General features: G+C 38.2%; 3 protein-coding genes across 3 annotated transcripts; all 3 read right to left on the bottom strand.

Annotated features, from left to right (window-relative positions):
- Window positions 1–14,346: 14,346 nt before the first annotated feature.
- Window positions 14,347–15,291, bottom strand: LOC131830220 (olfactory receptor 9A4). The gene has a single exon (XM_059172555.1). It carries the CDS (start codon window positions 15,289–15,291, stop codon window positions 14,347–14,349), a length of 945 nt encoding a protein of 314 aa, XP_059028538.1.
- A 25,412-nt stretch (window positions 15,292–40,703) lies between these two features.
- LOC131830452 (olfactory receptor 9A4-like) lies at window positions 40,704–41,648 on the bottom strand. The gene has a single exon (XM_059172684.1). The coding sequence runs from the start codon at window positions 41,646–41,648 to the stop codon at window positions 40,704–40,706; it is 945 nt and encodes a 314-aa protein (XP_059028667.1).
- Window positions 41,649–57,157: 15,509 nt separating this feature from the next.
- Window positions 57,158–58,102, bottom strand: LOC131830451 (olfactory receptor 9A1-like). The gene has a single exon (XM_059172683.1). The coding sequence runs from the start codon at window positions 58,100–58,102 to the stop codon at window positions 57,158–57,160; it is 945 nt and encodes a 314-aa protein (XP_059028666.1).
- Window positions 58,103–72,089: the final 13,987 nt, after the last annotated feature.

Here is a 72,089-nt window from a genome sequence, read left to right as displayed (position 1 = left end):
ACACAGAATCTATACTCAGAAAACTATAAAGTACTCATGAAAGAAATTGAGGAAGACACAAAGAAATGGAAAAATGTTCCATGCTCCTGGATTGGAAGAATAAATATTGTGAAAATGTCTATGCTACCTAAAGCAATCTACACATTTAATGCAATTCCTATCAAAGTACCATCCATCTTTTTCAAAGAAATGGAACAAATAATGCTAAAATTTATATGGAACCAGAAAAGACCTCGAATAGCCAAAGGGATATTGAAAAAGAAAGCCAACGTTGGTGGCATCACAATTCCGGACTTCAAGCTCTATTACAAAGCTGTCATCATCAAGACAGCATGGTACTGGCACAAAAACAGACACATAGATCAATGGAACAGAATAGAGAGCCCAGAAATAGACCCTCAAATCTATGGTCAACTAATCTTCGACAAAGCAGGAAAGAATGTCCAATGGAAAAAAGACAGCCTTTTCAATAAATGGTGCTGGGAAAATTGGACAGCCACATGCAGAAAAATGAAATTGGACCATTTCCTTACACCACACACAAAAATAGACTCAAAATGGATGAAGGATCTCAATGTACGAAAGGAATCCATCAAAATCCTTGAGGAGAACACGGGCAGCAACCTCTTCGACCTCTGCCGCAGCAACATCTTCCTAGGAACAACGCAAAAGGCAAGGGAAGCAAGGGAAAAAATGAACTACTGGGATTTCATCAAGATCAAAAGCTTTTGCACAGCAAAGGAAACAGTTAACAAAATCAAAAGACAACTGACAGAATGGGAGAAGATATTTGCAAACGACATATCAGATAAAGGACTAGTGTCCAGAATCTATAAAGAACTTAGCAAACTCAACACCCAAAGAACAAATAATCCAATCAAGAAATGGGCAGAGGACATGAACAGACATTTCTGCAAAGAAGACATCCAGATGGCCAACAGACACATGAAAAAGTGCTCCATATCACTCGGCATCAGGGAAATACAAATCAAAACCACAATGAGATATCACCTCACACCAGTCAGAATGGCTAAAATCAACAAATCAGGAAATGACAGATGCTGGCGAGGATGCGGAGAAAGGGGAACCCTCCTACACTGTTGGTGGGAATGCAAGCTGGTGCAGCCACTCTGGAAAACAGCATGGAGGTTCCTCAAAATGTTGAAAATAGAACTGCCCTATGACCCAGCAATTGCACTATTGGGTATTTACCCTAAAGATACAAATGTAGTGATCCAAAGGGACACATGCACCCGAATGTTTATAGCAGCAATGTCCACAATAGCCAAACTATGGAAAGAACCTAGATGTCCATCAACAGATGAATGGATCAAGAAGATGTGGTATATATACACAATGGAATACTATGCAGCCATCAAAAGAAATGAAATCTTGCCATTTGCAACAACATGGATGGAACTAGAGCGTATCATGCTTAGCGAAATAAGTCAAGCAGAGAAAGACAACTATCATATGATCTCCCTGATATGAGGAAGTGGTGATGCAACATGGAGGCTTAAGTGGGTAGAAGAAGAATAAATGAAACAAGATGGGATTGGGAGGGAGACAAACCATAAGTGACTCTTAATCTCACGAAACAAACTGAGGGTTGCCGGGGGGAGGGGGTTTGGGAGAAGGGGGTGGGATTATGGACATTGGGGAGGGTATGTGATTTGGTGAGTGCTGTGAAGTGTGTAAACCTGGTGATTCACAGACCTGTACCCCTGGGGATAAAAATATATGTTTATAAAAAAAAATATATGCATAATAAAAATAAATAAATAAATAAATAAATAAATAAATAAATAAAAAGAGAATAGATAAATATGACCTTATTGGACAGCAGTGGTATGTATGAGGGCTTTTTTAAAGCAATAGAAATTTAGTAAACCCCTTGATTAGAGGTTGTTTGTTTTTTTTTTAAAGATTTTATTTATTTATTTGACAGAGAGAGATCCCAAGTAGGCAGAGAGGCAGGCAGAGTGAGAGGGGAGAAGCAGGCTCGCCGCTGAGCAGAGAGCCCGATGTGGGGCTCGATCCCAGGACCCTGGGATCATGAGCTGAGCCTAACGAAGGCAGAGGCTTTAATCCACTGAGCCACCCAGGTGCCCCTTGATTAGAGTTTTTGACTTTGCTTCCAATATGCGATGTGAATCTGTATAGATTTCTTACTTTCTTTCCCTTTTTTTCTTTATAAAATGAGGCAGTAATACTCCTCTCATAAAATTCATGTGTATATTAAATAAAATGCCCACTATGTACTTCAATGGCAATAAACATAGGGGAAGCAATTTGTGGAAGATTTGAAGCTGAGATTTTTATCCAAGAAGTACTCTTCAATGTCCTAAAAGCTGAATGTAGGAGAGCCACTTAATTTCTTAAAATTTCTCTTCACGCATTTATAATATCTGAATAAAACTGTGTCCAAGTCAGGAAAAGGTGCATCAAAAATTCTGTGACTGTCAAGACCATACTTTCCATGGCTCTGGCTTACATTCACATTACCCATCCTGTCTGTGTGAGCTGCTATTCCCATGACCAAAGTCATTGACCCCCATCCTCAGATGTTGACAGATCAGGACTGATTCATGACTAAAAACATCAGGTAGAGGTAACCTTTGCCTATTTTCCCTGCTATTGCCAACTCCCACCCTCAGAAGCCATATCCTTTGGTAACCTGCCTTCTGAATAGTCCTCCCTTAGCACAGGTTGAGCAATAATGCAGTAAAAGTCTTACCCTCCACTCTTACCTACTGTAGACTCTCATAGAGACTATAACTCCTGCAGGGGGTCCTCATGATTCCCTTAGGTATCCTCACTAGGGGCCAGTGAGTCTTGTAGCAGAGGTATTTGAGTATCTCTCAAGCCACAGTCTTGCTCAACTTCATATACAAAGACTAGACTAATCAAAACCCTTCATTTGTAGGACATTCCCATAATTGACACATGCCAACGGGTCTTTTTTATGCATTTGTTTTGTCATATATATACACACACATATATATATATAAAACACCCATAGATAACCATACATATTACATACAGGTAATAATACCCATGAAACTGTGCAACATGAAAACTAGAATCTTGTTTTTTCTTTTTTTTTTTTTTTTTTTGAAAGAACACATGTGAGCAGGGTTGAGGAAGGGGCAGAGGGAGAGAAAGAATCTTAAGTAAACTCCACACCTGGGGGGACCCCTACACAGAGCTCAATCTCACAACCCTGAGATCATGACCTGAACCAAAACCAGGAGTCAGACGCTTAACCTTCTGAGCCATCCAGGCATCCCTGAAAGCTAGAATCTTTATAACAGTTTATATCTACCTGTATGGTCTTCTCCTATTCCACCCTTCTGTCTCCCCACAACACAGGCAACCACCATTCTGATTCCTGTGTTCATCATTCAGTTTTTTAAAAATTCATTTCTGTCTAATTTTTATGTACTCTTTTTAACCTTATAAAAAGGCATTATGATGTAAGGGATCTTTTAGAACTTGTTTTTTCATTTCATGTTAAATGATTCATTTATATTGTTGACGTTCATTAATGCTGACTACTGTATAATATTCTGCTGTGTGACTATATAAACCATGGCTGTTCTAGTTGGTGTACAGTTGGATTGTTGACAGGTTTTTGCTAACACAAACCGTGCTCCCAAGAACATTCTTCTGGTGTTCATATACAAGAATTTCTCTTGAGTATATCCTGAATAGAGAAATGTTGGGTAATAGGGTATGCAAATTTTGAATTTTCTAAGATAATGCAAAATAGTTTCCAAAGAGATTACATCAATTTTCATTCCCATCAAAAATATATAATAGAAATATATGAGATTATTATTTATTGACATATGGCCTTCATCTATTTTCCCTAATTATTAATGTATTATTTAGAGTAGTGTTAGGTGCTATAGAAAACTACAAATGTTCAGTAGTTGATCATAATAAAAGTTTATTTCTCATTAATGTACAGTCACGTATTATGCCTGCTGGTAGCACAGACTCTGCTCCACAGAATCATTCAAGGACCTATATTGATGAATGTTTTCTATCTTCAACATATGGCCTCAAGGACATAAGTGAAAGAGAGAGAGGAGATTATGCATGAAGAAGTCTTTGGTACCAGATGTGGAAGTTGTGTACATCACTTCTACTCACTTACCATTGGCTAGAACCCACTCATATGGCCACTCCTACCTTCAGGGGAGAGTGGAAATTTTATTTTACCTATGTGTACAAAAAGAAGAAATGTTTGGTTATCACCTAGCAGTCTCTGCTCCAACTACTATGGTTGGATGTTTCTTTACAGGTTTATTGGCTATATTTCCTCTTCTGTAAAATGTGTATCTGTAATAAATTTGCCTATTTTTTCCACTGATTTGTTTGTACTTTTAAAAATGATTTTTAGAAGTTTTTTATATTATACTTCATTTGTTACGTTATTTGAAAATCTTTTCTCCCAGAGTATAACTTCCCATTTCACCACATCTGAGCTGTCTTTTGAAGAATATAGGTTTCTAGGGTTTTTTTAATTTAAATTCAATATACAATACAACATATAGTACATACTTAATTTCATATGTAGTGTTAAATAATTTATCAATTGTGTATAACAGCCACAGCTGATTACATCATGTGCCCTCCTTAATGCCCATCACCCAATGACACCATCCCACTACCCACCACCTCTCCAGCAACTCTCAGTTTGTCTCCCAGAGTTGAGTCTCTCAAGGTTTTTCTCCCTCTGTGATGACTTCCCATTCAATTTTCCCTACGTTACCCTATGATCCTCTATGCTGTTTCTTATATTCCAGATATGAGTGAAACTGTATGATAATTGTCTTTCTCTGATTCACTTCTTTGGCTCAACATAATATGCTCCAGTTCCATCCAAGTCAATGTAAATGGTTAGTATTCATCTTTTCCAATGGCTGAGTAATATTCATATATATATATATATATATATATATATATATATATATATATATAATCTTCTTTATCCAATGATCTATCAATGCATGTCTGGGCTTCTTCCACAAATTGGCTATTGTGGACATTGCTGCTATGAACACTGGGGTACAGGTGTCCCTTTGGATCACTACATTTGTATCTTTGGCATAAATACCTAGTAGTGCAATTTGCTGGACCATGTGGTAGCTATATTTTTCATTTTGTGAGGAACCTCCAAACCATTTTCCAGAGTGGCTGTACCAGCTTGCATTCCCAAAAACAGTATAAGAGGGTGCCCTTTTCCCCACATCCTTGCCAACATTTGTTGTTTCCCATTTTGATCATTTTAGCCATTCTGACTGGTGTAAGGTGGTATCCCACTGTGGTTCTGATTTCTATTTCCCTGATGATAAATAATATTGATCATCTTTTCATGTGTCTGTTGGCCATTTGTATGTCTTCTTTGGAGAAGTGTCTGTTCATGTCTTCTGCCCATTTCTTGGCTGGATTATTTGGTTTTTGTGTGTTAAGTCTGAGAAGTTCTTAATAGATCTTGGATACCAACCCTTTATCTGTTATGTCATTTGCAAATAACTTCTCCCACTCTGTAGGTTGCCTTTTAGTTTTGTTGACTACTAGTTTTGCCGTTCAAAAGATTTTTATCTTGATGAAGTCCCAATAGTTCATTTTTGCTTTGTTTTCCTTACCTTCAGAGATTTGTGTAGGAAGAACTTGTTGCGGCTGAGGTCAAAGAGGTTGCTGCCTGTGTTCTCCTCTAGGATTTTGATGGTTTCTGTCTCATATTGAGGTCTTTCATCCATTTTGGTTTATCTTTGTGTATGGTGTAAGAAAATGGTCCAGGTTCATTCTTCCACAAGTGGCTGTCCAATTTTCCCAGCACCATATATTGAAGAGACTGTCTTTTTTCCATTGGATGTTTTTTCCTGCTTTGTCGAAGATTAGTTGACCATAGAGTTGAGGGTCCAATTCTGAGTTCTCTATTCTGGTCCACGATGAACATGTCTGTTTCTGTGCCAATACCATGTTGTCTTGATGATCACAGCTCTGTAATATAGCTTGAAGTCAGGCATTGTGAAGCCCCCAGCTTTGGTTTTGGGGTCTTTCTGATTCCATACAAATTTTAGGATTGTTTGTTCCAGCTCTGTAAAAAATGTCAATGGTATTTTGATAGGGATTGCTTTGAATGTGTATATTGCTCTGGATAGCACAGACATTTTAACAATGTTTATTCTTCCAATCCATGAGCATGGAATGCTTTTCCCTTTCTTTGTGCCTGCCTCAATTTCTTTCAAAAGTGTTCTGTGGTTTTTAGAATAATGATTCATTACCTCTTTGGTTTGGTTTATTTCTAGGCATTTTATAGGTTTGGGTACAGTTGTAAATGGGATTGATTCCTTAATTTCTCTTTCTTCTGTCTCATCATTAGTGTATAGAAATGCAACTGATTTCTGTGCCTTGATTTTGTATCCTGCCATGTTGCTGAATTCCTGTATGAGTTCTAGCAATTTTGGGGTGGAGTCTATATCCTTATGATATTAAGTCCTTCTATCCTTGAACTTGATATATCTTAATTTACTTGGATCTTATTTAATGTCTATTACAAAGTTTAGTAAGTGTATCTATATTTGCTTTCATATGCACGAGGTTTAATTACATATAATCAATAAAATTGATACTTTAGGATAATGTGACATGATTTATCTTGTGGTTTTCAGTAAACCAAGCATGCCACCAGTTGTTTCTCCTAATGTATAATTCACTTACTGTAGAATAATTCACTCTGACCCTTATCCTGTTAGCTACTGTTTTGCCTGAAGCTCTGCTTCTTTGTTCCAAAGCCCTGAAGCTACAAACAGATGATATGATGTTCAATATCCTTCTTCTTACTCTTGCATGCTGGTCTCTGATTAATACTGCATCATTTACCTAGAACTATCTTGCATTACCATGATACTGCCAAAAGGACGTAGAGTGTACTAGTCAAAAACATACATTTTTATTTAGACACCTGTTGGTAGAATCTTTGTTTTAAAAGCCTTGGAAAAATTACCTAATCTCTCAAAAACTTAGTGCCAAGCACTGTTTTTAGGTACTGAGGGTACAGCAGAAAATAAAACAAAGTATCTGCCCTTATGAAGCATACATTCTAGTGGGATGTAACAATAATTAATTAATTGACATATATTATGTGATAATAAGTACCATTAAGAAAAATGAAGAATGATAGGTAGATAAGGACTATCAGAGTGAAGATGGAAGTTTGTTATTTTTCATTTAGTGTTTAGAGGAAGGTTTCTTAAGGAGACTTTGAAGAAATAATTTTTGGGAAGTGAGGGACTGCTTCACGCAAATATCTTGTATAATTCCATCTGGTGGAAAGAGCATACAAGGTCCTGGAACAAGACTGTACTTAGTGTGTTCAAGAAATATCAGGAGGCTGGTATGTTTGTAACAGAATGAAGGAGAAAGAGAGTGGTAGGTGAAAACAATCAGCATTAGCTAACAGTAGAAGTATAGAAAATGATGGTGATCTAGATACAAAATCTTCAAAAAACTTAGTTAAAATGGTCCAAAGGTTTACAGATAACTGCAACGAGCCAAAAATAAATAATATTTATAAATAAATAAATAAGTGGGTAGAGCAACAGTTTCAAAGCTAGATCAAACTTAAAGCAAGGAAGTGGGGGAATGCATAATGGTTATGAGCAAGTAATAACAAATAAGAAAGACATCTAACCCACATTCAGTGAAAAAAAAAGGCATGACATCAGAGGTGCTGTGGAGGCCCTTAGGGGATGTATGTTTCAAATAAAGCATGAGGATCAGCAAAACATTCAGAAGTTGAGGATATAAAAGATTTGGACAATGTTCCCTGAGTTCCAGACTGACAGAAAAAGTGTTTCACAAGAATTTCTCTTGTGAGGTCATTGCATTGTCAATCCAAGTCATCAATAACCTACAAAGATCTAAATCCATGGGTCAATTATTAGGTGTACCTTAGGTTGATCAACAGGGTGAGCACATTGAGCTACTCCTGAGCCTGAAAAAGATGCAGGAAAAGAATTTGCCATTATAAGTGTTCTAAAGTAAATAATCTATGAAAAGGGATATCAAGGGTCTAGACTCAAGAAGAAGCCTGCTGAAAATTCAGACAGCAAAGGGAAACATTAAGTCTGTCTTGGTCAATCCTTTCTTTCCCCCATTTCCTCAAGTACGGTGCTTCTCCATACATTGATTCTGGATTCTTCCATGTAACTGACTTTGACAAATATTCAATGAGACTAAAACTTCAGTGTGCTAGTTCTGAGCCCAGGCCTTAGGAGGCCTTTGGTGTTTCCATCTGTGTTTTCTTGTGTTCTGCCACTGTCATAGCAAGAAGGGCTCAGGCAAACCTGCTGGTGCCAGGAAGGGGAGAGATATCCCACTTGAGACATCAGTGTGAGCCCAACCTAGGTCAACCAACTGCCATCCAATCCTAGACTTGTACACAAGCCCATCTTAGATTAGCAGAGCCTCCAGCTGAGCCTAGCCTAGATAAAAAGAAATCTTAATGCATTAAAAATAAAAGTTGATTGTTGTATGGCACTGGAGTTTATGCTTGGCTCTTCTATGGCAGAAGCTAACTGATATAACCTTCTAAGTGGTCTCCTTCCTTCTCTCTTACTGTTCTCTAATCAACTGTCTTGTGTAGCACTCAGAATAATCTTGTTAATACATTAGACAGATTCTGTCACTCTTTTCAACATCCTGTAATAGTTTCCAACTCACTCTTGGAAAAGGCAAAGTCTATAAAAAGCTTACAAGGCTTTACAGGATCTAAATCCTGATTACCTCTCTGATTTCATTTTCTCTTACACTCCCCTTCACTCACACCATTCCAGCATCTTTACTTGTGCCTTCCCTGGGACCTCTCCATTTGTTGTTTGCTATGCCTGGAATGTTCTACAAAAGGTAGCCAAATGCCTCACTACAATCTCTCAAGCTTTCCCTGACAAACTTACTTGAAATTTCAGGACTCCCTCAACAGATGGTCTTGTACACTCCTAGTTCACTTTTCTTCAAAGAACTTTTTCACCATCTCACATACTATTTTTTAACAACTTTATTGAGACATAATTCACATACCACAAAATTCACCCATTTAAAGTGCACAATTCAACAGTTTGGGGTATATTCACATATATTTGCACCCAACACCTGAAAAAGAAAGCCTGCACCCTTTAGCTATCACTGACCTATCCCTGCATTCCCCCCAGCCCAAGCAACCACTAGTCTATTGTCTGTCTCTATAGTTTTCTATTCTGGACTTTCATATGAATAGAATCCTATAATATTGGTCTTTTGTGACTGGCTTCTTTTACTTAACATGCTTGTAAGGTTCATCCCTGTTGTAGCATTGTATCAGTTATTCTTTCGTATGGCTGAAAAAAAATTCCATTATTTATTTATTCATTCATCAGCTACTAGGCATGTAGGTTGTTGCCATTTTTTGGCTATTATGAATAATGCTACTATAAACATTCATGAACAACTTTTTGTGTGGATGCATGTTTTTACTTCTCTTGGGTATACACCTAGGAGTGAAACTGTTGGATCATAAGATAACTCTATGTTTAATCGTTTGAGGAACCTTAAGTTTTTCCAAAGTGGCTGTACTACAACACCTTCCCAAAAGTGGTGTATATGGGATTCTCACTAACACTGGTTATTTTCCAAACTTTTGTTGCCAGCAATCCTACTGGGTGTGCAATGGTATCTCATGGAGGTTTTGATTTGTATTTCTGTAATCATAAATGATGTGAAGCACCTTTTCATATGGTTATTCATCATTGTATATCTTCCCTGAAGAAATGTCTATTCAGATTATTTCCCCACTTTTAAATTGAATTGCTTGTCTCTAATTGTTGAGTTGTAAGTGTTCTTTATGTATCCTGGACTCAAGTCCTCTATCACATATATGATTTGCAAACATTTTCTCCCATTCTGTAGGCTGCCTTTTCACTCTCTTGATAGTACAAAAGATGCATCTCTTTGATGCACAAAAGATTTTAATTTTCATGAGGTCCAATTTCTCAAATTTTCCTATTGTTGCCTGTGCTTTTGGTGTCATATCCATAAAGTCAGTGCCAAATCCAATGTCAGGAAAATTTTCCCTGTGTTTTTTCCTCTAAGAGTTTTATACTTTTAGCTGTTACATGTAGGTCTTTGTTCTATTTTGAGTTAATTTTTGTATGTGCTGTGAGGTAAGAGATCAAAATCATTCTTTTGCATGTAGATGTCCAGTTCCCCCTGAGTGGTGCGTTCTTAAACATTTAGGATCCAAAATAATGTTCTGTGATATTTTTTTCCCTTCTTTAAACTACTAATAAGTATATATCTAGGTTTTGGAGGGAAAAGACTATAATAAAGAAAATTACAACATATAATGCTACTTTTTTCAGATATATATAATTTTATAGTTTTGGATTGAAATTAGGCATTCCTGGAGCACCTGGGTGGCTCAGTGGGTTAAACCTCTGCCTTCGGCTCAGGTCATGATCTCAGGGTTCTGGGATCGAGCCCCACCTCAGGCTCTCTGCTCAGTGGGGAGCCTGCTTCCCCCTCTCTCTGCCTGCCTCTCTGCCTACTTGTGATCCCTTTCTCTGTGTCAAATAAATAAAAATTTTAAAAATCTAAAAAAAAAAAAGAAAGAAAGAAAGAAATTAGTCATTCCTACTGACAGCAGGCTGGGCCTTCTAACTTACTTAGGTGAGTGAAATCTGACCATGACTTACCATAATCTTTCCCCACTATCTCAGGACCAGCCAAATCCCAGTTAGAGACTATCCCATTAGTCTAAACTATAATAAAGATGATAAGGAGCAGAGGAGCAACTGACCCATAGCAGACAAAAAATTAGAACAAAAATAAACATTTGTTGTTATGGGATACAATGATTTTGAGATTACTTCTTACCATGATGTAACTTAGACTATCCTGATTGATACAAGAATAATTAACAAGTAGGTCAGATAAAGATACACGTAGCATTTCGTAATTCAGCAGTGTAGTCTATCCAGCAGAGTGATTAAGAGAAGAAACAGAAGCCAGACCACCCAGGTTTAGATCCTGGGCCTTCACAATGTGGCCATGGATGAGTCAATTACTATCTCTGTGCCAGAGTTCCTTGGGTCATAATAGTAGTTACCATAGGGAGTTCTTTTATGATTTAAATGAGTTCTTCTTTGTTTAATTATAAGAATTAAGTGCCAGAGTTAAGCAGTATTTCTTAGCTTGGGTTCCTCAGGAGGCCAAGGACTTATGAGTTTTCACTGGGGAATACAGTCCTTCAGGTCAGGTATGACTGACAAAAGATATAAAAAATGGAAGTCTGTGGGGCGCCTGGGTGACTCAGTGGGTTAAAGCCTCCGCCTTTGGCCCAGGTCATGATCCCAGGGTTCTGGGATCGAGCCCCATATCAGGCTATCTGCTCCGTGGGGAGCCGGCTTCCTCCTCTCTCTATGCCTGCCTCTCTGCCTGCTTGTGATCTCTGTCTGTCCAATAAATAAATAAAATCTTAAAAAAAAAAATGGAAGGCTGTAAAACCAATAAAATGATGTTTTATCAAGTTTGCTACCATTAAGTGCAATGAATTGCTTGATCTTTGGAACAAGTCATCTTAGAAGGTGTATAAACTGTGTCTCATGAAAGTAGAAACTGGTAGATAATTTTTTCCTTTTTTTCTGTCTGATGGACCCATTTCTACTTTCATCGGTCAATTGCGCTCAATCGGGACCAACTCCTCAGAACCTCTGGGTTGTCCATGTACGGACTTGGATGCCACGTAGGTCCGTCTGGTGAAATCAACAGGGAGCCCCTAAGGCTAGATGTGAAAGGTGCTCCTGACATCCATAATGTGAAATACTGGTTGTTACCACCATGATTATTGTTTACATTATACAAATAAACCAAGCATTTCTATAGTCCGTGTTTGGAGGTAGAGAGAAGTATTTAGCATAGCAGAAAGCTTTTGTCTGCAAAGTTGGGGGGATAAGGGAGTATAGGCACTGGGCTTCTCCATGTTTAACCTCAGGGCTACACTGCTTTGGGGTATGGAACTCTAAATGGATAGTTCTTTCTGATACTTACTACCTAGTACACAGGTAAGTAAGTATTTTGTCTCAGAGCAAGATTTTTTAGAATGGGACAGCCTCTTCTCTTTTCTGAAAGGGATGTTTCTTCCTTATTAGACATACTAACTGAGGCCTTAGGCTCATGCAAGTGTACAGTCACTTCTACACAGGCCTCTTTCTCCTGATAGTCTTCTTGAATTCCTAGCTTCTATGTTATGGTCCAATAATATTTCCCAAAATATTTTAATTTAGCAGAAGTCTCCACTTACCAAACATCTTCCAGTTAGAGAAATGTATTCATATAAATAACCAGGTATTCCTGAATAAGGAAAAAAAATACATGAATAAATAAAAAGATGAAAACATAAACAAAATGTGATTATTTTTATAGGTAATACCTATACATGGTTACAAAAATAACAGACTATTAGAAGGCAAAGAGTGAAAAATCTTCTTTCTCCATTCCGTCTGCCCATTCCCACCACCACAATTTCACAGGTAACCACGTCTTAATTTCTTATGATGCTGTCCACAAGCAAATATAAATATACCCTATTTCTACTGCTTTCTTATACAAAAGTAAATACTAAGTTCAATGTATTTTGCTTTTCTCACTTAAAAGTACGGCTTGGGGATCATTTCTTATCATTACAGAAAGAGTTTTATTATTCCTTTTATACCTGCATAATATTTCATTTTACGAATGAAACAATTTACTTAACCGGTCTCCTCCAGTTATCCCATTTGGTTAACAATATTTCGTTATTACAAAAATGTCATCGTGGATGAAACTGTGTTTATGACATAAGAAATGGAATCACTGATGAAGACCAAAGTCAGGCTGACTAGAGAAAGCGTGAGTGAAGTTGGTGGCACTAGGAAAGAGGCACAAAGGCTTCCTGGTGGGAAGACAGATGACAGCACAATAAGCTTGGGTGCACGAGGGAGAAAGGTAATAGGGAACCCAGAAGTGAATGGGGGAACTGAAGCCACAGGAAGAGAGCTACAAAGAGAAATCAGGAATCAAAGTGGGCAGGAGAGGATGAAAAACTGAAAGGGACAGGAAGCAGGGGCCAGGTAACATGGACCTTGGAAAGACTGAAGGATGTGACCGGGATGAGAGGCTTCCTCCTCTTCTGCACTCTCTGCACTCCCCCTGATCCCAGGGACCCTTGTCACACCAGCTTCTGGCACAGAAGCCCCATTGTCCCACATCCTTTCTGGCTGCAGGCAACGTGATCTGAGTACTTTCAGGTGAGAGAATGTCAACTTACTTAACTCTTTCTCCCACACCCTGAGGAGGTCCACCTATTAAAGATGTGTCTGTATTTAAAGATAACCACTCCTAGGATTGTAAAGGTGTCCAAAATTGTGGAATGACATCATTCTCTAAATTCTGCCATCCAAGAAAATATGCAGCAAAGTACTAAGGCAAGAGAACTTTGGGACAGGAAATCAAGGGTAGAGGATATCCTTCCCCCCACAACAGCATTAACATCAACTGCAGCTGTTTAGAAATGTAGACTATCAAGCCTTGGTCCAGACAACTGAATTAGAACATACATTTCAACAAGATCCCATGTGACAGAAATACATGTTAAAGTTTGAGAGGCACCACCTTAGGTCTGCATTTCCATGACTGAAATTAGAAATGTCATATTCATCAACTTGAAGGAATAAAGTATTGTTGTGTCTGCTAAAAAGAGAGAGAAGAGATTGAGAGAGAGAGAGAATATGTTTGAGCCAGGGAAGTAACAGGAAGTTTACTCAGAGGACCAAAAGCACAGGACCTTTTAGAGGATTTAGATGACCTAGAATCCAGTAGTCATCCCATTCTGCAGTGGGAAAAAATTTTTCTACCCTTTCTTTTTTTTTTTTAATTTATTTATTTTCAGCATAACAGTATCATTATTTTTTCACCATACCCAGTGCTCCATGCAATCCGTGCCCTCTATAATACCCACCCTTTCTTATTCAGAAACTTAAATATCACACATATTATTTTTCCATTTAATTTTTTAAAAGTTTTATTGTGAAATATATCATAATTTCAGAAGGGCATGTGTATCTGTATCTGTATCCATATATGTAACTTTATCATAAGGTAAATTTTTAGTAACAACCAAACATGTTAAAAACCATGGCCATAATTTAAAAGGCTTTTGTTGCACACACGTTATTTGATGGTGACTAAGATGCAGCTAAAAGATAAGTAAGTACTTATCAGAGCATTCTAGAATTCATAGCAATACTTAAGACAAGATTAGATACTAAATTGTTGACAGCATCTTTTCACTCCATCCCGAAGGGCTTCTATTACTTTGTCATTTCGGAGGGTGAAGATGAAAGGGTTGAGGAAAGGAGTAACCACTGAAACCATCAACGAAACTACCCTATTGTAATCCGCAGCCTGTGTTTGCTTGGGTTTCACATAGAGGAACAAGCAACTGCCATAGCCAATAATGACACAAGTGAAGTGAGATGCACACGTAGAGAAGGCCTTCCTCTGCCCAGAGGCTGAAGGGATCTTGAGGATGGTGGAGATGATGTAGGTGTAGGAGATGGTTGTAGGGATCAAAGAACCAAAAAGAACAAAAATAGCCATTAAGAATAGGATAAACTCTATGAAGAGGGTATTATTGCAGGATAGTTTCAGCAATTGCCCTCGGTCACAGAAGAAATTGTTCACCACATGTGATTTGCAGAAGGTCAGCTGAAATGTGGCATACACTGGCCAGATTTGAAAAAGGAACCCAAACACCCATGACACAACGACTACCCAGATGCAGGTTCGGTTGTTCATAATGATGTTGTATCTCAAAGGATTACAGACAGCCACATAACAGTCCACAGCCATCGCTCCCAGCAATGCAAACTCTGTGGTTCCCACAGCAAGATACAGGAAGAGCTGGGTGACACATGCAGCCAAAGAGATTGTCTGCATTCCAGGGAGAAGCAATCCCCAAAGCATCACAGGCACGATAATAGTAGTAACCAAGATCTCCAAGGCAGAAAGATGACCAAGGAAGAAATACATGGGGGACTGCAGACGTTTATCAACACACACCATCACAATAATGACTGTGTTTCCCATTAATGTCACTAAGTAGAAGAAGAAGAAGGTAGCAAAGAGAAGATGGTGTAGTTCTCTGGAGCCAGGGAAGCCAAGGAGATAAAATTCAGTGGCACTAGAGTGATTCACCAACATGTAGTTCTGAGCTCTTGTTCCTTGTGAAATCTAAAGAGCAAAGGGGAGAAAACAGGCTTTTGATTGCAAAAAGATAAAGGACGACTCCAATTGAGGAAATACCAGCCACACCTAGACTCTACAACGTACTACTACTATTTTCTATACAAACTTGGTGTTAAATGTTTTATGTAGGACATGAATAAATTTGAAAGTAAATTAAAAGCCCAAGAAGAGGAGCAATAGCCACCAACACCACATCCTAGGCATGAAAACACAACCACCCCTGTCTACCCTTGTACACCTTGTCTACCCTAACCACACCCACCCTCTACCCTTGTCTCTCAGTTCACCGGCCATCCTCCCTTGCACTCTGTTCTGATGTGCCACCCTGTCCTTTCCTGATCACAATTATACCACCAACACTTCCATCTCAAATGCCCTAAAGTGTTTTTCCTGCCTCCTTTATCTATTTCTGCAAAATCCTATTAATTTCAACAGTTATTAGAATAGCAAATCCCAATATTAGCCAATCACATGCAGATGTGGTTATTTTGTATCTTCTAACATAGAGGATGCTGCATTACATTCATGTTAAGTTCTGCCTCAATTATATCGTCAACTTTGTGGTATTGTTAGCAAGTGGGAACTCTCTAGGACATTGTCATAAGAAAGAACTATTTTGAGATAAAACATGGAGTCTTTCCCTGACTTCTGGAGAGCTGGCTCCCTGGCGGGGATTATCCACTTCTTCCTCCTTATTCTCATGATAAAAGCCTTCCTCCATTTCTCATTTCAGTGAATGTATATCCTCCAAGCAGAAAAAGCCTCCCCAGCTCTCCATTAGTGACCTCTAACTCTTATATCTTGATTCCCCTGGTCAGTAATTGACACCAGGGAGGGAAGGGTCCTGAAGGAACTCCTATCTGTACTCCAGTATCCAACCTAGAACCAGAAGACAAGAAAACACCTGTGATATAGAGGCAAAATCCTCCTTATGCTCCAGGTCTCAAATCTCTACTCCCAGCAGGGACCCAACACCTCCAAATGGGCAGCCCATCCCTCTAACCAAACTGCCATGGGGTCAGTCCCTTTGAGCAACTTGGAAAATTCCGAAGACCACATCTACTTATATGACCTCCCATATTCTCCAGAGTCCTAGGGTATGCAAAAATGATAGAAGACACTGACATAGATTATACACATTTCCTCAGGAGAACTGGGCTCCTTCCCTCTCCACATGCAGATTTTTGCTCAAAAATATCCTCTCCACAGACCCTTCCCCCCCATACTCTCCAAAACAACACATGCATAGTTTTACTCTCTAAACTTTTTAGGCTGTATTTTTCTTTCTGTTGGCTTGCATCAATACCTCAAATCATAGTATGCATTTGTTTCTTACTTTATCATCAAAACCCCACATTAGAATGAAGTACCTTGAAGCAACTTCTTTGCATTTCTTGTATTACCACCTATGACAAGAACAGACTCTGACAAAGTATATATTCTATAAATATTTTTGAATAAATATATCAATTAATAGATCGAAGAAGAAACAAAAATTATCCAACGTATCTTTCCCTCCATTCACTCTTCTCCAAAGCACCACCCAGTCAGTCTGCATTCTGTCTTCCAGGAGATCCCCAACAAGAGGGCAAGCAGATATAAAGAAGACAGAATGAAAAATGAAAGAACACAGACTTGGGTGATGCCACAAAGTATGCCCATTGCCAGTACTAGGTACCATCACCCTGCCTGTGGAGAGCCATCCAGCAGATGCAAGGAGTCACGTAGACGGGAGTGCCTGAAGATTGAGGAACTGAGAATGATTAGTCTAGGAGGACGCACACAGCTCCAGGAGCCAAGAGATAAACGCATGATCACCGCTAGAGAACAATAGAGTCCTGTATGGTTACATAAGGGTCCACAAGGACACTGCGTGCACGGCGTTATGATTGGCCAAATAGGGGGGCGAGTACGGGTGAACTTCGTGGATAAATACTGCTGTAAGTGCTTGGTGCGGCACGGCCACCATTAGCATTACTACATTAGCATTAGTAATAAAAGAAGTTTGCCACTCACCTCGTCTGCGGGTCGTTCTTGCGGGCCGAGAGCGACACCTGCCCTTTGCTACAGAGCGATGATCTGATGGAGAGTCATCTACTCTGCAGCTCTCTTACTCCACTCTTCAGACTCTAGGTGTCCTTGTTCTATATGGCAACAAAACCTAGACCCTCTCATGATAATGCTCTTCTACTCTGTCCTTCACTGAAGGGAATACCTGGAAGACACTCACCTCCAGAGATGGGGACTAGACTGGAAAGTTCTACTGCTCTTCAGGCATCAACCCAGACTACCCATGGCTAGTAAAGAGCCGTGCTTAGGAGGCAGACACAGCTCCTGCTGTCTCCACTCGTGGCAAAGAACACCGTCCACACAGAGGAGCTTAGGAAAAGTCCAGACATAGTGCTCAGAGGAACCCACCTATCTTCCCCTCCCTCATTCTCTCTGCCTCTTTCTTTCTCTAACTTTTCTGTCCCCAAGGATAGTTATACACTAAGGAATCATTTGCACAGGCTCAGAGACACACTAGGGATATAGTCAAGGAAAAGCTGAAGAAACTTTCACTCTTCCCTCTGAGGATAATCAAGTTTTACTTTTTTTTTTTTTAAAGATTTTATTTACTTATTTATTTGAGAGAGAGAACACGAGCAGGGAGGAGGAGTGGAGGGAAAGGAAGAAGCAGGCTCCCCACTGAGCAGGGAGCCTGATGTGGGACTCGATCCCAGAACCCCGGGATCATGACCTGAGCCAAAGGCAGCCAGTTAACTGACTGATCTGGTGCCCAGATAATCAAGTTTTACCTCCTGAAAAAATTATGTGCATTGAGCAAACTTAAAAACTGCCTGTCAGAAATTTCTCAGTGTCCAGGCTGCCTTCCTCCCAGACCCTTACTCATCACAACAACCAAGCTCTGACTGGTCAGCCCCCTCGTCTGCTCTGTGCTTCTCCATGACTCCATTTATCCCTGCAGAGCCTAAGCTACCTCCAAGCTGATGAGTCCCCTAATCTCTACAAAAGACACACATCAAAACCTAGGGGTCACTAAATCTTCATCACCAAGGTTTCATGAAGCACCTCTTTCCCAGAGGATCTCTGCACGCTCTCTACCACATACCCTCTGCCCACAGTTACGAGAGCCTGGTAAGAGAAAGAGTTGTCACCTACACCAAATTCACATTCTGTTAAGTCCACAGCCCATTCCAGGCCCTCCAACATTTATCCAGTTGTGGTTGTTCAGCCATACATTTCCCTTCTTAATTGTTAGATGCTCTCAGATCACTTCCATGTGTTGCTTGAATTGAGGGGTGAAAGTGAAGAAACAATATTCAGAATCAACAGCAACAACAACAACAAAATACTACATAAAAGCGAGGATGGCTGGGATGCTGAATAAATCAGCAAAAGCATATTTAAAATATTCACTTTTACAATTTAAGAAATATGGCATTTTTCATAAAAGTAGCACAGGGCATAATTTAAAAATCAAATGGAAGGATATAAGGTAAAGTGTAAATATCTCTCTCCCCATTTGTTTGACTCTTCTGGCCCATCTCCTAGAACTAAATATGATCATAAATTATTATTATAAATTTCTAATGCATTCATACAGTACTTTACTCTGTGTTTACAAGAGTATCTGTATATATTCTTTTAAAGTAAATATTTTAATAAATATACTGTCCTGCTACCTTCTTCTTCTTATGTGCATGTGTGCATGTGTGTGTGTGTGTGTGTGTGTGTGTGTGAATGCTTGTGCAGCTATTAAACTTTTCCACATTAGCAATGATCTGTTGGGCGCCTGGGTGGCTCATTTGGTTGAGCGACTGCCTTCAGCTCAGGTCATGATCCTGGACTCCCAGGATGGAGTCCTGCATCAGACTTCCAGCTCCATGGAGAGTCTGCTTCTCCCTCTGACCTTCTGCCCTCTCATGCTCTCTCACACTCTCTCTCTCAAATAATTAAAAATCTTTTTAAAAAAAATGATCTGTCAATCACATTTTAAGTGATGGCTTAATATTCACTTATGAAAATACTGATCAATATTTAATGAACATGCTGATGAATGTTTCATTTTCTCCAATTTTTCAGGTCTACATTGCTTTTGCAATAAATATTTTCATATCTGAAAAGTTGTCCAACTTTTTTTAATTTTTTAATTTTTTTAAATTCCTTTTCAGTGTTCCAGAATTCATTGTTTATGTACCACACCCAGTGTTCTATGCAATACATGCCCTCCATAATACCCACCACCAGGCTCACCCAACCTCACCCAACCACCAAACCTCACCCAACCACCAAACCTCACCCAACCACCACCCCCGCCCCTCCAAAACCCTCAGATTGTTTTTCAGAATCCATAGGCTCTCATGGTTCATCTCCCCCTCCAATTTCTCTTAAATTCTTAGCTATTATCAAATCACTCTCAAAATGTTGCATTAATTTATAATCTCTTGTTTTTGAGTTTTTATTTAATTACCACTTACTTAACATAGAGTGTAATACTGGTTTCAGGTGTGCAATATAGTGACTCATCACTTCCATACATCACCCAGTGATCGCCACAACATCACAACTCCTTAATCCCCATAACCAACTTCACCCATCCCCCACACAGACCAATCTAGCTGTTGAGTTCAAGTGTTTTGACGGTCTGTTCTCATAGTTAAGCACCTGTTTCTTGGTTTGCCTCTCTCTCTCTCTTTTCCACCCTCATTATCTATAGAAAGTTTTCAGTCATTATTCTAATTGTTTGTTTGTTCATCCTCATATCCCCATGACACATAAGATATGACTTTTGTAATTATTCCAAAACTCTTAGATACTCTGTTTTATCTTTTTCATTCATTCTTCCCTTTACATTTTAATTCTGGATGTTTCTAATGACATATTGTAAAGCTCACTAATTTTTTCCTCAACTATGTACCTGTTTGCTGAGTTCATTAAAGCCATTTTTAATTTTTCTTTACATTTTTTAGCACTTCATTTTTATTCTTTCTCATAGATTCCATTGCTCTGCAGATATTACCCATTGACTCCTACATTTGGTCTGCTCTTCTACTAGAGTCCTTAGTTTCTTAAACATACAGTTATTTTATTTATTTTTTATTATTTATTTATTTTTATTAAGTGCATTAGCCAACATATAGTACATCATTAGCTTTTATGTACTATTCAAACATAGACTTATTTTAGAAACCCAGTCTGATCATTTCAACATTTCTACCATATATGAGTCTGGTTCTCACATGTGCCCTGTCTCTTCGTGCTCTGTTTTCTTCCGTTTGTTTGTTTGTTTTACTATGCCTTGTGATGTTTCAGTGGAAGCTGGACATTACAGAATGGACAAAAAGAACTGAGGAAAACAGGTCTATGTGAGGTTTTATGTTTATCTGCAAATGAATTGGACTGTGTTTACTGTTTACTGTAGCTATGGGTGTCACAGATGAATTAAATATCTTGTTCTTATTTTTGTCTCACCTGTTGTCTTTGACTTTCCCTAGAACCTCCATCCTGTTTTTGTTTTTGTTTTTATTAAATTCCACCTAGGTAACATATAGTATAATATTAGTTTCAGTTCTACAACTCAGTGATTCAATACTTACATACAACACCCCATGTCCATCACAACAACTGCATCCTTAAAACCCATCACCTATTTAACCCATTCCCCCCATCCACATCCCATCTGATAGCCAACAGTTTTTTCTCTATAATTAAGAGCCCGTTTCTTGGTTTATCCTTCTTTTTGTCCAATATGATTGTTAATTTTGTTAGAATCTCCTTGTTAAATAAAGTCTTAGACTCACAGTTCTTTCTGTTATAAACCTCTGTTATTATAAGGGAGCCCCACCAAAGTGGTGGTAAGGAGTAGATGGAGTGAATCGTTTAGCATTCTACAGTCTTATGATTCAGTCTCAGTCTTTTAGTGAGCCTGTACCCCTGGCTTGTACCTTTGGAGAGACATCTCTGTAACTTTGGTCAGAAAAAAGAGGCAAAGAAGCTGGACCTGGGTGTTTCCTATCCCCTAGATCTACCTGCCCCACTGCAGTTACTATTCTCACTTCCCCAAAAGTCACTGTCTTTGCAATAATCACTTCACTGCATTTCTTAATGGTTTTATCACTTAAATTTATATACAGTGCTATGCCTTAGTCTTGCCCATTTCTTAAAATTTCATGTATTATTTTAGTCCTTTTAATCTGCGGATGCCTTCAGCATCCCTTTCTTTTCTTACAATCTATCTGTTGAATTCATAAGGTGTTTTGACAGTAGCTTCCCATAATCTGGATTTTGGCAATTTTATCTTCACATTATAGTTAAATGTATCTTTCTGTTCTTCACATATTTTCCTGTAAATTGGCAGTTGAATTCAGAGGCTTGATCAGACTAAGCTCCACCAGTTTTCATAAAATGAAGAAATTTTAAGGATACCTGAGGGGCTCAGGGAGTTAACTGTCCAATTCTTGATTTTGGCTCAGCACATGATCTCAGAGTTATGAGATTGAGCTCCTTCAAGGCCTCTGCATTGAGTGTGGAGCCTGCTTAAGATTTTGTTTCTCCCTCTCCCTCCACCTTTCCCCACCCTCTCTTGGGGGAAAAAAAAAAAAAAGAAGAAGAAGAAAGAAAAAAATTGAAGGATTGTTACAGTTTTTCACCAAAAGACACATAAGATCTAGTTTTCTCTTATCCATGATATTAGAAACTGTTGATACATGACTTCTAAACCTAGTATTTCATTGAGGGTAGTTGAATGGTGATATTCTAATTCTAACATTTTTTTTGATAAGTATCTAGAATGCTTTGATATTTTCATTTACTATACATTTACCCAAAATAATTACTTGGATATTTCCATTTATCAGATCTCAAAATAATGCATAAGGTTCCTTAATCACTTTTGAAAGTTAACAACTTGTAAGTATCATTATGAACCCATAAATCTTACTTCAATGGGTTTAAAATGATTGTAATTAATGTATTTTTAAACTACATCTTATCTTATACTGGCTAGAGAAAGCCCCTTTAGTTTGGATGCTGAATTCTTTTTTTTTTTTATAAACATATAATATATTTTTATCCCCAGGGGTACAGGTCTGTGAATCGCCAGGTTTACACACATCACAGCACTCACCAAAGCACATACCCTCCCCAATGTCCATAACCCCACCCCCTTCCCCCAACCCCCCTCCCCCCAACCGTTAGTTTGTTTTGTGAGATTAAGAGTCACTTATGGTTTGTCTCCCTCCCAATCCCATCTTGTTTCATTCCATTTGCGACAATGTGGATGGAACTAGAGCGTATCATACTTAGTGAAATAAGTCAAGCGGAGAAAGATAACTATCATATGATCTCCCTGATATGAGGAAGAATGGATGCTGAATCCTTTTTAAATATCCCTAGAGGAACCCTCCTACACTGTTGGTGGGAATGCAGGCTGGTCCAGCCACTCTAGAAAACAGTATGGGGGTTCCTCAAAAAGTTGAAAATAGAGCTACCCTACAACCCAGCAATCACACTACTGGGTATTTACCCTAAAGAACAACTGTAGTGGTCCAAAGGGGCACGTGCACCAAAATGTTTATAGCAGCAATGTCCACAATAGCCAAACTATGGAAAGAACCTAGATGTCCAGATAAAGAAGATGTGATATATATATATGTGTGTGTGTGTGTGTGTGCAGTGGAATATTATGCAGCCATCAAAAAAAACCCCGAAATCTTGCCATTTGCAATAACATGAATGGAACTGGAGGTTATTATGCTAGGTGAAATAAGTCAACCAGAGAAAGACAATTATCATATGATCTCTCTGATATGAGGAATTTGAGAGACAGGGCAGGGGATTATGGGGGTTAGGGAGGGAAAAAATGAAACAAGATGGGGAGGGAGGGAGAAAAACCATAAGACAAAACATTTCCTCTTCATCTCAGGAAACTATCTGAGGGTTGCTGGGGGATGGAGGGGGATGGGGTGGGCTGATTATGGACATTGGGGAGGGTATCGCTATGATGAGTGCTGTGAATTGCTAAGGTGGTGTGTGTGTAAGACTGATGATTCACAAACTTGTACTCCTAAAGCAAATAATATATTATATGTTAATAAATAAATAAAGTCCTTAGTAATCTTTGTTATCGGGTATGACAAAACTTTTCAAGTTTACCCAATTAATTTCCTTCCTCAGACCTGGAATCAGACATTTCTTCAAAAACATTTGTTTCTTATGGTTTAATAACTTAGAATCATGATCTGGGCCCAAAGGGCATGCTCATTGTTTTGGGGTTGGTTACTGAACTAGCACACTGAAAAACACATAGAAAATACACACACACACACACACACACACACACACAAACACGGAGTGGGATGGGAGGGAGTAAAGAGGAGAGATTCATAATGATAAATCTAATTCAAATTTAGCAATAAATTTGATTTGGATAACCACACACACTAATCTGACTACACCGCAGCAGTGAGAAGGTGAGAAGGGGGCAAACACCTAGTCTGACTGCAGGCCACACATACTAACAAAAGTTTCTCAAAGAAAAAAAGAGGGAAAGTCCCTTGCAGTTTGGTGTTATCACTATTTGGGCAAATGAGTGATCTCACTCAACTTAAGCTCAGGAGAGCCCCAGATTGGCCCAGTAACAAAAAAGGGATCAAACCCTCCTGCAAATGGCTCTCCAAAGAGAGTAGATGAACAGACTGAAGGCAAAAGCAGCTCAGCCACAACAGTAAGGTGTACCTAACACCCATAGAAGACACCCCTGAAGTGCCAGGTTCTGATGAAGAAGACACATTGCCATACAGGGCAGTACAGGACCTCTTCTTCATAAGGCCATAACTTCAAGAACAGGAGATATAGAATAAATAAATAAACCTTAAAACAAACAAAATAGAACAGGAGACTTAGTGGACCCTCCTAAAACAAGGAAAGGCAGAAGAGTTAGACAAAGGAAACAGGAATGTGTCCCAAATGAAAGGACAGGAGAAAATCACAGCAAGAGAGCTAAATGAAACACAGTTAAGTAATATGTATGAGAGAGAATTTGAAGTGAAAGTCATAAAGATCCTCACTGAACTTGAGTAAAGAGTAGAGGACCTCCATGAGACTCTTAATAAAGAGATGAAAAATATAAAAATAACTGATCAGTGATGAAGAACTCAATAGTTGAAAGAATATATGGATGCAATAAAAAGCAGACCAGGGGAAGCAGAAAGACAGACCAGTGACCTGGAGGACAAAGTAATGGAAAACAATCAAGCTGAACTGAAGAAAATAATATAATAAATAAATACAGACTGAGGGAACTCAGCAACATGATGAAGTATAATAAGATTCTCATTATAGGGATCACAAAAGAAGAAGAGAGAGAAAAAGAGTAAAAAATTTCTTTGAAGAAATAATAGCTGAAAACTTCCTGAATCTGGGAAGGAAACAGAAACCTAGACTGAGTAGGCACACGAGACCCCAACATAATCAGCCCAAAGAGGTCCACACCCATACATGTGGTTTTTAAAATGGCAAAAAGTACTGATAAAGAGAGAATTTTAAAAGCAGCAAGTGAAAAGAAAACAATTACATAAAAAGGAAAACCCCACAAGGCTATCTGCTGATTTTTCAACAGAAACATTGAAGACCTGAAAGAAATGTCATGATATATTCAATATGCTGAAAGAAAATAGCCTGCAACCAAGAATACTTGATCCAGCAAGGCTATCATTCAGAATAATAGAAGGGATAAAGTGTTTCCCAGATAAACAAAAGTTAAAGGAATTCATGACCACTAAACCAGACCTACAAGAAATGTGAAAGGGAACTCTTTGATTAGGAAGGAAAGACCATAAACAGGAGTTAAAAGGTAGGAAGCACAAAAGCAGTAAAATTAAGTATATCTACAAAGTGTAGTCAAGGGATTCACAAAATAAAAAGATGTAAAAAATGACACCATATACCTAAAATGGAGGGGAATGGGGATAAGAATAAAGCATGGGTTCAAATTTAAGCAACCACAACTTACCACAGGTTGCTATATGTGTAACAGGTTATATATAAACCTAATGGTAATGACAATTCAATAATCAGTAATAGATATTCAAAAAATAAACAGAAAGGAATCCAAGCATATCATTATGGAAAGCCAGTAAACCATATGTGAAGACAGCAAGAGAAGAAAGAAACAGAGAAAACTGCAAACACAAAACAAGTAACAAAATGGCAGTAAGTACAAACCCATCAATAATTAGTCCATTTAGAATGTAAATGGACTAAATGCTCTAATCCAAAGACATAGGGTGATGGAATGGATAAAAAAAGCAAGACTCATCTGTATGCTGCTTCAAGAAACTTATTTCAGACCCAAAGACACATGCAGGTAGAAAATGAAAGATAGAAAATGCAAAATGAAGTGAAAAGAAACCAGAGTAGTAATAATTGTATCAGACACAATAGACTTTATATTTTTAGAAAACCTCCCTTTTTATTTAAATTCAATTAGCCAAGTTATAGTACATCATTAGTTTTTGATATAATGTTCAATGAATCATAGTTCATAGTTCATAACACCCAGTCCTCATCAAATAAAAATGGACTTTAAAACAAAGACTGTAACAAGAGACAAAGGAAGACAATATATAATCATTAAGGGAACAATCCAACAAGAAGATATAACAGTTGTAAACATTTATGCATCCAACATAGGAGCACCCAATATAATCAGCAGCTATTAACAAAAATACAGGAAGCATTTGATAATAATACAATAATAGTAGGGAACTTTAATGTCTCCCATCAATGGATAGAACATCCAAACAGAAAATCAACAAGGAAATAGTGACTTTGAATGACACATTAGACTAGATAAATCTAAACAGATATATTCAGAACATTCCATCCAAAAACAGCAAAGTACACATTCTTTTAAAGCTCATATAGAGGGGTACCTGGATTGCTCAGTTAGTTAAGCATCTGACTCTTGATTTCATCTCAGATCATAATCTTAGGGTCATGAAATTGAGCCCTGCTTTAGTCTCCATGCTCAACAGGGGGCCTGCTTGAGATTCTCTCTGTTCCTCTCCATCTCCATCTGCCTCTCCCTTGTTCTCTCTCTCTCTCATCTATCCATAAAATACATTTTTAAAAACCTTGAAATGCATATGGAACATTCTCCAGAATGGATCACATGAGGCCACACAACAAGTCTCAAAAGAATGAAGTCATACCATGCATCTTTTCTGACCACAATACTATGAAACTAGTAATCAACCACAAGAAAAAATCAGAAGGGACACAAATACATGGGGTTAAATGAGAGGCTCCTAGATGATGAATGGGTCAAGAAAAGAATCAAAGAAAAAATTAAAAAATACATGGACACAAATGAAAATAAAAACACAACAGTCCAAAAATCTCTGGGAAGCAGCAAAGACTATTCTAAGAACCCAGTTAGTAGCAATACAGGTTTACCTCAAAAAGCAAGAAAAATTTCAAACAGCCTAACTTTACACCTAAAAGAGCTAGAAAATGAAGACCAAATAAAGTAAAAAACAGGAGGAAGAAAGGAAGGAAGGAAGGAAGAAAGGAAGGAAGGAAGGGAGGGAGGAAGGGAGGAAGAGGGAAGAAGGAAGGAAAAGAAAGATTAGAACAGAAATAAATGAAATAGAAACTAAACGATCATAGAACAGATCAATGAAACCACAAGCTGATCCTTTGACTAGATCAACAAAATTGATAAATCTTTACCAAGACCAATTGAAAAAGAGAAAGAGTGGGAAGGAGGAACAGGTGGAGAGAAAGAGAGAGAGAGAACTCAAATAAAATAAAAAATGAAAGAAGAGAAATAACCAACAACACAAAAATACAAAGCATTAGAAGAGAATATTATGAAAATTATATGTTAACAAATTGGACCCCCTAGTATAAATGATAAATACCTAGAACATAACCACCCAAAACTGAATTAAGAAGAAATAGAAAATTTGAACAGACTGATTACCAGCAATGAAATTGAATCAGTAATCAAAAAAGTCCCAACAAACAAAAATCCAGGACCAGAGAGTTTCACAAGTGAATTTTAACAAACATTTAAAGCAAGATAAGAACCTATGCTTCTCAAAATATTCCAAAAAATTGAAGCCAAAGGAAACCTTCAAAATGCATTCTATGAGGCCAGCATTTCCATGACACCAAAACAGATAAAGACACTATAAAAAACACTACAAAAAAAAAAAGAGAGAGAACTACAGGCCAATATCTCTGATGAACATAAGCTCAAAAATCCTCAGCAAAATATTAGCAAATGAAATCTAACATTATCTTAAAAACAAAACTCACCATGATCAAGTGGGATTTACTCCTAGGATCCAAAGTGGTTGAATCTTTGCAAATCCATCAACGTAACACAGCACTTCTACATAAGAAAAGACAAAAACTATACAGTCATTTCAAAAGATACAGAAAAAGCATTTGACAAAGTTCAACAACCATTCATGATAAAAACCCTCAACAAAGTAGGTTTAGAGAGAATGTATCTCCATATAATAAAAGCCATATGTGAAAGAACCACAACTCACATCAGACTTAATGGTGGAAAACTGAGAATTTACTCCTAAGGTCAGGAACAAGACAACAACATCCACTCTCACCACCTTTATTCAACATAGTACTGGAAGTTCTAGGAAGAGCAATCAGATAAGAAAAGAAATAAAAGGCATCCAAACTGGTCAGAAAGAAGTCAAACTTTTGCTATTTGCAGATGACATGATACTAAATATACAAATCCCTAAAGACCCCCCAAAACTAGCAACTGATAAATGAATTCAGTAAGATTGCAAGATACAACATCGATATACAGAAATTCATTGCATTTCTAGACATCATAATCAAGTAGCAGAGACAAATTAAGAAAACAATCCCATTTACATTTGCACCAAAAATATTAATACCTAGGAAAAAACTTAATCCAGGAGGTCAAAGGCCTGTACTCTGAAAACTCTAATGATGAAAGTAATTGATGAGGACATAAACAAATGGAATGATATTCCATGCTCATGGGTTGTAAGAACAAATATTAGAATGTCCATACTACCCAAAGCCATCTACAGATTGACTGCAATCCCAGTAAAAAAAAAAAACAAAAAAAAAAAACAGTATGTTTCAGAGAACTAAAACAAATAATCCAGATTTTGTATGGAACCACAAAAGACCCTGAACAGGCATAGCAATCTTGAAAAAGAAGAACAAAAGTAGGAGAATCACAATCCCAGATTTCAAGGGATACTATAAAGCTATAGTAATCAAAACAGTACAATACTGGTACAAAACTAGACTCATAGATGAAAAGAACAGAATAAGGACCTAATAAATAAACTCAAGCTTACTATGCAAAGGGAGAGACAGTATCTTCAACAAATGGTGTTGGGAAAACTGGACAGCAACATGTGAAAGAATGAAGGAAACTGGACCACTTTCATATACCATATATTAAAATAAACTCAAAATGGGATAAAGACATCAATGTAAAACCTAAAACCATAAAAATCCTAGAAGAAAGCATAGATAGTCATTTCTCTGACATCAACTGTAACAACAGTTTTCTAGATATGTCTCCTGAGGCAAGGGAAACAAAACCAAAAATACACTACTGGGACAACAACAAAATAAAAATTGTCTGCACAGCAAAGGAAACAGGCAACAAAACTAAAAGTTAACCTACTCAATGGGAGAATATATTAGCAATTTACATATCCTACAAAGTGTGGGTTTCCAATATGTACAAAGAATTTTAAAACTCAACACCCAAAGAACAAATAATCCAATTAAAAATGGGCAGGAGAATTAACAAGACAGGAAACAACAAATGTTGGCGAGGGTATGGAGAAAGGGGAAACCTCTTGCACTGCTGGTGGGAATGCAAGCTGGTACAGCAACCCTGGAAAACAGTATGGAGGTTCCTCAAAAAGTTAAAAATAGAGTTACCCTACTACCCAGCAATTGCACTACCAGGTATTTACCCCCAAAGATACAGATATAGTGAAAAGAAGGGGCACATGCATCCCAGTGTTCATAGCAGAAATGTCCACAATAGCCAAACCGTGCAATGAGCCAAGAAGTGCCTCAACAGATGAATGGATAAAGAAGCTGTATAATGAAATACTACCAGCCATCAGAAAGGATGAATACCTATCCATTGCATTGACATGGATGGAACTGGAGGGGATTATGTTAAGTGAAATAAGCCAAAGAAAGAAAGACAATATCATATGGTTTCACTCATATGTGAAACATAAGGAATAGTGTGGAGGACCATAGGGGAAGGGAGAGAAAAATTTGGAAGAAATCAGAGAGGAACACAAACCATGAGAGACTCTGGATTCTGGGAAACAAACCAAGGGTTACATAAGGGAGGTGGGTGGTGGGATGGGGTAGCCAGTTGATGGGTATTAAGGAGGGTAGGAGTTGTGATATAACACCCAGATGAGTACTGGGTGTTATAGACAATTAATGAATCATTGAGCACTACATCAAAGACTAATGATGTATTATAGGTTGGCTAATTGAACAGAATAATAAAAAAGTAAAAATAAAAAATGGACAAAGGGGCGCCTGGGTGGCTCAGTGGGTTAAGCCGCTGCCTTCGGCTCAGGTCATGATCTCAGAGTCCTGGGATCGAGTCCCGCATCGGGCTCTCTGCTCGGCAGAGAGCCTGCTTCCCTCTCTCTCTCTCTGGCTGCCTCTCTGTCTACTTGTGATTTCTCTCTGTCAAATTAATAAATAAAATCTAAAAAAAAAAAAATGGACAGAAGACTTGAACAGACATTTCTCCAAAGAAAATATGCAGATGGTCAACAGACATATGAAAAGATGTTCAGCATCACTCATATCAGGGAAATAGAAATCAATCTACAAGGAGATATCACCTCACACTTGTCAGAATGGCTAAAATAAGAAACAAGATAAAACAAGTGTTGGTGAGGATGTGGAGGAAAAGGAACCTTCTGGCAATGTTGGTGGGAATGCAAACTGGTGCAGCCACTGTGGAAAACAGTATGGAGGTTCCTCAAAAAAATTAAAGATAAAATTACCATATGACCCAGTAATTTCACTACTATGTATTAACCTAAAGAAAACTAAAACACTAATTCAAAAAGATATATGCACCCCTACGTTTATTATAGTATTATTTACAACAGCCAAATTTTGGAAGCAGCCTATATGTCTATCCATAAATGAAGAGATTAAAAAAAGCATATAAAGGGAGGGAGATAAAGATATCTGTATACAAAGAAGCATATATGCACATAAATCTATATATACTTATATAGATATATATATGCAGAAGCATATATATATATAATGGAATATACTGTCATAAAAAGAATGAAATCTTGCCATGTGCATGAGCATGTATGGATCTAGAGAGTAAAATGCTACATGAAATAAGTCAGGGAAAGAATAATACCATATGATTTCTCTTATATTTGGAATTTAAGAAAGAAAACAAAGAAAAAATACAAACCAACAAGTGGACTCTTAACTAGAGAAAGAAAACTGGTAGGGGGATGAGTGAAATAGGTGGAGGGGATCGTGAGTACACTTGTGATGAGCCCTGAGAAATGTATAGAAGCACTGAATCACTATATTGTACACCTGAAACTAATATAACACTGTGTGTTAACTATACTGGAATTAAAATTTTTAAAAGCCTTTTAAAAAAATAAAAGACAAAACTAGACTGATAAAAGATATTTCCAACATGCATATAAGATTGGATAAGTCCTCTCAATATCTAAAGAATCCCTGTATGTCATCAGAAAGGGACCAAAGGCACAGGTAGAAAAATGTGAAACTCCATAACCCCTCCCCTATTTTTATCCCATTTTCTACATTCAGCTAAACAGAAATTTTATAGGGTATTTGGAATTAAGTAAATACTCATCTGCTAAAAATAATGAGATATTTGCATAGGCAATCAAACCTTCCAGGCACTTAAAAGGAGGAGTTTAGTTAACCCTAAGACACTGGGAAAATAGAGTATTTTTACTTCCTTTATTTTTAAATTGATAATACATAATTTCATTCCCAATACATTTTCAAGAAGCACATACCAAAACAATAGAAAACACTATGCAATAGGGGGACATGGGTGGCTCAATCACTTAACCAACTCCTGGTTTTGGCTCAGGTAGTCCTGAGATGAGCTCCACATCTGGCTCCATGCTCAGTACAGAGTCCACTTGTCCCTCTCCCTCTGCTCCGTCCCTGGCTCACTCGCTCTTTCTCTCTCTCTCTTTTTCATACATAAACAAATCTTTGGGGGGGAAAAAAACCCTATGCAATAAAAAATACTTCTCCCACTCCTACTCCTAACAACCCTGTTAGCAATGTTACCTACATTGCCTTCCAGATTTTTCTCTGTGCAATTATGCAACCATGAATAATTTGATGCACATGTATCCTGTGAATTGATTTCCATAATAAAGTATTTAACACATCCAAAACCTCACGTAATTACTTTTCATTTTGTAATGAGAATATTTAAGATCAATTCTATTAGCAACTTTCAAGTATACAATGCCCTGTAGTTTACCATAGTCGCCAAGCTGTACATTGGATCCCAGTCTTCAAGCATCTTGGAACCAGGGATTTGTACCCTTTGACCAACATCTCCAAATTTCCCCCATTCCCCAGCCCCTGACTACTACCAGTCTATTCTATATTCCATGAATTTGGCTTTTTAAATTCCACGTGTAGGTGAGATTGTACAGTATTTGTCTTTCTCTGTCTGACTCATTTCACTTGGAGTAATGTCCTCAAGGTTTATCCATGTCACTATCTTGTTATTTATGTTGTTGAAAAACGATGAGATTCCCTTTTTTATGGTGGAATAATATTTCATTTCTCACTCCTGGATTAATGGATTAGATAAATGACTGACTGACATCAGGAAAAAAAGACCTTCTAGTCGTCCAGCTAGTGATTCCAAGTGATTCTAGTGATTCAGAGGCTTTTCAGAACTTGTATGGATACACTTTCTTCTTGAGCCCTCTTGTGGCCAAATGCTTAAGCTTGTTTGTCTTCTAAACCATGCACTGCACCACACAAGGTGCTAACAACCTCCCTTTTGCTTTCCCAAAGGAAGAAACTGATGCCCAAGTTTGTGGATTCTCTTTTGCCTGCAGCTTTGGGCTGAGTCTCCATTCATGTTCACTAGCCTTTGGCCACAGCTCAGTCAAACTGCATTGATTCTGGAGACCAGGGTAAGATATACTGAGTACTGGGGGGTCCCTGTGGGACAGTTATGGAGATCTGCAGGAAAAGCACCCCCAGTGGCTGGTGTGGAGGTGTTTTTATCTGGCCAAAGTGACAATAAAGTGTAATGCTGGAATAAAAACATCCAAAATAGCATACCTCAGATGAGTTCTCTGTTAGAGGGATGCTGAAGAGTTTGCCTCATCCAAACTTGGAAGCAAACCAAGTAAGGGCCTACAGAGCATAAAAAACAAGGAATAATTATTGTTAGGTTTATGATATCAGTAAAGACATACAAGCAGAAAAAAAGGAGAGACCATTGAAGCAGATTTCAAAATAAGGCAATTATTAACTAAAGGAAAAACTACTTGATAAGCCAAGAAATAGCTGCATTTGTTGTTGTTGTTTACAATGCAACTGGAAGAAGATAATTACTGAATTTTAACATAAAGATTCTAACTGTTCCAGTGGTTTGAAGAATAGAGAGGCAGATGCAACTGAACATGCAGCAATGGCCTGAGACCCAGAAGGCTGCAAAGAAGCGTCAGATCTAGTCTTTGGACTCAGAAAGCCAACAGTGTAATTAGTCAGACAGGACACACTTTTTTTTTTCCATTTTTTATTTTTTTTTAATTTAAATTCAATTAATTAACATATGATGTATTATTGGTTTAAGAGGTAGAGTCAGTCATTCATGAGTCTTGTATAATACTCAGTGTTCATTATATCATGTCCTCTCCTTAATGTCAATCACCCATCCCCTGTCCCCTCCAGCAAGCCTCAGTTTGTTTCCTATGACTAAGAGTCTCTTGTGGTTTGTCTCCCTAATTTCATCTGTCCTATTTTTTCCTCTCTTCCTCTATGATCTTCTGTTTTGATTCTTAAATTCCATTTATGAGTGAGATCATATAATTAATTGCCTTTCTCTGATTGACTTATTTCGAGTAGCATAATCCCCTCCAGTTCCATCCACATCATTGCAAATAGTAAGATTTCATTTTTTTGATGCCTGAATAGTATATATGTACACCACATATTCTTTATCCATTCATCTGTTGAAGGACATCTTGGCATTTTCCATAGTTTGGCTAGTGTGGACATTGCTGCTATAAACATTGGGTGCAGGTGCCCCTTTGGATCACTACATTTGTATCTTTGGCGTAAATACCTAGTAGTGCAATTGCTGAGTCATAGTGTAACTCTATTGTTAACATCCTGAGGAACTTCCATGCTGTTTCCCAGGGTGGCTAGACAAGCTTGCATTTCTACCAACAATGTAAGAGAGTTCCCCTTTCTCTACATCCTCACCAACAATTGTTTCCTGCATTGTTAATTTTTGCTATTCCAACTGGTGTAAGATGATATCTCACTGTGGTTTTGATTTGTATTTCCCTGACAGCTAGTGGTACATATATACAATGGAATATTATTCAGCCATCAGAAAGGATGAATACCCATTTGTATTAACATGGATGCAGCTGGGGGAAATCATGCTAAGTGAAATAAGTCAAAAAGAGAAAACCAATTATCATATGGTTTTACTCTTATATGGAACATAAGGAACAGAATGGGGGACCATCAGGGAAGGGAGGGAAAACTGAAGGGGAAGAAATCAGAGGGGAGACAAACGATGAGAGACTCAGGACTCCAGGAAACAAACTGAGGATTACAGAAGGGAGGGGAGGTGGGGAGATACAATCGCCAGTTGATGGGTATTAAGGATGGTATATGTTTTGATGAGCACTGGGTATTATACATAACTAAAAATCGTTGAATACTACCTCAAACCTAATGATGTACTATTTGTTGGCTAACTGAACATGAAATTATATATATATATATATATATATATATGTGTGTGTGTGTGTGTATGTATATATATACATATATATAAAATATATATTATAGGAGATATATATGTGTGTATGTGTATATAATATATATATATATAAGATAGATAGATAGATAGATAGATAGATAGATAGATAGATATAATCCCCTGTAATGCTCATTTGGTGATCACAAATTCTTTTAGTTTCTGTTTGTTCTGTAAGATTTTTATCTCTCCTCTCTTTTGAATGACATCCTAGCTGGAAACAATATTCTTGGAAGCATATTTTTTCTTTTAGCACCCTGAAGATATCACGCCAGGTCTCTGTAGACCTGATAGGTCTACTGTCAGTCTAATGTTTCTACCCTTGTAGGTTATGGACCTCTCATCCTGAGCTGCTTTCAGGATTTTCTCTTTGTCTCTGAAATTTGCAAGTTTCATTATTTATATTTAGGTGTTGACTTATTTTTATTGATTTTGAAGGGGTTTCTCTGTGCCTCCTGGACTTGGATACCTATTTTCTCCCCCCAGATTAGGGAAGCTCTCTACTATAATTTGCTTCAACATGCCTTCTTCCCCTCTCTCCCTTTCCTCCTCTTCTGGGATCCCAATCATTCTAATATTGTTTCACTTTATGGTATCAATTATCTCTCATATTCTCCCCTCGTGATCCAGTAATTGATTATCTTTTTCTCAGCTTCTTTATTCTCCTTCATTTTGTCTTCTATATCACTAACTCTCTCTTTTGCATCTTTTATCCTAGCAGGTAGAGCCTCAATTTTTTATTGCATCTCATTAATGGCTTTTTTAATTTTGACTTGATTAGATTTTAGTTCTTTTATTTCCCCATAAAGGGGTTTTCTATGTTTTTTCAAGACCAGCGAGTATGTTTTTAATCGTTATTCTGAACTCCAGTTCCCATATTTTACTTATGTCCATATTGGTTAGTTCCCTAGCAGTCAGTACTGCCTCTTGTTTTCTTTTTTGAGGTCAGATTTTCCATCTTGTCATTCCATCCAGAGAAGAATAGATGAACAAGAGAACAAAATGGCAACAATGACCCCACAGAAATGTACACTAAACAAATCAGGAGAGACCCAAACCCAGAAAAAAAATTTAAAAATAGTTGTTGTTTTTTTTTAAAAGAGCAAGAACATATAATCAGACAAGTGAACAGAATAGAGCAATACACTGGATCATGAGTGTATTTAGGTCTGTTTGTTAGAAAACCAGATCCCAAATTTGTAAAGAAAGAAAATCTTATATATGTACAAAAATAAAATTGAATACAATGAAAGGGTAGAATATAATTGCAAAAATCAAATTTAATATTAAAAGATAAAAAGAGAGAGAGAGAAAAAAGGAGATATAAACAAACAGGTGAACAGAATAGAGCATTACACTATATCCTGATTGTATTTTGGTTAGTGTCTTAGAAGAAACAACATCTCAAATTTGTTAAGAAAAATATATATATATACCAAAACAAAATTAAATACATTGAAGGAATACAATATGGGGTGCCTCGGTGGCTCAGTGGGTTAAGTCTCTGCCTTCAGCTCAGGTCATGATCTCAGGGTCTTGGGATTGAGCCCTGCATTGGGCTCTCCATTTAGCAGAGGGCCTGTTTCCCCCTCTATCTTTGCCTGCCTCTCTGCCTACTTGTGATCTCTCTTTCTGTGTCAAAGAAATAAATAAAATAGTCTTTTAAAAAAGGATACAGTGTAACTGTATAGATAAAAACTTTAAATAATGTTAACAAAAAAAAATAGAGAGAATATGGTCAGACAGGTGAAGAGAATAAAGCTATACAATAGATTCTGGGTGTATTTTGGTCAGTTAGAAGAAACTCCATCCCACAACTATAAAGAAAGAAAAACTTATATATATACAAAAATAAAATTAAATACAATGAAAGGATAGAGTATAACTGTAAAAATAAAAATTAGAAAAGATTTTTTAAAAGAGTTGATAAAATAAGAAATTGGTTGAAAATGGAAAGAGAAAAAAAATTAAAATTGAAAGACTAAAGAATCATGGGGGGGGGGGTGAATTTTATTTACTGTTTGCCCCTAGCGTTTGAGTTTTATAGTTCCCAGTGAACAATAAACTTCATCTTGGGTGGATATTCTTGCTGATCTTCTGGGGGAGAGGTTCTGTCACTTTGATTCTCAAGTGTATTTGCACCACCCTTGGGCACCTAGGTGGCTCAGTCATTAAGCATCTGCCTTTGGCTCCAGTCATGATCCCAGAGTCCGGGGATTGAGTCCCGCATCAGGCTCCCTGCTCAGCAGGGAGCCTGCTTCTCCCTCTCCCTCTCTCCCTGCTTGTGTTCCCTCTCTCACTGTCTGTCAATACAAATAAAAAAATCTTAAAAAAAAAAAAAAAGAAAGAAAGAAAAAAGAAAAGAAAAGAAAAAGAATTGCACTGCCCTTGCCGTAGGGCCAGACTAACTCAGTGGCTCCAGATTGCTCTTTGTAGCTTTTGTTCACTGAAGGCTTTATGTGTAGAAACTTTAGAGGAAGAGTATGGCAATGGCAGCCTCCCCAACTGCAGCCCCAGAGCAGAGATCCCAGGGCCCCACTCCTCAGGGCACCCTCAGGGAAAAGCAGTCATTCACTCCTGTCTCCTCCTTACTCCGTGCTAACCCAGCCTGTGACAGCATTTCTATCTCAGGCATGTGACTCTGTTTCAAATCTCCAAACCCTGCAGAACCCTCTGGTGTGCTCCAGTGCTGCTCCTCCTAGGGGAGGAAGAGAGGTCTCCCCATTTCTGCCATTTGTTGGGCCCCAGCTCAGAAAACAGTCACCCTACTGTGCCACAATTCATGGTTTATGCCAATCACAAGCTAAGCATCTGCTCCTGGGCTTCCTGATTGCAGCTAGCTTCTCCACTCCCATGCCTGGGAACTTTCATACTCAGGTACCCTGGTCTTCCTGTGACCCCAAGGATCCTGAGACCACACTGTCCCAGCTAGGATTCTGCCCCCATTTAACCCCCTCAGCACCTTTCAGGCAGGGACTTCCTTCACTGGAGCAGTCGTCTACATTCCGATTTTGCACTCTGCTACTATATAGCTTTCCAGTAGCCAGCTTACAGAGGCTCCCTCACCCCTGTGGTTTACCTTCCCACAGGTTGCCTCAGATTCACTTCTCCACACCTTGTAACTTGCAGAAAGTGGTCACTTCTCCATCTGTAGAGTTGCAAACATTCTTTTCTTAGATCTCCAGTTGAGTTCCCAGCTATTCAGAATGGTCTGATAGCTACTTATCTGAATTCCTGGGACCAGAGGAAAGTAAGGTCTCCTATTCCTCTGCCATCCTGGACTCTCCAGCCTTATTTTTAAATGTATATTAGCAGAAGAAACAGTTGAACAGAGTTACCCCTGAAGAGTATGAAGAGCACCATGGATCAGAAGGGGAAGAGCAACAGTCTGATGATTCACTATACAAATCATTTAAAACTATTTGATAGTTTTTCTTTTTAGTTGTGGTAAAAAATACACAACACATATTTACCACTTTTAACCATTTTAAATATACAATTCAGTAGCATTAGGTACATTCACATTGTTGTGCAACTATTACCACTATTGGTCTCCAGAACACTTAACCATCCTAAGCTGAAACTCAGTACCCATTAATTACTTCCTCCTATTTTACCCCTCCCCAAGCTCCTGCTACTCACTATTCTACTTTCTGTCTCTATCAACTTCACTATTCTGGGTATCTTGCACAAATGGAACCACACTTTATTTGTTCTCTTTTGTCTGGCTTATTTCACTTGGCAATGTTTTCAAGGATCATGTATGTTAGAGCATGTGTCTATGAAATTCTTTTCATTGCTGTTTCTGTCTGAATAAACTTTCTTTGTATGTATACACCATGTTTTTTTATGCATTCATTTGTTCATAGACTCAGAGTCATTTCTCTTTCTTTACAACTGTGAATAATGTTGCTATGATTATCAATAAAGTTTCTGTCCCTTTTTTTAATTCTTAAGAGTTATTAACAGTGAATTATATGAATATTTTGGTATAAGAGTAACTGTTCAGATATGGCATGTGAATAGGGAAATCTCCAGGGTTGGGTCAACTCCTCTGATTCACAGCCAATAATATACAGCACACAGTTGCTAACTACTGCTGATGTACCTGAGAGTGACACATGACATCAGGCACAGTGTCCAAACACAGTATTGGCAATCATATTGGAAGGGCTGGGGAATGCAAGAAAAATGGATGAGGACTCTAAAATACTAGAATGGCCTGATAAAAGTATATGGCATCTGAGGGGTTGTAAAGCCTAACAGACAGTTCTATACAATGGTATCATGATAATATAAAGGTATAAAATGTGAAGGAAAACCCACTGGTTCATATAGATGGAAGACTCAGGAGCAAGCCTAGTGCCACAGAGGAAAGACAAATATGCCTACATTTGAAACGAGACCTAAAGAAAGAGTATCAAAGACAGAAGAAAGAGCAGGTATTGACCTCCTATCTTCAAAGAATCCCTACCCACCCCATGGTGAGGCAGAAAATTTATAATCATACATAAATGTAGGGAGTCTTACATTGTAGAGCTTTAATAACTTAAGTATACATTCAATACAGTCTCAATCAATATCCCAGCAAGCTTTCTTGAGTTTTGGACAAACTGACTCTAAAATGTATATGGAAAGAAAATGGTAATAGACAAGCCAAAATATTTTTGAAAAAGAAGAGTCACTTCTTATATCATTTATTTATATCACACATTAATTGATCCACATTTATATCTATCTATATATATATTTATCTAAATATGCATACATACAGATGCTCCAACATGAATCCAGTAGCATATGCCTGATTCTTGCCTTCTCTTGCTTCTCTGTAACTCACCAATTCACAGTGACAGACCCAGTTCCTACTACTTGTTATACTTTATTCATTCCTCTGTACTACACATGTACAGAATTTCAGAAATGTTAACTCATACCCCCCAGTTGGAAACATTATTAACAATACAACTATGATTGTGCATGGTTCCCTTGATTAACATAGTCTTACACATTTCAGTCAAAACATTATTTCTCAGTTATGTAGATCACATCTCTTTTTCCCCAACCTCTTCGGTGAGGTCGTGACATACATGCATTGGGAAGGTAATCTCATGTGCACAGTCTTTTGACCCCTGCTTAGCCACATGAGAGTGGAAAACATTTTGACAATCATGGTGTGACAGGAAAGGGGCTGAGAGGAGACAATATACGAACTGAGATGTGGATTAGGAAGCTCCATGTAAAGCTGTAATACAGCTTGGTAAACTTGGTCGCTGTGGGGCAGGGAAGGGAAGGGAAAACAGAAATGTAGCTGAGGAGAACTGAAATCAAATGCCCTGTGTCAGGATTGAAGATGAGGACTGTGGGGAGAAGTGCCAGGGGCTGCCACTTTTCTACCCTCCCTGCACTCCTGCCTCAACCCAGGGACACAGCAAGGTCAGCTTGCCCTTGTCAGTTCAGGTCCCAGAACTCAGCCATTGACCTCCTACATCTGGGGCTGGCGTGATAATGGGAGTCATGCCAGATAAGAAAATGCCTCTTTCCAAGACCCTTGCTCCTCACCCTGAGAAAGTCTACCAATTAGAGACATGTCTGGATTAACACACATCTGGCCCTGAGGCTGAGAAGGAGGCAAAGTTGTGGAGTTTGTTCTCACAACTGCCAGTCAGGAAGATCTACAGGGAGGTAGTATCCCTGTAGGACCTGGGGGCAGGAATCTCAAGTAAAGGTTGGAATCTGAAGCAGGACGTGGGGTCACTCACGAAAGAAATAGATGGTGCTTTAACCATTGAAAAAATCATGAATGCACAGGACAGCATATGGGAAGATGACTCAGCACCTAGAAACAAAACGTAGGTCAACCACAGAATAAATTACAATTTTCCTGATTTCCCACTCAAAAAGCTGAGTTTTCTGGAAAAAAAAATCACACATATTTTGTATATCTACATCTGTTAAATTTATACTGTAAGATGTAAGATTATATTGTAAGATGTAAAATTATAACTACAGAAGAGTGTATAGACATATATATCCAGTTAAAAATAATGAGATCTCCCATGTAGGAAATCATCTGATTATAAATTGGAACACTGTCAGTGTTTTAAAATTCCCTTGTAGAATTTTGTAGAATTCCCTTGTATATTACAAACCACTTGGTGATGAAATGGATCATTTCAGTATGAATTAGTGTTTTCAGATTACTCAGGTCCATGATGATGAGTCCATGATTGTCCTCAGGACACAGCTACCCCTTGAGGAGTTGACAACAGCATTTCATGACATCTCGAAAGGCCTCCATGAATTTGTCATTCCGGAGGGTGAAGATGAATGGGTTCAGAAAAGGGGTCACCACTAAAACCATCAGTGATGCTACCCTATTGTAATCAGCTGCCTGTGTTTGCTTGGGTTTCACATAGAGGAATAAGCAGGTGCCATAGCCGATCACAACACAAGTAAAGTGGGATGCACAGGTAGAGAAGGCTTTCCTCCGACCAGAGGCTGAAGGGATCTTGAGGATGGTGGAGATGATGTAGGTGTAGGAGATGATTGTAGGGATCAAAGAACCAAAAAGAACAAAAATAGCCATTAAGAATAGGATAAACTCTATGAAAAGGGTATTATTGCAGGATAGTTTCAGCAATTGCCCTCGGTCACAGAAGAAATTGTTCACCACATGTGATTTGCAGAAAGTCAGCTGAAATGTGGCATACACTGGCCAGATTTCAAAAAGGAACCCAAACACCCATGACACAACGACCACCCAGATGCAGGTTCGGTTGTTCATAATGATGTTGTATCTCAAAGGGTTACAGACAGCCACATAACGGTCCACAGCCATCGCTCCCAGCAATGTAAACTCTGAGGTCCCCAGAGAAAGGTACAGGAAGAGCTGGGTGACGCATGCAGCCAAAGAGATTGTCTGCATTCCAGGGAGAAGCAATCCCCAAAGCATCACAGGCACGATGATACTAGTAACCAAGATCTCCAAGGCAGAGAGATGACCAAGGAAGAAATACATGGGGGACTGCAGACGTTTATCAACACACACCATCACAATAATGACTGTGTTTCCCATTAATGTCACTAAGTAGAAGAAAAAGAAGGTAGCAAAGAGAAGATGGTGTAGTTCTCTGGAGCCAGGGAAGCCAAGGAGATAAAATTCAGTGGCACTAGAGTGATTCATCAGCATTTAGTTCTGAGCTCTTGTTCCTTGTGAAATCTAAAGAGCAAAGGGGAGAAAACAGGCTTTTGATTGCAAAAAGATTAAGGACAATTCCAACTTGAGCAAGTATATCATATTCCTAGAATCCACAACACAATGGTATTATTTTCAATACAAGATCGGTGCTTCAGCGGATGAATGGATAAAGAAGATGTGGTTCATATATATAATGGAATGTTACTCAGCCATCAGAAAGACGAGTAGCTACCATTTACATCAACATGGATGGAAATGGAGGGTATTATGCTAAGTGAAATAAGTCAATCAAAGAAACAATTATCATATGGTTTCATTCATATGTGGAACATAAGGAATAATGCAGAGGGCCACAGGGGTCAGGGGATAACTGAATGGGAAGAAATCAGAGAGGCAGAAAAACCATATGAGACTATTGGCTCTGGGAAACAAACTGAGGGTTGAGGAAAGAGACGTGGGTGAGGGGATGGAGTAACTGGGTGGGCATTAGGGAGGTCATCTGATTTGATGAGCAACAGGTATCATACTGAGCTGATGAATCATTGTACATTATATCTAAAAACCAATGTATACCTTGGCTAATTGAATCTAAATTTATAAAAAAGATCAGTGCTAAATGTTTTATGAGGGACATGTATAATGTATGAGTGTAAATATATATGCCAAAGTAAATCAGCAATACCTACCAACGCCACACCCTAGGCATGAAAACTCATGCACCTCTGTCTCTACCCTTGTCTCTCAATTCACCAGGCATCCTGCCTCCAACTATGCTCTCACCTATCACCGGGTCTACTTCCCTGGCCACAACGTGTTCATTTATACCACCAACTCTTCCATCTTGAATACCCTAAAGTGTCTTCTCTGCCTCTTATATCCGTATCCTGAAAAAATCCTGCTACATTTCAACATTATAAATGTAGCTGATCCTAATCTTGGCGAATCACAGCCAGACAGGTTAACTCCTCCATATCCTCTAAACATAGGCTCCATTAGCATATATTCAGGTTAAGTGTCTCCCTCAATTATATTGTCAACTTTGTGGTATTGTTAGCAAGTGGGAACTCTCTAGGACATTGTCATAAGAAAGAACTATTTTGAGACAAAACATTGAGTCTTTCCCTGACTTCTGGAGAGCTGGCTCCCTGGAGGGGATTATCCACTTCTTCCTCCTTATTCTCATGATAAAAACCTTCCTCCATTTCTCATTTCAGTGAATGTATATCCTCCAAGCAGAAAAAGCCTCCCCAGCTCTCCATTAGTGACCTCTAACTCTTATATCTTGATTCCCCTGGTCAGTAATTGACACCAGGGAGGGAAGGGTCCTGAAGGAACTCCTATCTGTACTCCAGTATCCAACCTAGAACCAGAAGACAAGAAAACACCTGTGATATAGAGGCAAAATCCTCCTTATTCTCCAGGTCTCAAATCTCTACTCCCAGCAGGGACCCAACACCTCCAAATGGGCAGCCCATCCCTCTAACCAAACTGCCATGGGGTCAGTCCCATTGAGCAACTTGGAAAATTCCAAAGAACACATCCACTTATCTAGGACCTTCCATTTTCTCCAGAGCCCTAGGGTCTGCAAGAATGATAGAAGTCACCGATATAGATGATACTCAGTTCCTCAGGAGAACTGGGCTCCTTCCCTCTCCACATGCAGAATTTTGCCTAAAGATATCCACAGACCCTTCCCCCCCATCCTCTCCAAACAACATATGCACAGTTTCACTCTCAAACCTCTTTAGGCTGTATTTTTCTTTCTGTTGGCTTGCATCAATTACTCAAATATAGGATGCACTTGCTTCTTACTTTATCATCAAAATCCCACATTAGAATGAAGTACCTTGAAGCAACTTCTTTGCATTTCTTGTATTAACACCTGTGACAAGAACAGACTCTGACAAAGTATATATTCTGTAAATATTTTTGAATAAATATATCAATTAATAGATCAAAGAAGAAACAAAAAGTATCCAATTTATCTTTCCCTCCATTCGCTCTTCTCCAAAGCACCACCCAGTCAGTCTGCATTCTGTCTTCCAGGAGATCCCCAACAAGATGGCAAGCAGATATAAGGAAGACAGAAAGAAAAATGAAAGAGCACAGACTTGGGTGATGCCACAGAGTATGCCCATTGCCAGTACTAGGTACCATCAACCTGCCCTTTACTACAGAGCGATGATCTGATGGAGAGTCATCTACTCTGTGGCTCCCTTACTCCACTCTTCAGACTCTAGGTGTCCTTGTTCTATATGGCAACAAAACCTAGACCCTCTCATGATAATGCTCTTCTACTCTGTCCTTCACTGAAGGGAATACCTGGAAGACACTCACCTCCAGAGATGGGGACTAGACTGGAAAGTTCTACTGCTCTTCAGGCATCAACCTAGACTACCCATGGTTAGTAAAGAGCCATGCGTAGGAGGCAGACACAGCTCCTGCTGTCTCCACTCGTGGCAAAGAACACCGTCCACACAGAGGAGCTTAGGAAAAGTCCAGACATAGTGCTCAGAGGAACCCACCTATCTTCCCCTCCCTCATTCTCTCTGCCTCTTTCTTTCTCTACCTTTTCTGTCTCCAAGGATAGTTATACACTAAGGAATCATTTGCACAGGCCCAGAGACACACTAGGGATATAGTCAAGGAAAAGCTGAAGAAACTTTCACTCTTCCCTCTGAGGATAATCAAGTTTTACTTTTTTTTTTTTCCTTAAGATTTTATTTATTTATTTGGGGGAGAGAGAGAGAGAGCACAAGCAGGGAGGAGGAGAAGAGGGAAAGAGAGAAGCAGGCTCTCACTGAGCAGGGAGCCCAATGTGGGACTCGATCCTAGGACCCTGGGATCATGACCTGAGCCAAAGGCAGCCAGTTAACTGACTGAGACACCCAGGTGCCCAGATAATCAAGTTTTACCTCTTGAAAAAGTTATGTGCATTGAGCAAACTTAAAAACTGCTTGTCAGAAATTTCTCAATGTCCAGGCTGCCTTCCTCCTAGACCCTTACTCATCACAAAAACCAAGCTCTGACTGGTCAGCCCCCTCGTCTGCTCTGTGCTTCTCCCTGACTCCATTTATCCCAGCAACACGACAAGGGCACATTTATCCCTAAGCTACCCCCAAGTTGATGAGTCCCCTAATCCCTACAAAAGACACACATAAAAACCTAGAGTCCACTTAATCTTCTTCATCATCTCCAAGTTTTTATGAAACACGTATTTCCCAGAGGATCTGCACACTCTCTACCACATACCCTTTGTCCAGTTATGACAGCATGTAAGAGAGAGAGAGGACCTGCCACTACTCCAAATTTACATTCTGTTAAGTCTACAGCCCATTCCAGGCCCTCCAACATTTATCCAACTGTGGTTGTTCAGCCATACATGTCTCTTCTCAATCTTCAAATGCTCTTGGGTCACCTCCCTGTGCTGCTTGAATTGAGGGGTGAAAGTGAAGATATTCAGAATCAACAACAACAATACTAAGTGAGGATGATTTGGATTTAGGAAAAATAGCAAAATCACATTTAAAATATCTCTTCTTAAACTATGTAAAACAAATTTCATTTTTCATAAAATTAGTCAGATCTTAATTTTAAGTTCAAATGGAAGGATATAATGTAAAGTGCAATATCCATCTCCCTATCTGCTTGATTATCTTGAGAATCCATCTGCTAGAGATAAATATTATAAATTATTATTATACATTTCTACTGTATTCACAGAGAAGTATTCTGTGTGTTTATAAGAACATTTGTACATACCATTTTAAAGTAAATGATATTTTAATAAATATACTGTCTGTGCTGGAGGGGAAGGGGTTGAGAGGGTGAGAAGGTGGCTGGGTGATAGACATTGGGGAGTGCTGTGAATTGTGTAAGACTGACAAATTACAGACCTGTACCCCTGAAACAAATAATACATTATATGTTAAAACAAAGTAAAAGTTAAAAAATAAATAAATAAATACACTGTCTGGCTACTTTTTCATATATATGTGTGTGCATGTATGCTTGTGTTGTATTAAACTTTTCCTAACAATGAATCTTGGAACACTGAAAAATTAAAATTATTTTTAAAAATATAAAAAAATAAAAATATAAAATATAAAAAATAATTAATATAAATAAATAAATATAATATATATAAATAATGTATAATGTAATATATAATATATAGAGAATATATTATATAATATATAAATACTATACATAATAATATAAATAAATAAATAATATTAAAAAATAAAAAATAAATAAATTTTCCTTACTAATGATGATATGTGAATCACATTTTAAGTGAGAGCTTTACAAATATTCACTTACAAAAACACTGATGGTTACTTAATATGCTGATGAATATTTCATTTTCTACAATTTTTCATGTCTATATTGCTGTTGCAATAAATATTCTCATGTCTGAAAAGTCGTACAAGTAAACCTTTTTTAAAAGATTCCTTTATTTATTTTACAGAGAGAGAGAGAGAGAGCACATGAGTAGGAGGGGCAGAGGGAGAGAGAGAGAATGTGAAGCAGACTCCACACAGAGAGAAAGAGAGAGAGAGCAGAGCCTGATGCAGGGCTCAATCTCTAAACCCAGAGATCACAATCTGAGCCAAAACTAAGAGTCAGACACTTATCTGCCCAGGCACTCCTATAACTTTGTAATTGTATTAAATTATTAGCTGTTATCAAGTCACCACCAAAAAGTTACATTAATTTATAATCTCTTTTTAATTTTTTATTTAAATTCCAATGAATTAACATGCAGTGTAATATTAGTTTCAGGGGTACAATATAGTGATTCCACACTTCCATACATGATGCAGTGCTCAACACGACAAGGGCACTACTTAATCCCCATCACCTAGTTCACCCATCCCCCCACCACCTCACCTCTGGAAACCATCAGTTTTTCTCTGCAGTTGACTATGATTCTTGGTTTGCCTCTCTCTCTCCTTTTTTCCCCCTTTGCTCATTTGTTTTGTTTCTTAAATGAGATTGCATTGAGCCTATGCTCAGATCCTCTGGTCAGAGTATTTCTATTTTAGTATTGTTACCCCATGCAGATCCTAGAATGCCACTAACAAAACAGGAGCCACCAATCATACTGTGAAGTAGAGACCCATCCCTCAGGGCCTCACCCCGACAGGAACTGTGCTGACAGCTGCCCGTGACACCTCTGTCCCACTATGTGCCTGTCAGCCTCTGAGTGGCCATGTGGGGTCATGTGATGACTGCTGGGGAACAGTGAAGGAGGGCTGCTGCCAAATGAGGAAATCTGAAGAGGGTCTTCTGTGTCAGAACCTTCATTAAACAATCAACTTTCTTAATTCCAGGCATGGTTCCATTTCTCTAGCTATCCTTCCAGTATGATCAACTAGACATTGGCAGAGTAGAAATGGAGAAGGAGAAAGGAATATAAAGGAATAAAACTCCTTTGGAAAAAGTTTCATTTTTTATAAACTTAAATATATATCTCCCTATGATCTAGCAATTCTCTTTGTAGATAGTTGCTGAAAATAAATCAAAATGTATGTCTTCTCCAATACTTCAGTTACAGTGTTCATCATGCCATTAATCATTATAACTAATTGTGTGACAGAAAACAAATATCCATCAACAAGGGAATGTTATAGTCATACAAGGAAATACTACTCAGCAATGAAAAGTAACAAAATGCTGATAGAACACAATGTGGATGAATTCATGTGCTTTATAATAAATGAAATTTTAGATATGAAAAAAATTGCATATGGTGAGATGCCATACATTCTAAAATAGATTAAAAATAATCGTAGTTAAAGAAACCCCAATAGTGATTGCCTCAGTGCTGAAAAGAAAGATTAGGAGGGAATACTGAGGTATGTGGGCTATTCTTTTTAAGTTATTGGGTTATATTGATTAGCTTTTTAATTCAGGATTTTGGCCTCTCTATTAATGAGAGATATTGACCTATAATTTTCTTTTAGGTAAGGTCCATGTCAGGTTTTGGCATCAAAGTAATTTTGGTTATCATAAAATGAGTTGGAAAATAAGCCCTCCTTTCCTATTTTGTGGGGAAATGTTTGTATTATTTCCTCCTAAATAGTTGGTAAAAATCCATCAGTGAGGAAATCTAGGCCAGGAGTTTTCTTTGTGAGGAAGTACTTATTTATAGGTAAAATCCCTTTAGGAACTAGGGGACTATTCAAAACTTCTGCTTCAGTTTGTGTTTTCCAGGTGATTTGCTTAATTCATTTAAGTTGTCAAGTTTATCAAAATAAAGTTGTTCATGATATCCATTTTTATACATTTACAGTTTATAGCACTATTGTGACATCCTTTGTTTCCATTTCTAATATTAGTGATTTGTGTTTCTATTTTTTAGTTGCTCATTCTTGTGAGGGATTTATCGATCATATTATTCTTTTCCATTTGGCTTTATTGATACTTCTCTATTGCTATCTGGTTTATATTCCACCTTCTCAAGTCATTCTCTCTCCATGTCTCATCACACAGTGTTCTCTTTATAAGGACATCAGTCAATAAGATTAGGGACTACACTACTCCAGTATGACCTCATCTTCACTAAGTACAACTGCAACCCCATTTCCACTCAAGTTCACATTCTGATATACTGGGAGGTTAGAATTTCAACATATGAATTTTGATGGACATAATACAACCCATAATAGATGTCTTGGTTGCTTCTAATTTTTGGCAATTATGAATATAACTACAAAGAGCATTCATGTGCAAGGTTGTACAGACATGCTATCAACTCATCTGTGTATGTATTAAGGGATATAATTCCTGGGTTGTATTGCAAGAGCATACTTAGCTTTGTAAGAAATTGCCAAAGTGTCTTTCAAAGTGGCTGTACCATTTTGCATTCCCACCAGCAATAATGAGAGTTCCTGTTGCTCCACATTCTCACCAACATTTGGTGTTTTGGATTTTACTCATTCGACTAGGTGTGGGGTGGTTCTTCATTATTGTATTAATTTGTAATTTCCTAATGACATAGAATATTGATCATCTTTTTATATGCTTATTTACTATCTGCATATGTCTTTTAGTGAGGTAACTGTTCAGATCTTTTGCTCATTTTTAATTGAGTTATTTGTTCTTATTGTTGAGTTTTAAAAGCTCTTTGTATGTTTTGTGTACATGTCCGATATTTCATGTCATTTGCCAAGTACTTTCTCCCAAATTGTGGCTTGTCTTTTCTTTCTCATAACAGTCCTTCCTAGAGCAGAAGTTCACCTTTTCAATTTTTTCTTTCATGGATCATCCTTTTGGTGTTGTATATAAAAACTATTCATCAAACCCAAGGTCACCTACTTTTCTCCTGTTAGGCTCTGATGTTTTGTACTTTTGCATTTTACATTTAGGTCTCTGATCGAATTTGAGTTTATTTTTATGAAAGGTATAAAATCTGCATCCAGATTTATTTTTCCCCTGTGGATCCAATCGTTCCAACACCTTTTGTTGAAAAAACTATCCTTTCTCCACTGAATTTCCTTTGTTCTTGGCTAAAGATCAGTTGATGTTTGTGTGGGTCTATTTCTGAGCTTTCTATTCTATTCTATTCTAGTAATATATTTTTCTGTTATTTCTCCAATAAAACAATGTCTTAATAACTACAGTTATATTATAATAAATTTTGAAGTTGAGTAGAGTTAGTAGCTTCAATTCTGTTCTTCTTCAGAATTGTGTTGGCTATTCTAAGCCTTTCACCTTTCCATATAAATGCTAGTATCACTTTGTCATTATCTACAAAATAACTTACTCGGATTTTGGTTGAGATTGCATTGAATCTATAAATCAAGTTGAGAAGAATTGACATCTTAATAATACTGTTTTTCTGTGCAGGAATATGGGGTATTTCTCCATTTATTTATATCTTCTTATATTTTTCATCAGAGCTTTTAAGTTTTTGTGGTTTTTCTCAGATCATGCACAAATTTTGTTAGGTTTACATCTAAATATTTTTTGGTGCTCAAATAAATGGTGTTGTGTTTTTAATTCCAAATCCCAGTTTTTCATTGTTGATATATATTAAAGCAAGTACATAGGAAAGTGATTGACATGTATACTAACTTTATATCCTGTGACCTTGATATAATCACTTCTCAGTAACATTATAGCACTTCATGGGTAGTGCAAGTATCTTATAACAGAATATCCCCAACTCCTCTCTCACATCCCTTAAACATTGCTGTCATTCATTTCACTTATTCATAAGCTAGAATCATCCAATATGTTGCTTCTCTGTCATTCTAACAAACTATTATCTGTGAGATCAGGTAAGAATAAGAAAAATTAAATATTTTACCTAAATTTATTCCTTCTATAAGTTCTTCCTTTCTTTCTGTAGATTCAATTTCTGAACAATATTATTTTCCTTCTCTGTAAACAACTTTTTTTATTTAGTTTTTTTTTTATTATTATTTGACAGAGATCACAAGTAGGCAGAGAGGCAGGCAGAGAAGCAGGCTCCCTGCTGAGTAGAGAGCCTGATGCAGGGCTCGATCCTAGGACCCTGGGATCATGACCTGAGCCAAAGGCAGAGCCTTTAATCCAGAGCCACCCAGGCACCCCTATAAACAACTTCTTTTAACATCTCTTACAAGGGAGGTCTACTGGTGACAAACAAAATGTTATTTGTCTGAGAAAGTATTTCTTCACTTTTTAAGAATAATTTCCCAAGACACAGAATTCTAGAATGATGGATTTTTTTTCATCAACACATTAAGTACTTTACTCTGCTTTCTTTTTGGCTTGCATGTTTTCTGAAGAGGACTCTATGTAATTCCCATTCTTATTCCCATTCTTATTCCTCTGTAGATTAAGTGTTTTCTCCCTTTTGACTTCTTTCAATATGTTGTCTTTGTCTTTGATTTTCTGCACTTCAAATATGATAGGCCTACATGTAAATTGTTTGGTATTTATCTTGTTCACATTCTCTGAGCTTCCTGGATCTGTGGTTTGATGTCTGTCATTAATTTTAGGAATTTCTCAGTTATTATTACTTCTAATAATTTATCTGTTACTTCTCATATTCCCATGACACATAAGATTTGTAATTGTTTTTATAATTGTGCCAAATTCTTAGATACTCTGTTTTACATTTTTCATTCATTTTTCACTTTGCATTTAAGTTCTGGAAGTTTCTCATGACATATCATTAAGCTCACTGATTCTTTCCTCAACTATATGCACTCTTTTGCCAAGCTCATTAAAGCCATTCTTTATTTTTATTTAGGTTGGTCCTTTTTTACCACTTCATTTTTATTCTTCCTTAGTTCCCATTGCTCTGCTGATGTTATCTATTGGCTCTTGCATTTTGTCTACTCTTCTACTAGAGCCCTTAGCATGTTAAACAGTTATGTTAAAATCCTAGTCTGATCATGTCAACATTTCTGCCACATCTGAGTCTGATTCTAATGTTTGCCCTGTCTCTTCATACTTTGTTTTGCTTGTTGTTGTTGTTGTTGTTGTTTTAGTATGCCTTGTAATATTTCACTGGAAGCTGGACATTACATAATGGGTAAAAAGACCTGAGGTAAACAGGTCTTATATGTGAGGTTTTATGTTTATCTGGATCAGAATTGTGCTGTGTTTACTGTTTAATGTAGCCATAGATGTGAGAGACTAAAATAAATCTCTTGTTCTTATTTTTGTCTCATCTGTTGTTTTTGTGTTTCCCTAGAATCTCCTTCTTAAGTAAAGTCTTAGACTCAAAGTTATTGCTGTGTAATCCCCTGCTATCATACAGAAGCCCTACCGATGTGGTGGTAAGGAGTGGAGGGAGTGAAGCATTCAACATTCTACAGTTCTATGATTAGGTCTCAGACTTGTGGCGAACCTGTGTCTCTGGGTTGTGACTTTCAGCTTCTCTGTAACTTTGGTGAAACAGGGCAGAGAGACTGGAGTTGGCTATTTCCGAGATTGGGAATTTGGGCCATAACCCAAATTGATTAGGCTCTGGGAAAAATTCAAGGTATTTAGGCTTTGATAAAATAGTCTTCCTTAAAGCCAGGCATATTTCAGAACGTTTTCAAATTCCTTGGTGTATTTCAGAATGGTTACTTTCACCCTTCACCTAATTGATAGGACTCTGAATTCTCTGACCTTTACTCTGAGATCCTGACAAGGATCCTGGACATACAATTCACAAATGCATGGGGGCCCTCCTAACACTGGGACTCTCAGAAAGTTTTAGCCTCCAAGTTTGTCCTTACAGAGCCTACAACAATTTGTCAAGTACTTTCTAACCTCAAACTAGTTCCAGCAATGGACTTCTGTGTCAGATTTTCTGCTCCAGTACACTGTGATTCATTGTATTTGCTTGTCTTTCCAATATGAAGAACATTAGTTTGCCCAGTGACCTTAATTCTCTGATGGATTTAAGAAAGTATGCTGATTTTCAGTTTCTTTGTGTTTTATTCCTGTTGTGAGGACAACAGTGACAACTTCCAAACTCCTTAAATGGAAATCAGAAAGCCTTCTAATTGTTTGATTTTAATATAAAGTACAGATATAGATAGAAACACTACACAAAGCAAATATATATCTAATTTATCATGAGATAAGTACCCTTATAGCTACCAGCCAGATCAAAAAAAAAAAAAAAAGAAAGAACATTCATACAGACCTCAGAACCTCCTGTGCTACCCCATTACAATTATAATCCTTATTTCCCTAAAAGTAGCTATCTTTGCAATAATCACTTCACCATGTTTCTTTTATCACCCAAATTTATATCACTACATACTATAGCTTAGTTAGTTTTGACCATTTTTTAAAAATTTCATGTATCCTTTTAGTCCTTTTAATCTGTAGATACTTTCAGCATCCCTTTCTTTTCCTTATCATCTATCTGTTGAAATCACTAGATGTTTTGACAGTAGTTGTCTATAATCTGGATTTTGGTGATGGTATCCTTATGATATAGTAAATAAAGTTCTCTATATATTTTCCTGTAAATTGGCAGTAGAATTCAGAGGACTGATAAGACTGAACTCCTCTAGTTTTGAAAAATGAAGGTCTTTTATAGTATTTCATCCAAGGAAACATAGATCTATTTTTCTCTTTTCTATGATGTTAGAAACAGTTGATGCATGATGTATAAACATCATTGGGCATTGCTAAATGATGATATTCTAATTCTATCATGTTTCATTAATTATCTACAATACTTTGATATTTTCATTTACTGTATATTTACCCAAAATAAATACTTGAATCTTTCCATTTATCAGATCTCAAAATAATAAATAGGTTTCCTGAATCTCCTTTGAAGGTGAATAACTTGTAAATATCATTATGAACTCATGCTTCTAAATATGTTTGATGGGTTTTAAATGACTGCAATCATTGTATTTTCAAATTACAACTTGTCCCATATTGACTAGTGAAAGTCTCTTCAGTTTGGACCCTGAATCCTTTTAACATGTCCCTAGTCAGCTTTGATATTTGGTATGACAAAATGTTCCAAGCTCATCCTGTTTATTTCTGGCCCCAGACCTGGAGTTAGCCATATATCCTGGAGGATTTGCTTCTTGTGGTTTAAATGGTCATTTAGGACTGTGATCAGGGCCTAAAGGGCATGATCATTGTTACTGGGTTAGCCATTGAACTACCACTCAAAAAAAAAAAAAAAATTGAGAATACACACACACACACCACACATCCATATGCATGTATATGCATACATACAGGGAGAGAAAGAAAGAGAGAGAGAGAGAGATTCATACTGATATGTCTAATCCAATTCAAAATTAAACAGACTATGATAATGGCACACACCAATCTGACCATAGCCACAGCAATGGGGGGGGAACCACCTACTCTGACTCCAAGCCCCACCCACCAACAAAAGCTCCTCAGGAAACAACACAGAGAAAGTGCCCTATAGTTTAATGCTATCACCTCTTGGGCAAACACCTGCTCTGACTCAATGTAAGCCATGGCAGGTCCAGACAAGCCTAATAACAACAAAGAGACAAAACCCTTCCCACAACAGGCAGAGTCATTGCAGACAAATGGACTGAAGGCAAAAGTGGCTCAGCCAGAAGAGCAGGGCACATGCGACACACATAGAAGATACCCCTGAAGTGCCAGGTTCCATTGAACAAGACACATTGCTCTGCAGGTCACTACAGGACCTCTTTTTCATAATGCCACTACTTTCAAGAGCAGCACAGGTAGCTGATTTTCCTAACATGCAGAAACAGAGAGACAAAAGGAGACAGAGGAATAAGTCCCAAATTAAAGAACACAACAAAATCAAAGAGTGCTGATTAAAACAGAGATAAATAATATACCTGATAAAGAATTTAAAGCAATGGTCATAAATATATCCATTGGACTTGAGTAAAAAGAGTGGAGGACCTTAACAAAGAGATAGAAAACATAAACAAGAATCTATCAGACATGAAGAACTCAATAACTGGAATTAAAAATACACTAGAAGGAATATATAGCAGACTGGAGGAGGCAGAATAATAGATCAATGACCTGGAAGACAAAGTCAAGGAAAACAATCAAGCTGAATGGGAGACAGAAAAATAATAATAAAAAAAAAAAATAGAGGGAACTCAGCAATACCATCAAGCATAATAACATTTGCATTATACAGATCACAAAAGAAGAAAAAAGAGAAAACAGGGCAGAAAACTTATTTGAAGAAATAATAGCTGAAAACTTCCTGAATCTGGGGAAAGAAATAGAAACTCAGATCCAGGAGACACAGAGAGCCCCCTATTTAACCAAACCAAGAAGGTCCACACCCAAATACATAGTATTTAAAATGGCACAAAGAAGGGGTGCCTGGGTGGCTAAGTTGGTTAAGCATCTGACTTCAGCTCAGGTCATGATCTTGGGTCATGGGATTGAGCCCTGCGTTGAGCTCCACATTCAGGAGGAAGTCAGCCTGAGGATGCTCTTCCTCTCTCTCCCTCCGCTCCTCCCCCTGCTTACTCTCTCTCTTTCTCAAATAAATAAATAAATCTATAAAACTAGATTAGATCAAATTAAATTAAAATATAAAATGGCAAAAAGTAGTGATAAAGAGAGAATTTTAAAAGCAGCAAAAGAAAATAAAACAATTATATAAAAGGGAAGCCCCATAAGTCTATCCACTGATTTTTCAGCGGAAACATTACAGGCTGGAAAGAAATGGCATGGCATGTTCAAAGTGCTAAAAGAAAAAAGCCTACAACCAAGAATATTGCATCCAGCAAGGCTATAATTCAGAATAAGAGAAAAGATAAAGTGTTTTTCAGATAAACAAAAGTTAAAGGAATTTGTAACGATTAACTCAGCCCTACAAGAAATGAAAAGGGGTCTCTTAATGGAAAGGAAAGACCATAAGCAGGAGTAGGAAAAGTAGGAAACACAAAAGCAAAAAAATTAAGTACACCTATAAAAATCAGTCAAGGGATTCACAAAATAAAAAGTATGTAAAGTACAATGCCATATTCCTAAATGTTAAGGGGATGGGGAAAGGAGTAAATAACGGGTTTAAGTTTAAACAACCATAACTTATTATATACTATTATATGCATAGATGTCATATATAAACCAAATAGTCACCACAAATCAAAACCCAGTAATAGATATGCAAGAAATAAAGAGAAAGGAATCCAACTATCTGATTAAAGAAAGTCAGCAAACCATGCAAGAAGAAAGCAAGAGAAGAAACAGAGAACTACAAAAATAACTAAAAAATAAGTAACAAAAGGGCAATAAGTACACCCATAAATAATTACTTTGAATGTAAATGGACTAACATCTCTAATCAAAAGACACAGGGTGACAGAATGAATAAAGAAGCAAGACCCACCCATGCGCTGCCTCCAAGAGACTCATTCAAGACTTAAACACACAGGCAGATTGAAAATAAAGGGCTGGAAAAGCATTGCTCATGCAAAAGGAAGTAAAAAGAAAGCTAGGGTGATGATAAGTACATCAGACAAGATAGACTTTAAAACAAAGATGTAATACGAAACAAAGAAGGACATTATATAATCATAACGGGAAAAATCCAACATGAAGATACAGTTGTAAATATTTATGTATCCAACATAGGAGCATCCAAATTCATAAAGCAGCTATTAACAAACACACATATTGACATAATCAATACTAATACTATAATATTAGAGACTTTAACACCCCACTTACATCAAAGGATAAATCATACAAACAGAAAATCAGTAAGTAAGCAGTGGCTTTAAATGATACAATAAGTAAACAGTGGCTTTGAATGACACATTGGACCAGGTAAATTTTAACAGCTATATTCAGAACATCTTAAAACAACAGAATATATATTCTTGTCAAATGCACATAGAACAGAGTCCAGAATAAATACATGTATTATGTTGGGAGGCAGTCTCATGTGCACAGTCTTTTGACCTCTACTTAGCCACATAAGAATGGCAGAAATATTGACAAGGGCAGTGTGACAGGAAAGGGGCTGGGACTAGACAATATAGAAAGTGAGATATGGATTAGGAAGCTCCCTATAGACCTAGAGGACAGCTTGGTAAACTCTGTCTTTGTAGGGGGAGAGGGAAAGGAAGAAAGAAATGTAGCTAAGAGAGAAGGGAGATGGAATGCCCTGTGTCACGATTGGATAATGTGAGGAATGTAGGGAGAAGCGACCAGGGGTGGCCCCTTTTCTGCATTCCTGCCTCATCCCAGGGACACACCAAGGTCAGCTTGTCCTTGTAAGTTCAGGTCCCAGAATTCATGCCCTCCCACATCTGGGGCTCAGGAGATAATGAAAATAATGCTAGATAAGAAAAATGCCTCTTTCTAAGACCCTCTCTCCTCACCATGAGAAAGTCCACCAATTAGAGACATGCCTGAATTAACATACATCTCCCTGAGATTGGGAAGGAGGCAGGAGTGTGGAATGAATTCACTCTTACAGCTGCTACTTGAGAAGATCTACAGGGAGGTAGCATCCCTGTAGGACCTGGGGGCAGGAACTCAAGTAAAGGTTGGACCCCCTGAGGCTGAACTTGGGGTCACTCACAAAAGAAATAGAGGGTGCTTTAGGCAGTGAGAAAATCATGAAAGCCCAGGACAAAATATAGGAAGATGACTCAACACCTAGAATCAATCATGGAGTCAACTGTCACAGAATGAATTATATTCTTTCTTGCTTTTCCCATTCAAAAAAGCTGAGTGTTCAAAGAAATATCACATATATTTTGCACATTTACACCTGTTAAATTTATACTATAAGATGTATTATAACTACAGAAGTATGTACGAGAATATATATCCAATTAAAAAATAATAATGAGATCTCCCATTGTAGGAATCATCTGATTATAAATTGGAGCACTGTCAATGTCTTAAAATTCTCTTGAAGAATTTTGTGGAATTTCCGTGTAGATCACAAACAATTTAGTGTTGAACATGATCGTTTCAGATTGCATTATTGCTTTCAGACTACTCAGGTCCATGACGATGTGTCTTTGATTGTCCTTAGGACACAGCTAATCCTTGAGGAGTTGATAGCAGCGTTTCATGAAATCTCGAAAGGCCTCTATAAATTTATCATTCCGGAGGGTGAAGATGAATGGGTTCAGAAAAGGGGTCACCACTAAAACCATCAGTGATGCTACCCTGTTGTACTCAGCTGCCTGTGTTTGCTTGGGTTTCACATACAGGAACAAGCAGGTGCCATAGCCAATCACAACAAAGGTGAAGTGGGATGCACAGGTAGAGAAGGCTTTCCTCTGACCAGAGGCTGAGGGGATCTTGAGGATGGTGGAGACGATGTAGGTGTAGGAGATGATTGTAGGGATCAAAGAACCAACAATAATGAATACAGCCATTAAAAAAAGAATAAACTCTGTGAAAAGGCTGTCATCACAGGATAATTTGAGCAGTTGCCCTCGGTCACATAAAAAATGATCTACCACATTTGATTTGCAGAAGGTAAGCTGAAATGTGGCGTAGACGGGCCAGATTTGAAATAGGAACCCAAACACCAATGACACAATGACCACCCAGATGCAGGTGTGGCTGTTCATAATGATGTTGTACCTCAGGGGGTTACAGATAGCCACATAACGGTCCACAGCCATCGCTCCCATTAATACCAACTCTGACGTACCCAAAGAAAGGTACAAATATAATTGTGCACTACATGCTGTCAAAGATATTGCCTGCATCCCAGGAAGCAGTAACCCCCAGAGCATCAAGGGGACAGCAACTGATGTGATCAGGATCTCTAGAACAGAGAGGTGGCCAAGGAAGAAATACATGGGGGACTGCAGGCGTTTATCAACACAGACAATCACAATGATAAGTATGTTCCCCATGACTGTCACTGAGTAGAGAAGGAAGAATGTGGCAAAAAGAATATTGTGTAGCTCTTTGGAGCCACGAAAGCCAAGTAGATAAAATTCAATGGCACTAGAATAATTCTTCAACATTTAGTCCTGTGTCTTGCCCTTTATGAAATCTAGAGAACAAAGGCGAGCTTACATGCTTCTGATTTCAAAGGACTGAAGCTATTCCCAAGTCGAGGAAGTATTATCTCTGCTCTTGGGCTCCACATCATGACAATGGGCTCATCTTCTCCTATTCTCTGTACAAGATTGATGTGAAATGTTTTATGAAGAAAATACATATTATAATAAACATACATATGGAAGAAGGTGAGTATTAGTCACCAACAACCCCCCCCCCAATATGCACCCTCATCTTTCAACCCACTGGTCCTTCTGCCTCTAACTCTGCTCTGAGCTGCCACCCTGTCCACTTCCCTAACTGCAATGAGCTCATTCATAACACCAATGCTTCCCTCCTGAATGCCCTAAACCATATTCTCTGCCCCTTATGTCCATGTCCTACAGACTCCTGCCAATCCCACCCAGATATGGTAACTTCTTCCCTCCATCTCCACTGAATGTGAGCTCTATTTGCCTTAGGTTCCCTTGAAGTTCTCACTTCAGTTATCTTAGTCATTACTTCAGTCTGTTGTTAGAGCCAGCTGGCAGAGAGGTAGGGTCTACCTGGGAAACTATCATAAGATAAGAGCTATATTGAGGCAAACTATTGAGTCTTTCCCTGTATTCTGGGGAGCTGGCTCCATGGAATAGAGTATTCTACTTTGTTTCTCCTTATTCTTATCACGAAAGACATCTCTATCTCTCATTTCAATGACTGTGCCTCCTCCTCGTAGGAAGAACCTCATTCGTTTCCAGTTGGTAACCCTGAGTTCTGAAATCATTCCTTTTGTCACCAGATGACAGCAGGGAGGAGAGGTCCAGAGCAGTGAAAAGAGGCTGGAACTTTCATCCCCATCTCCCACCTGTCCTATACAATCTCCACCCTGGCACCAGGAGACAAGAAACCAGGAAACATTCTCTGCCATTCTCATGTCTCAAATCTCTAGTCTCAGTGAAGAAATAAGATCTCCAAATGGGCAGCCTGTCGCTATTTCCAACCAGCTATGGTCTGCATCCCATTGAGAAGCTTGGAAAAGTCCCCAGGTATCTGCTATGTCCTTCCATTTTCTCCAGAGTCCTGACAAAAAGGAAAAGTGTCAAAGACACCAAAATGAATCACACTGATTCACTTAGTATACCTGGGCTCCTTCCCTCACCACATGTAGGTCTTTGCTCAGAAGTCTCCAACCATGGGTCTTATAGTCACCCTCTCTAAAATAGTACAAGTATGTCTTCACATTCTATCCTCTTAGAGGCACCATTTTCTTCTTATTGGTTCTCATCAATAGCTGAAATTGAAGTACCGTGGTCTGTCTTATTCACTGTCACATCTCCAGTGCCTAGAACAGAGTCTGACACAGAATAAGCACATATGTACTCTTTCAGTATTTATTCAATGCATTTCTCCAAACAAGTCAGTGAATGAGTAAAGAGTATCCATCCTGACCTGCTTTTCCTCCTATTACAAAATAGAACCTTCTCTTCACTGTTCACTAAGGCATTGTCTGGTCAATCTGTGGGCTCTCCTCCTGGAGATCCCCTACAAAATGGCAAGCTTACATAAACAAGGAATAAGGGCAAATGAGAGAGCAGAGTCTTAGGTCATGGCAGAGAGCTATGTCTACCACCAGCACTGAGAAGAGCTAAATCTGCTCTCTGCTGTGGAGGGAGGATTTCATTTGGGTTCCTCCAGTGCATAGCTCTCCTAGCCCACTCTGCACACTCTACTGAAGATGTCTTCATTTTAGACAGCAATGAAGCCCAGAACTTCCCATCCTGATCTTCTCTTACTCTCTCCTTCATAGATGGGAGCCCTGGCACTCACCTCCAGAAAAAGAGCCTGAGTGGGAATGTCTATGGCTGTCCAGGGATCAGCCCAGGCTACTCTTGCTTGACTAGTACAGAGCGCACTCTGTGGCCCAGAGCATGCTGCTGTTGTCCTTGCTCTCAGTGCAAGAGAAAACAGTCTTCATACAATTTCTCAGGGAAAAGCCCAGTAGTAATAATGCTGTGGAAGTCCAGTTGTCTTCCTCTGTCTCTCCCCCTCCTGTTCTTCTTCTGTCTGTCCCTATGGGGAGTTATTCACTGAGAAACTAAATTTGTCAAGTTCAGAGAAACCCTAGGGATGTAGTCAAGGAAAAGCCAGAGAAAGTTTCACCTTTCCTCCTGAGGCTAATCAAGTTTTAGAACATGGTGAAGTTTTATGTCGTGGGCAAACTTGAAGTCTCCTCATCAGGGGTTTCTCAATGCCCAGGCTGCCTTCAACCCAGTCACCAAGTCCTGATGATCACCGAACAGTCTGTCCTGTAAGCAGCCAGCCCCCCTGCTCTCTTCTGTGCCTCTGTTTCCAATTAACCCTGCAAGAGCCCTAGCAACCCATAAGCAGAAGGCACCACAAATGGCTCCAAGACAATTACCAAAAATCAGAAACCCAGTGGCCAACAGGGGTGCCTGGGTGGCTCAGTCAGCTAAGCATCTGCCTTCAGCTCAGGTGATGATCTTGGGGTCCTGGGATCAAGTCCCAAGTTGGCCTCCCCGCTCAGCTAGGAGCCTGCCTCTCCTTCTGCCCCTCCGCCTGCTGGTGCTCCCTCCCCCAAACCCCCAACCCTGTGCTGCTCCCCACTGGTGCTCTCTTACACATTCTCTCCCACTCTCAAATAAATCAATAAAATCTTTAACAAAACCAAACCAAACAAAAAAATCCAGAGGCCAACAAATAGCCTCTGTCAAAAAGTTTTTCATCTCAAAGCCCTAAGAATCCCATATTATTCAGATGATTTCTGCACTCCCTCTCTACAAGATACCCTGCTATCATAGTTATGGGAACTCATAAACAATGAATCTTGGAAAAATTAAATTTTAAAAAGAGAGAAAGACATAGGATATGCCCTGCAAACCAGTCTCAGGTTCTGCTAATGCCACAACCTGTTCCCATCTCTGTAACGTGCACGCATTCCAGCTGTGGCTCTTCAGCCACATTTTCCCTTCTAGGTCTTCAAATGCTACCAGGGCACCTTCCCAAGCTACTTGAAGTGAGAGGTAAGGGTTTAGGAACCAACACAGAGAACTGACAGAAAAAGTAGTGTATAAAAGTGAGGATGGCTGGGGTGCTGAATAAAATAGCAAAGTAACATTGAAATATTTATGTTTACATTAATAAAACACTTTCCATTTATCATAAAGTTAGCACAACTCAAGGTAAAAATAAAATTTTATACAGGGATATAAAATGGATGCGAATGTCTCTCTCACCAATGCCCGATTTTCCTGATCTATCTCCTAGAGTAAACAGTACTATTAGTGTCTGTTGTGTCCGTACAGGAATATTCTATGCATACACAAGTTTATCTATATATGGTCTTTATTTGCTATTTTAGTAAGTCATGCTAAAGTAGTATTGTCATGCTACTTTTTTTGTTATATGCATGTGTGTGCATACATTAAGCCTTGGCAAATTAGCAATAATATACTCTCACATTTTAAGTGGCTGACTCTTCCAGTTCTTTACCAGTAAAGAAAAAAGCTGCTACTATAAAAATCTTAACATGTAATCCTGTACATTTGGACAGCTATAACTTCCTAAATTACTATATAAAATTTAATAGCTGTTATCAAATCATCCTCCAAAAAAATCTATCAGTCAAAATCTCTTGTAATGAGGCCCAGGGGTACCTGGGTGACTCAGTCAGTTGAGCGTCCCACTATTGGTTTTGGCTCAAGTCATGATCTTGGAGTCATGAGATAGAGGCCCATGTTGAGCTCTATGTTCAGTAGGGAGTCTACCTGAGATTCTCTCCCTCTGCTCCTCACCTGAGCATACTCTCTCTCTCTTTCTTGAATACGTTCTCTCTCTCAAATAAATAAATCTTAAGAAAAATGAGGCCCTCTGAAATTTTCACTTCAGTGTTAACCCTGTGCAGATCCCAGAAATGCACTGACGTATCAGGAGTCAGTAATGACACTGTTAGCTTCTGAGAAGCTGTGTGGGCTCATGTATGGACTGTTGGGGAACAGTGAAGGAAGGTCACTGGATGAGGAAATCTGAGGAGAGTGGACTCTTTCCCTCAAAACCTATATAGCCCAACCAGCTTCTCCACTTGGGTTACTCTAAGATATCCTCCCAATGTTGTTTAAAGCCACAGTAGCTCAGTAGCCATGGAAAAAAAAATTAAAACTAGTAAAACCCCCATTGGAAAAAAATGTTGTCAGTTTTAATTTTTTTTTTTTTGAGTATAGTTGATACATCATGTTACATTAACTTTAGGTGTACTGATTCAACTTCTCTACTCATCATGCTGTGCTCACCACAAGTGAAACTTCAAAGCTAAGTATACACTTCCCCTCCACTGTAGCAATTACACTCCCAGGTATGCACCCAAGAAAAATGGCAACATGTGTCTTCGCAAAGACTCCCATTAGAATGTTCACAGTGGTTTAGTTCATTATAGAAACTGATACAAAACAAAAATCCATCAATAAGAGAATAATAGCTCTTTCTTGATCTTTTTTTTAATCTGTAAAAGGAAAAATTGGAAAAGAAGTAAATGTCCACTCTTAGTGGAAGTTGAATAAACCACATTAGACAACTACTTGATGAAATATTATTCAATCTGTAGCTTTCACATTAGTGCCTATCATATAGTAGGTATTTATTAAAAGAATATGTTATGAAAATGAAGAGTAGGGAAAAGCTTATGGCTTGTTGTGATAATGTTAAAATAATGTGTAATTTTGTATATATGATTGCAGTGATGAAAGGGAAGAATACCTGGGTCCCTGGCCTCTAAATAAACTCAAAATTCAAAATAAAAATTAAAAAAAGAGAATGATGCAGTCATTCATCCCTATTCAGATTCTGTATTTATAAATTCGTCTGTTTGCAAAATTTTATTTGTAACTTCAAAATCATTATCTGCAGCACTTGCAAGATCATTTATTTTAAGCTATAAATGTTATATCTATAGTTCTAAAATCTAGAACTTTCCAAGTTTAATTCTTTTTAATGAGAATAAAGTCTTGTCTCTTCCAGGTGTTGTGGTGGGTAGGTGAAATGTCGACAGCGTGAACAAGTGCCCTGGCTGGACAGTGGACAGAGGGAGTTTCCAGGATGTAGGACTTTCTGTTTTTTAAAACTGAGACAGACCTTGGCAAAGTGAGATAACCAGCACCCTACCTGTGAAACAGATATTTCCTTGGTGACTCAGAAAATACAAGGGACTCTCAGTGCCCAATTGCTGTGTATGCCAACTTTTAACCACTGCTCCTATTTTAACCCCTAAACCTTCCCTTCACCTTCAATGGTAGCTGATGCCTCCATGTGCTGAAGCTTTTAAGAGCTCTGTTGAGTAAATGCTATTACTGGGTTGTTTGGGGGTTTTTTTGGTTTTTTTGTTTGTTTGTTTTTTCATTTTTCCCTTAGCAGAAATTTCATTTGCATTGCATCATCTTATTATTATCTTGGAGATTCTGCTTTCCCACATCAAAAATAAACTGCAAAATATCATCTGTTGTACCATTTTCCCCATTCTCTTTGTCCTTGTTATTTAACTCCTTTTGTATTCTTTTTTTTTTTAAGATTTTATTTATTTATTTGACAGACAGAGGTCACAAGTAGGCAGAGAGACAGGCAGAGAGAGGGGGGAGGGAAGCAGACTCCTTGCTGAGCAGAGAGCCCGATGTGGGGCTCAATCCCAGGACCCTGAGACCATGACCTGAGCCAGAGGCAGAGGTTTAACCCACTGAGCCACCCAGGCACCCTCCTTTTGTATTCTTATAGTGCCTCTTAGTATGGCTGGAGGAGCAAGTGGAAATTAATAATCAGTTGATCATAAGTAGAAAGTCAGGCTGCTTATTTCTTCTTGTCCCTGGAACTCAACTGTAGCATGTTAGGGGAAGAGACAGCTGTCTGCTTGTCAGGAATCTTGATCCTCCCTGATGCTTTATCCGTATCTTTTGGCCCATCTCGGGGCCCATAAGAGTTACTAGGGCAATCATATAGAGTGAATGCACTCCATTCTTGACCAGAAGGAGGGAATGAATTAGTTTTTGGTGATTAGGGAAGGGGGAAGGGCTAAAGAAAGGGCAGATTTAAGAGAGATGCTTTCTCTGGGGCACCTGGGTGGCTCAGTTGCTTGAGCACCGAACTCTTGATTTTAGCTCAGGTCATGATCTCAGGCTGGTGCCCGGCCTTGGGCTCTGCACTCAGCAGAGATGCTTGAGATTCTCTCTCTCTGCCCCTCCCCTTACTTGCTCCCTTCCTCTCTCTGAAATAAGTAAATAATTCTTTCTTAAAAAGAGAGAGAGGTGCCTTTTCTGGGCTCTCTCTTACGCTTAGGGAATCATAGGGAGGACTGTTGTATGAATAGTTCAGGTCACAGAGCCTTGAAAAACATCCTGTTTCCTTGGTCTAGATGGCAAAAAGGTCGGGATTAGAAAAATAGAAAAAGGAATAGTTATGAATGGGCCCGAAATAGCACAAGGAAGCAAGTTAGATCACTTCTGACGTCAATGCCACTGACACTGTAATTGGAGAAGAAGCATCCCTCACAATCTGTAACACAGACCTACAGTACAGGGTTACATTCTGATCAAGGCTGCTGGTGTTGCGCTGGAGGTGGAGAGATGGGTTACACTGAGGTGTGTGAACACACTTGCATGAATGCATACACATGAGTACATCACAGAAACACGAGTTATGGATGTCAATGTCTAGTTAACATATTGTTTAATCCTTAATTAAGGGTCTTCTCCAAATGCCACTGGACACTAGGTAGAAAGCTCTCCATCTTTGAGCAACTGTGAGTGTGTTAAGCCATCTTTAAATTAGGAAAAACATTTTTCTCCACCTGAAAAGTTTCTATGCACTGACTCACAAGGGACTAATTATTTCCTCTCTTGAAAACTTTGTAAGGAAGCAATTATCTCCTTGCTAGATGGCATTCACCTTCACTCAACTCCTAGTAATATATCAGGGCAGACAATCACTCAGAATTTTCTCTTCAGAGACTCCCTGCTGTAACTCTCCAACCTCTTAATAATGCCCCTCCTCCCATCACAAATCAAGCACAAAAACATCTTTCTTTTCTTACTCTCCCCTTCTGAAGTAATAAAGTTGTTGACTTCTGAGTTTTGGGAACTTGGTTTAGGATTACGTAACTACCCCATCCTTAGCAGCATCACAGAGGACCAATTCTGTCTTGGGTTTCATTATATCAAAAACTAATGATGAACTATATATTGGCTAATTAAATTTAAATTAGAAAATCAGATTATTTATAAAATAAAATTTATTTTATAGGCATTATTAGGCAGGTAATTCCCTAATCTTAAGGATAAAGGATCCTCTGAAGGATATTTAATGAAGTATTTGCCATTAATTTCTGAAAGCCTTTTTCCTTGGTCACTATTCTTTCAGATCCCATTTTGGGAGATGGAGTCTGAGAGTTAGAACCTCAGGAATCTTAACCTGAGCTTTGTATTAACTTGTTAGGTAAGCTATATCAAATCATTCAGCTTCCATAATCTCATGAATAAGAAGAAAGGGTGTCTTGAAAATTGGGAGAACATCTGTCCTGTTGAGATGACCCTTAGATTCTCTGGTCCTCTTACACTAGCTCTTGACTTGTCGGGGACCATGAGTGTAGGTAACGTACCATGAGAAACTCCAGAACGGGGTTTGTGACGAGGCATCTAGCAGATGGCAAATGGAGTCCTTAGGTTAATTTTACGGTGTATCTTGAAATCCAAAGATCTGAGTTAATTTTTCAGTTCTTTATCTGACTGACTAATGGTGAGCACGGTGCAGAGACTAATTATGTGATCTATTCACTACTCCTCTGCAAAAGTCACCTAAAATGGCTTTCAGGGGGTTAGTCCTGTGGATCACCATGCTTCCTATATTCATTCATCCGCATCCTGATTAGTAAAGATATCTACTACATTCCAGGTACTGAGATGACACTTTATGTTGAATAAGGACATCCTCCCACGTAACAAGAATAGCATCATCACACATGAGAAAACTAACATTACTCCAGTAATATAAAATGTATAGTCCATATTAAAATTTTCTAAAATTTTTCCCAAATACATTTATAGATTTTTTAAAAATCAAAGATCTGTCAAGGTTCATGCATTGTCTTTGGTTATTTTGTGTTTTAATTTCTTTTAATTACCACATTTCCTCTGATCCTTTCTAGCTTTTCATTTTAGGGTTTTTTGGCTGTTTTCATTCTCTTCTCAATGTCACTTATTAAATTTTCACAAAATATAGTCCTCCTTAAGGACCCTGTAATATGGCCCTTGCTTGAGATTATTTCGACTGTTTTTTCAATTTACTGAATTTACTTAACATTTTTTCACACCTGTTTCCCTGAACACTTGTATTCTGAGGTTTAAGTTTTCTGATTTCCAGTGTTGTTTCATATTTGTAAAAGAGTCTTAATTATGGTTAATTCATGTGGAGATTTATTTTACAAAAGCAACTTTGCCAATTAGAGTACAGTGATTATACATAGCTCTTTTGTCTTTAGCCTTTCATTTTTTAGGCAAAATACTGTTTTCCAAAATTGTACAGGACTTGCTGAGAACTATGCTGATATTCAAAGTTTCTTAGGTCCTTTTCGACCAACCTCTCCAGGGAGCCGGTATCATACATTCATCACACAGTAAGTTCTTTTGTCTGTATCTTATCCTGGGATTCCCCCAAACTCCTGGTTGATTTTTTTTTCAATTTGTATACTTTAAGCTTCAATTTTTATATTGCAAAGTCCTATGAGTTTAGCAAATACATAATGTATCCACCATTATAGTGCCAAACAGATTAGTTCCATTGCCCCAAAACACCCTGTACTTCCCTAGTCAAACATTGTCCCCTTACTTATCCTAAAGAGATAGGTATCCACTTAACCTGTTTTCTATCCCTATTAGTTTTTTGTTTTTTGTTTTTGTTTTTGTTTTAATTGCAAAATATCATTAGAATTGAATCGTAAAGTATGTAGCCTTTTGTTCCAGCCTCTTTCACTTGGCAAAATGCATTTGAGATTTTTTTCATGTAATTATGTGAGTTATTAGCTCACCTCTTTTTATTGCTGAATAGTATTCACATTCTATGTATAGATTGTAGTTTCTTCACCCATTCACCTACCAAAGAATATTTTGGATATTTCCAATTATGAATAAAGTTTCTATAAACATTTTCATGCCTGTTTTTATATGGTAGTAAATTTTCCACTCATTTCGGAAGTTTCTGGGCTGTATGCTGAGTCTATATTTAACTTTATAAGAAATTGCCAAGATGCCTTCCAAAATGGTTATAATATTCTGCATTCCAAGCAGCAACAAAAAACATTTCTGATGATCTATAGCCTTTCCAGGATGTGATAATGTCAGTCTTTACAATTTTCTAGTAGGTATATAGTGGTATCCAATTGCTGTGGGGTTTTTTAAAGATTTTATTTATTTGAGAGAGACAGCAAGAAAGAGCATGAGTAGGGGCAAAGGAGAGGGAGAAGCAGACTCCCCACTGAGCAGAGAGCCTGATGTGGGGCTCCATCCCAGGACCCTGAGATCATGACCCAAGCCAAAGGCAAAGGCTCAACCAGAACCAAAGGCAGAGACTCAGCCAACCAAGCCACCAAGGCATTGCCTGACTGTTGTTTTAATTTACATTTACCTAATAACAAATGTTAGCATTCTACATCTTTTTATCTGATTTGTTTTTAAGTCTACTTTAATCTACAGATTCTCCCTACAGCTCATTAATTTTCTTCCAGTTTATTTGTTGAATAATCAGATTTTCTTACTGTAGAGTTTTCCACCATCTACGCTATGATTCCATCCACATGGCAGAGTTAAACATGTCTTTCTGATCTTTCTGTTCTCTGCATATCTTTCTGCAACTTAGTAGGTGGTCACAGAGCCTTGATCAGACTTGGGTCTGATAAATAATGAATTTATCTTTTGAAGGTGGCTGCTTTTTAAATACCATTATGAAAAAAAAAATACCATTATGAACTCATGGATTTAAATATATTTTATGGATTTCCAATGGTTACAATTATTATATATTTTTGAAGTATTCCTTCTCTCATCCTTGGCCAGTATAAGTTTCCTCCAGTCAGCTCCTGACACCTTTTAACATAACCCTAGTAATCTCTTATACCCAGTATGTAAAGATATTCCAAGCTCATCTTATAGATTTCTTGCCCCAGACCAGGAAGGAGCTCTTTCTCCAAGAAGTCCTAGTTACTCATATTGGGAAACAGTATTTCAAAACCATAATCTCAGCATATGGACATATAAAACTGTGCCTATTTATATAAAATGAGTCTACCTTGATATGTACAATTTAAATTCAAGACCCTGGAGGCTTTACCTAATCTTTTCTATATTATTTTTTGGAACTAGAATATTGCATAATTATTCATCGCCTTTATCTTACTTACATTACACATACAATAGTTCTAGAATGATTCTGCTAATACTTTCTCCACCAGTATGATTACTGAAAACTGTTCAAAAAAAAAATTTGTGGGAAACCTCAAAGTTGATTAAGTGCCTGCCTTCAGCTCAGTTGATTAAGTGTCTGCCTTCAGCTCAGGTCATGATCCTAGGGTCCTGAGATCAAGTTCCACATTGGGCTCTTTGCTCAGCAGGGAGCTTGCTTCTCCCTCTGCCTGCTTCTCCCTGCACTTGTGTTCTCTCTCTCTCTGAGAAATAAATAAATAAATAAATAAATAAATAAACAAACAAATAATCTTAAAAAAGAACTTTGGGGACACCTGGGTGGCTCAGTGGGTTAAGCCTCTGCCTTTGGCTCAAGTCATGATTTCAGGGGCTTGGGAATGAGCCCTGCATCTGGCTCTCTGCTCAGCAGGGAGCCTGCTTCCTCCTCTCTCTGTGCCTGCCTTTCTGCCTACTTGTGATCTCTCTCTCTCTCTCTCTCTGTCAAACAAATAAATAAAATCTTAAAAAAAAAAAAAACTTTGCATATGCTCTTCCCATTTCTTATTTTATTTTTTTTAAAGATTTTATTTATGTATTTGACAGACGGAGAGCATAAGTAGGCAGAGAGGCAGGCGGGGGGTGGGGAGCAGGCTCCCCGCTGAGCAGAGAGCCCGACGTGGAACTCGATCCCAGAACCCTTGGGATCATGACCTGAGCTGAAAGCGGAGGCTTTAACCCACTGAGTCACCCAAGCACCCCCCATTTCTTATTTTAAAAATAGTTGTACTATATCTACATTGTCAGAGTCTGTAGCTGTGACTATTAAGTCCTTTGAATGGAAAGGGACTCTTAAAGCAATATATATAAATATAAATTACAGAAAAAAACTAAATTTGACAACAGCAAAATTAACACTTTTGCATGACAGAAGATTTCAGTTAAAAAAGTCAAAAGATAAAACCCAGATTGACAAATGGTATTTCCAACATACCCATCAGATAATAAAAGGTGGATATCTACAATATTTAGATGATCTCTACATCCCTACAAAAGTAGCCAAAAGTCTCTGGATAAGAAATGTGAAGCTCTGTTGCTGCACCCCAATTATTCCCCCATTTGCTCTACTCAGCTCTACGGAAACCTTACAGACTGTCCAGACTTACAGAAGATTATTCTGCTAAAATATCTCCCCTGCTACAGAGAGATATTTGTAGAAACAAGCAACTGGTTTTGGCAATTAGAAACAGGACAATTTCTTTTATTTTTGACTCAGTAAGGCAGAGTATGAAGTAGAATTCATAACCATGTAAAGACCTAGCTGACAGAACCTCACTCCCAACACTATTCCTTAGTCCCCCTCTTGCTGCCACCTCACCAGAAATGTAGTTGAGAAGGAAAATAGAATGCCTTGTGTCAGGATTAAACAACGTGAGGAATGTGGAGAGAAGTAATCAGGATCTACCTCTTTTCTGCCCTCCCTGCACTCCTGCCTCAGCCCAGGAGCACAGTAAGGTCAGCTCACCATCATCAGTTCAGGTCCTAGAACTCAGCCCATTCATTGCCCTCCCACATTTGGGGCTGGCATGATAACGGGAGACATGCCAGATAAGAAAATGCTTCTTTCCAAGACCCTCCCTCCTCACTCTGAGAAAGTCCACCAATTAGAGACATCCCTGGATTAACACACATCTGGCCCTGAGGTTGGGAAGGAGGCAAGGTAGTGGAGTGAGTTTGTTTTCACAACTACCAGTCGAGAAGACCTACAGGGAGGTAGTGTCCCTGTTGGAACTGGGGGGCATGAACCTCAAGAAAAGATAGGAGGCTGAGCTGGATGTGGGGTCACTCACAGAAGAAATAAAGGGTGCCTTAGTGAGTGAGAAAAATCATGAAATCACAGAACAACATATGGGAAGATGACTCAGCACCTAGAAACAATCACAGAGGTCAACTGCCAGAGAATGAATTATACTCTTCCTTGCTTTTCCCATTGAAAGAGCTGAGTGTTCTACACTTATGAAAGAAACCGAAGTGGACACAAAGAAATGGAAAAACATTCCATGCTCACAGATTAGAAGAACAAATACTGTTAAAATGTCTATACTACCCAGAGCAATCTATACATTTAAAGCAATCCTTATCAAAATACCACCAGCATTTTTTCACAGCTAGAAAAAAAACAATCCTAAAGCTTGTATAGAACCACAAAAGACCCTGAATAGCTAACACAATCCTAAAAAAGAAAAACAAAGATGGAGGTATCATAATTCTGGACTTTAAGCTATTATAAAGCTATTACAAAGCTGTAATCATCAAAACAGTATGCTACTGGCACAAAAACAGACACATAGATCAATGGAACAGAAAAGAGAACCTAGAAATGGACCCTCAGCTTTACAGTCAACTAATCCTGACAAAGCAGAAAACAATATCCAATGAAAAAAAGCCAGTCTCTTCAACAAGTGGTATTGGGAAAACGGGACAGTAACATACAGAATAAAAGAGGACCACTTACTTTCTTACACCATACACAAAAATAAATTCAAAATGAATGAAAGACCTAAATGTGGGATAGAAAACCATCAAAATCCTAGAGGAGAACACAGGCAGCAACCTTTTTGACCTCAGCCATTGCTTCTTACTAGACATATTGCCAGAGGCAAAGGAAACAAAAGCAAAAATGAACTACTGGATATTCATCAATATAAGAAGCTTCTGCATAGCAAAGGAAAAGATCAACAAAACTAAAAGCAGCCTACAAAATGGGAGAAGATACTTGCAAGTGACATATGTGATAAAGGGTCTACCCAAAATCTATGAAGAACTTATCAAACTCAACACCCCAAAAAATAAATAATCCAGTTAAGAAATGGGCAGGAGACATGAACAGATTTTTTTTTTTCAAAAAAGACATCCAGATGGCTAACAGACACATGAAAAGATGCTCAACATCATTCATCATCAGGGAAATACAAATACAGCGAAATACAAATCAAAACCATAATAAGATACCACCTCACACCTGTCAGAGTGGCTAAGCTAAAATTAACAACACAGGAAACAACAGATGTTGGTGAGGATGTGGAGAAAAAGGAACACTTTGGCACTGTTGGTGGGAATGCAAACTGGTACAGCCACTGTTGAAAACAGTAGGGAGATTCCTCAGGAAGTTAAAAATAGAATTACCCTATGATCCAGCAATTGCATTACTAGGTATTTACCCAGATGATACAAAAATACTGATTTGAAGAGACACATGTACCTCAATGTTTTTAGCAACATTATCAAAATAGCCAAACTATGGAAAGAACCCAAATGTCCACTGACTGATGAACGAATAAAGAAGATTTGGTGTGTATATATGTTTCCTGTGGATTCTGCCACATTTTTAGAAGAGGTTAAAAATGTCATGGTATGCACAAGAAGCAGGCAAAGGAGTTCTGAGGGAGCTAATCAGGGAGGTAGAACAAACCATCTGGTCTACTCTTGGCCAGGAAATCTGGGAGAGACACAGGAGCTAGGGGGC

The sequence above is a fragment of the Mustela lutreola genome, chromosome 4 (assembly GCF_030435805.1).
Source record: "Mustela lutreola isolate mMusLut2 chromosome 4, mMusLut2.pri, whole genome shotgun sequence".
NCBI classification, from domain to species: Eukaryota; Metazoa; Chordata; class Mammalia; order Carnivora; family Mustelidae; genus Mustela; species Mustela lutreola.
This window is presented reverse-complemented; position numbering and strand designations above follow the sequence as displayed.

Coding starts and splice junctions, on each gene's coding strand:
- LOC131830452 (XM_059172684.1), bottom strand. CDS start 41,648: ATGCTGATGAATCACTCTAGTGCCACTGAATTTTATCTCCTTGGCTTC.
- LOC131830451 (XM_059172683.1), bottom strand. CDS start 58,102: ATGTTGAAGAATTATTCTAGTGCCATTGAATTTTATCTACTTGGCTTT.
- LOC131830220 (XM_059172555.1), bottom strand. CDS start 15,291: ATGTTGGTGAATCACTCTAGTGCCACTGAATTTTATCTCCTTGGCTTC.